At 43.5% G+C, this 62,218-nt stretch overlaps 1 protein-coding gene across 5 annotated transcripts; it reads left to right on the forward strand.

The window, feature by feature from the left end:
- Positions 1-36,854: 36,854 nt before the first annotated feature.
- Positions 36,855-60,239, forward strand: LOC137347727 (probable G-protein coupled receptor 82). Of its 5 annotated transcripts, XM_068012583.1 has the most exons (4): positions 37,434-37,505; positions 41,445-41,591; positions 56,781-56,967; positions 58,815-60,239. In XM_068012583.1, the coding sequence occupies exon 4, from the start codon at positions 58,819-58,821 to the stop codon at positions 59,809-59,811; it is 993 nt and encodes a 330-aa protein (XP_067868684.1). In that variant the 5' UTR covers positions 37,434-37,505; positions 41,445-41,591; positions 56,781-56,967; positions 58,815-58,818; the 3' UTR covers positions 59,812-60,239. The 5 variants fall into 5 exon arrangements, with proteins under 5 accessions (XP_067868682.1, XP_067868681.1, XP_067868683.1 ...); XM_068012582.1 differs by lacking the exon at positions 41,445-41,591 and having other exon boundaries at positions 37,423-37,505; XM_068012584.1 differs by lacking the exon at positions 56,781-56,967.
- Positions 60,240-62,218: the final 1,979 nt, after the last annotated feature.

Genomic DNA, 62,218 nt, shown 5'->3' on the forward strand with positions numbered 1-62,218 from the left:
GGCTCCCATCTCCCAATTTAATGGTCTTATCCTCCTATCGAAATGCCTCCATGGTCTTGCCTTTCCCTATCTCTGTAAGCTCTTCTATCCCTACAATTCCCACTCCCCCAAATTAAAACTCTCCATCCCATGGGTGGCCATGCTTTTAACCACCTAGGCCTCATGCTCTGGAATTCTTTCCCTAAGTCTCTCTCCCTCGCCACCTCTCTCTCCTCCTTTAAAACGCTCCTTAAACCTCACCTCTTTGACCAAGCTTTTTGCTCAACCCCTCTTATTATTTCTTTCATTGGCTCAGCATTCATTTGTTTCTGGTTACATTTTTGTGAAATGCCTTGGAACGTTTTCTTTGTTAAAGGCACTAAATAGATATAGAACTTGTTGTTTTGCCATTCATTATTATATTGAAACATCTCGTAGGGATTCACATAATGAATTACATTCAAAGAGCACTAGTATGGCATTATTACCTTGCTAAGGTAATTGTTACAGTGTCGGGTACTTGGTTAGAAGGGCGTAAGGCTGGGCTTCTTGGGTTGCACTACTGACTATGGGGAAAGTTTTAACTTCCAGGAGCAAGTGGGTTTGGGAATGGGATTTAAAGGCATTGAAATTGACAGCACACTGGGAAGCCAGCTCCAACCTGTCAACTTCCGCATTTAATTGCAGCGCATTAGACTGTGTGTGGGTAACCCCCTTCGACAGAGGTGGGTTCGCAATTTCATATTAATAGCTCATTAAGAGTGATATTAACAGGGATTTAGGGATTTATCTGTGGATAAATGGCAACTCACCAATGAAAGCAAAGTGAGAGCACAGCAGCAATTGAGGGAGCTGAAGGCAAAAATTCCTGTAAGTACTGAAACCTTAAATCTGCTTTCTTGCCTAATTGTGCCTTTGCTCCCAGTACTTGTTCTGAGAGATCACTTTCACAACTTTGGAGGTTACATTCATTACTTTGGAAGATTGTATGTCTGATCTCCACTTTGCAGCATGGGTGCCAATTGTGCTGTCTTAATTTGGACCTCTGATGAAGACCAAGATGGCCAGTGCAGTCTCAACAGCACCAGCAGCAAGGGAAACCAGCAGCAGTAGCACCAGCAGCAAGGGGAACCAGCAGCAGAAGCACCAGCAGTGGGGGAACCAACAGCAGAAGCACAAGCAGTGGGGGAACCAGCAGCAGATGCACCAGCAGTGGGGGAACCAGCAGCAGATGCACCAGCAGCAGGGGAACCAGCAGCAGACGCACCAGCAGTGGGGGAACCAACAGCAGATGCACCATCAGCAGGGGAACCAGCAGCAGGAGCACCAGCAGTGAGGGAACCAGCAGCAGATGCACCAGCAGTGGGGGAACCAACAGCAGAAGCACAAGCAGTGGAGGAACCAGCAGCAGATGCACCAGAAGCAGGGGAACCAGCAGCAGAAGCACCAGCAGTGGGGGAACCAGCAACAGATGCACCAGCGGTGGGGCAACCAGCAGCAGGCGCACCAGCAGTGGGGGAACCAACAGCAGAGCACCAGCAGCAGAAGCACCAGCAGCAACAGCGTCAGTAGCAGCAGTAGCAACCTTCTTCTCACAGACCTGCCACATGACAGGAGAAAGAGGATGAGCAGCTCACAGGGTGTACAGGCAAGAGAATCAACTTCTGGACATGGCAGCACACCAGGAGGCTCAGGGTCTCACGTCAGGTTATGTGAGACATTTGCAGCCTGCTGAAACAAGACCTGCTGCCAAGTGGACCTGATAGCCATGCTTTACCGGTGGCTGTCAAAGTCACCGTCGCCAGCACTTCCTTTGCCTCCAGCTCCTGCCACAGATCTACCAGTGATATTTTCAGGATTTCGCTGTCGGCTGCCCACAAACGCATCACACAAGTGACTGATGCCCTGTTTGCCAGGTCAAGCAATTATGTACACTTTGCGACCGATGTTATCAGTCAGAATGAGAGTGTTCTTGAATTTGCAGCTCTGGCCAGCTTCCCACAGGTGCAGGGCATCATTGACTACATGCACGTGGCAATTAAAGCACCCATAGATCACCCAGCAGTGTTCATCAACTACAAGAGCTTACACTCTATTAATGTACAGCTGGTGTGCAACCAGAAACACAATTATGCAGGTGTGCACAAGGTTCCCAGGCAGCTGCTAGGATGTTTTCGACCTGCGTCCTCTGTCACAGACTCTCCACTGCTGTCCCTGTCTCCGCCGTCTGCTCTTGTTCGCTTGTGATGTGTGAGTCACCTGGTGAAATCCCAACAATTTTCCTCACTGGTCCCATCAAAGTGTGAGTATCTGAGCTGTTGCCTGGCCTGCATGAGTCTTGTGATGATGCACCCTCTGAGGAGTCATAGTCTTCCTGCATCATCTCCTGTGGAACGTTTGATAACCCTGCGGAAGATTCAAGACATGAATCAGAACTGTTAAGGTAAGAATGTCTTAAGTGCTCACTATGCACATGATCATATTTCACTGGCTGCTGACATCAAGTCAGTATGATTGAGTGTTGGATTGAGTGTTGAGTGGGGGAAACTGTCAGTGACCTGGAATTTTTATGGAGACACCCCCAGATTGGCATGGAGACAGTTTCTCTGTCCAATTAAGGGCGGCAGGCAGGCTCTCAAAGCTAGAGGGTCAATCAGAGGCCTTCTAGCTTGAGAAGAGCAGCTGGCTGCAGTAAAGGGTAACTGAGAGGGTGCTTCAATATGAAAATGCCCTCTCACCAACTTTTTAAAAAATTTAGATGAAGAGCAGTTGGGCCACCATTGTAGGCTGGGGGTGGGGGCGAGGAGGTGTTGGGGGGGGAAATCTCTCTACAGGGTGGCCTTGGGTTGCGCCCTCATCCAGGCAGGGAGGGCCTGAAGGCCTACTGGAGCACTGGCACCCTGTCCTGCTGCTGGGTGCCCGCATCCAGGCAGTTGAACTGCCCCCATTGAGTCGGGAAACTGGAGGCTGACTGGAAAATCCCAGTCGGCCTCCTGTCAGTGCCCTTAAGAATGAGCCTAATAGCCAGGCCCCAAACCCACCTCCCCTAAAATGGCCAGCACTGGGAAGAGTGTTTGGTAAACAGTACGCTGGCGGGCGCCGGCATTTTCAGTGGTGGATGGACAGATAGGGATGTGAGGAAGTGCGTAGACAGAGAGCGATGGGTGCATCTGTTAGGTAAGTTGATGTGAGGAGTGATTTGCTGAAGTAGCCTTGAGAAGGCAGAGTGAGGGGGTTGACGTTTTACATACATCACAATGTAGTAGAATGTGTTACTGCACTCATGTCTCCTGCCCTGCTCATTAAACTACTTTCGACACTAGATCCAGGAGCATGGCACCACAGTCCTGCTGCTCACCTCCTGACAATCTCTAGCAAGACCTTCTTGCTTTCAGTGGCAGTCTTCTTTCGTTCTCTCGATGGTATGGAAGAGTATCTCCCTGCGGGCCCTTACAGCCCTCAATATCAGATCCAGGGAGGTATCAGTATCGTGAGGTGCATACTTGGCACGTTGGGACATCATTAGGACATAATTCTTTTGTTCTTCCACCTCCAGAATCCATTGGCCAGTCATCTTGGCAGTGGCCTTTTAAATAATATTGAAATTGATACATGCGAGTCATCATCACGCCCGCTCACGCTAATTGGTCAAAAAACATAGAAGTCAGATGGAAATGCAATGGCTGGATTAAACAGCCACTGACAGATGCATTGCACTTACTTCCAGGTTTTCCACATACTACCGGATTTCACCCCCGCTCCCAAATCGTTAAAATCTCCCCCCTCCACCCTAACAGCGCTCTTCGGTCAGGGAAAATAAAAACTCACTCGTAGATATTGAAATATTCAAAAAAAACAATTAATATTTGCATAGAGTCATTAGAAATGAAATACAAAAAGTTGCTTTTGTGCAGCCTGAGAACTTTGAAAAATTTTCTTTCCACTGGTTGCATTTGAACAGCAGTGAGTGCAAAACAAAAGAGGTGTAAGGTTGATTTGAGAAGCTGGAGTCACACATTTTGCTAAAATGTCATTCTGAGCTACAATATGTAAACTTAAGTGCTGCATAGGAAAAAAAAGACATACATACTGGTGCAAACTGTGGCATGTAACCAAGTCATGATAGTTTAGTCTTCCAGTTAGCAATCTTTAAGTTCCAAAATACTTGTGTACTAGGAAGAACATACAGTTTTAGAGTCATTTACAGCATAGAAGGATGCCTGAAAACTTGAGTTCAACCCCAGAGCCACATCAGTATTTTCATTAATGGTGACTCTGGCATAACAGACAAACATTGTTCAGTTGAAGGTTTAGTATGTTTTCCAGGTTACTGGCAGGCATTTCACCATCGTATCACAAAAATTCTTTACAACAGATACTGAAATCAAGTGTTTTGTGCTGTCTTATTCATAGCGTCATCTCTGCTTTAATACTGGTTAGTATGACAAGTAGTGCAACAGCAGTTGGTGCCCACATTTACTTCACATACCACACTTAAACTGTAACATTTCAACTGAAAATTTGTAAAACTGTTCAGAAGATATATGGACCTCCTGAAGCAGCAGGAGGTAATCAGTGAGAATGGAACTGACTGAAACCATGTCCTTGATGCCCACAGTGAGACAAGCTTATAAAGTTTCATGGTCAGTAGATTAAAGGATGAATTATGTCTTCTTTACACATCAGACACAAATCCTAAGAATGAATTGGGTCAACAATAGAATGTGTTATTTGTTCTCTGTGAGCTATGGATGTCTACTCCTCGAATATATTGGAGGTAGGTCACAAAATATGGCAGCATCATAATGTCTCTGATTGTCAATATGCCTCTGTTTAACATGGACTATTTCGCAGTGTGATGAGCAAAGCTCAGGGAACAGTAAATTCTGTGGTTAAGGAGCAGGTTATTTACTAAGTAACTTTATTTCTATTTATTTCCTGGCATTGTTTTACTGTTGCTGAAGGTGAGGGATGTCAGTGTTGGGAATGGAACTCTTCTCCATTTTGAGATTTTTTTTACATCAAACATGTCAGCATCAGTGAATAGTTGTGGGATATCTAGTCACAATTCTCTTATTAAGTTTTAATCCAGATGCAGGATGCACTTTTCTATCTGTGCTCATGGCATAGACCCTTGCCTGCTGGAAGTGCATATTGGAAATATGGACTGTAATACACATTAACTTCCAAACTTTAAGTGAAAAAGATAACAAACTTGCATGTACATAGCACATTTTATAACCTCAAATTGCTTCACAGTCAATGAAGGACTTTTGAAGATAGTCACTGTTGTAGTGTAAGAAAACTAAACAGCCAAACCCATATGCAACACATGCCTGAATTTCTAATCTATGCGGCTGGGAGGCGAAGCTCTCAGTCCAGAATGCAAAGTCAGAAAATTATTTTTGTATACGATGCATGAGTAGATGACAGGAGTTTGGAATCCATGGAAGCCTAAGGGGTGATAGAATTGATGCTGTGTTATCATGGAGATTCGCAGATGGGGAGAGTCATATCATTATTTCAGGTGAGATTTGATATTACTATTTGGCCCCAAGAAAAAGTAAATTACACTTGTGTTGGAATTTGCCACATGTTGGCTAAATGTCGTTGGCTGCTGGTGCTTGTGTAGACTGTGGAGTACTGGCAAAACAAGGTGAGGAAAAGGCAGCAATGAAGCATAAGATGGGGTTGAATTTGGTGCAAAAAGAGTGAGGGAGAAAAATACTAAAAGCAGCTGATTGCTTAAGTGAGCTTAATTTTGAAGACCCCTATAGTTAGTATAGATGCTCCCAAAGCAGGGTGCGCCATGGTACCTCAAAGAAATGTTGGTCCCAGAGGGATGGGAAGGGAATGAAATGCCTGCAGAGAGGAAGTAAAGATTATAGTCTGAAGTATCAGAGGGTGGAGTGAAGAGGGGAAAGCACAAGGGAGTTAGCATAACAAAATCCTGAGAGGAAAGGCAATAGTGACAAACAGTGAGCATATAGTTAGGAGAAAAGCAATAGTTTAGTACCATGAAGAAGAGAAAAGTTAGTAACAGACAAAAATAAAGTGTTAGAAGGAATTTGCACTTAATATAGTTCTTTTAATATCCTCACTTTGTCCCAAAGCACTTCACAGTCAAGGAATTGTGAAGAGAAATAAAATGAAAAAATAAATGGGGTATTTGCGGAACAGATCAATTACACAAAAGGCAAGTGGCAAGTATACTATCTTCCTAATAGGATACAGTAACATTGTGGGTTTATCACTAGTGATCCAGAGGCCTGGACTGATAGTCCAGGTGACGTGAGTTAGTCATGGCAGTTTGGGAATTTTAATTTTTTTTTTTAAATCCCAAAATAAAAATACAATTGTCATTAACAGTGACCACGAAGCTGTCAGATTGTTGTAAAAACCCATCTGGTTCACTAATCTCCTTTAGAGAAGGAACCCTGCCATCGTTACCCAGTCTTGCTTACATGCCTATGTGAGACTCCAGTCTCATGTCAACTTTGTTGACCCCTAATTGCTCTTTGAAGTTCCTAACAAGCCACCCAATTGCATTAAATCAGGGCATCTAGAGATGAATAATAAATACCAGCCTTGCTAATGACGCCTGTAGTGTTGTAGTGTTTTGAAATTGCAATTGCATTTTTTACTCTAGAGGCTGCTGTAGAACACACATGCTAGCAAAGAGAAAGTGAAAGTAAAACATCATAAAGAAGAAGCATTTATATTCAACAGCCTGCTGTTTCTGTCTCATCATGCTGTCTTAGTCTAAGCCTTACATCTTATACTAAACTTGATCAGACCTCACTAATGCCCAGAGGGACATCACAACACCCACATTCTGAGAATTAAAAAAAAAGCTTATGACACCACACGATTATAAACATTTTCTGCTTAGCTCAGTGAGATATATTTTACTTTAAAGCCAACCGCAGTCAAGCAGTATACACATCATAAAATATGACTACCTTGAATTGCTAGAAAATGCACTGAAGTATTAAATATCAAAACTTTGGAGCATATTTCCAACGATCAAACCCCTACCCCTCCCAAAAATAGATCTTGTACCTTCAACACTCACAACCTCCCTCAGAGATTTTGAAATCAGGCACTGCTCCAGTCAAATGTAAAGTAATGGTTCCTCTTCTCTGCCCACAAATGTGCCAGAGTCCCAACCTCAGAAAAGCAACCAATGCTGCACTGCAATTTTTCCATTTCACACAACTACAATCCTTGTTATCTTCATGAATAGGATTGCCTGTTTGGTGCTACTTTGTATCAAAGTCAAGGCATTTATGTGCTGTAGATCCATAGCTGAGTGGAGATTCATGTAAGATCCTGTTAGGAAACAGGGAACAAGCCTTTCATGCTGTTAGTTTGGATTGCATTAAAACACTCATTTCAGACCTGAATGGGTAGTATGCTCGTCCACCATACCACCCAGTACAACATTTTTATTTCTGCAATTGACAGAATTACAGCTGGCATAACCCAATACTAAAAAAGGGCTAAGTCCTTGGTTGAAATGTGAAATAATTTGCATCAAACCACTTAAGAACCACAGGTTGTAACTTCAGGTTATTTCAACAATATGAGAGAAGCTGCATCGTATCACCCTTAGGAGCTAATGCAAATCAGTGTCATGAAGAGACACTATAGTGAAAACACAAATTGTGTTCCTCTTATATTACTGCTCTCCTGTGCATTTCAATATGCACAATTACATTTAAATTTTCATTTGGTTAATTGAAAATTGGCACAAAATTCAAAGTATTTTTTAAGAAATACAATTCACTAGAGAACAGAGATGAAAACTGTACATATTTGGTATAAATTCTCTGATAACGATCAGCAAAATAATTCACACAAACAGGCAATCAAACTAAATGTTAGTCTTTATTAATGGGAGAAAGTGGTCTTTATGAATCAGATTTCATTAACTAACTAAGCATCTCTACTGTGAATCAGAAATGTTCTAAACGCTTCCCTAACCCTGCTGTGAGAGGAGGGATAGTTCTGTAAAGATGGTAGTGGTGGAAAAGTATAAGTATGAAACTGCTGCTCACACCTAGTACAATAATAAAAGTGATGGTGGGTGTGCAATCAAATAGTATTTACAGTGCTGTTACTAAACAGACTGGGCTGAAACTCCAAGGTGGGGCAAGGCACATCCCAGTGTGAACACAAGAAACTTGGTAGATTGAAATATCTCAAAGTGCTTCAGAAAATTAATTACTTTGTAGAGCAGTGGGTTTTGCTTCTAAGGATCACCATGTATAAATATATAACCAATAGTCTATGCTTTTTTTTAAAAGGATGAGAACACCATTGGCAAGGCTGGTAGTTATTGCCAATCCCTAGTTGCACTTGAGAAGGTGACAGTAGGCCTTCTTTTTGAACTGCTTCATGTGGTGAAGGTAGCCTTAATAAGTTGTTAGGGAGATAGTTCCAGGAATTTGACCCAGCAACAATGATGGAATGGCGATATATCTCCAAGTCAGAATGGTGTGGTACTTAGAGGAGAACATGGAGGTGATGGTGTTCCCATGCATCTGCTGTCCTTATTCTTCTAGGTGGTGGAGGTCATGGGTTTGGCAGGTGATACACAATAAACCAGGGTGAGTTACTACAGTGCATCCTGTGGATACTACGCACTGCAGCGATGGTCTGCCAGGGCTGGAAGGGATGGATATTGAGGCTAGTGGACAAGATGCCAATGAAGCAGATTGTTTTGTCCTGGATAATGTCAAGATTTTTTAATGTTGTTGCAGCTCCACCCATCCAGGCAAATGGAGAGCACTCTGTCACTCTCCTGACTTGTGCTTTGTAAGTTGTGGAGAGCCTTTGGAGAGCCACTCAATGCAGAATCCACAGCCTTTGACCTGGTCTAGTAACCATGGTGTGTATGTAGCTGGTTCAGTTGAGTTTCTGATCAATGATGACTCCTGGGGTGTTGTGGGGTGGTGGGAGGTAGATTGGGAGAACTTGATGATATACTTTCAACTGGTATTAAAAGTTAAACTTGATATTTTGCCTATTAAAAATATTTTTAAAGAAAAAAATGACATATTTGATGAATAACAAAATAGCTAGGCAGCTTTTGTCCATATTACAAAATGCAATTTAGACAAAAAATGCTGGAAATGGTCAGCAGGTCAGGTAGCATCTATAGAAAATGAAACAGAGTTAAAGGCAGGATTTTATCCTGGTGACAGGGGTCCTGGCGATGGGGGTCCTGGTGACGGGGGTCCTGGTCATGGCCTGGAAGGCAGGGAGAGACCCATTGCAATTTCACGGCGGGCAGCAAATTAACTGTCTGCGTTGGGGACGTTGTCCCTTTAAGGGATGAGCTCCCACCTCTAGAGCTGCCAGTCAATTGGAGGGCCGGCAGCTTTGCAGTACCGGCGATGCCATCGAGAGCGGTGGCCGCTGCCAGTATTGTAGGAGGCCTACAGAGGCAAGATGTCAGAGATCCTGAGACGCATGGAAGTGGGGTCGGGGTCACTGGGGCCAGTCTGGCAAGCCCTGGAAAAGGATTGGGTGCTGTGGTTGGTAAAGGTGGTGGTGGTGGGTGGGAGGGGGGGAGGAGATCTGTCACGGGTCAACCATCAGCACCGGGGGGCCCTGTGGGGGCCAGGAATTGCCCCCAGAGAAAGGACCTCCTGAGCCCACTAGAAGGCCAGCAGGTCTCACCTGGTGGTGCCTCTACATGGCGGCCATTCATTGGCCAATTAAGGGCCTCATTAGGCCTGGGGCGGGAAGGCTGTCCTCAGCCTTTCCCATGTCAGACAAAATGGCTGGGGACCAGGACAATGCTGGGCATGCCATCCAACGCCACCCCTTGCTATTTTGATGCCCCCCTCCCCCCACCTCTGTTTCCATCTCCAAGGGCAGGATAAAAGGTCAATGACCTTTCGTCAAAACTGGCAAAGGTTTTAAGCAAGTACAGAGGCGGGAAAAGGGGGAGGGCAGGAAAGAACAAAAAGGAAGGTCTATGATCGGGTGGAAGGCAGGATTGACTAAATGGCAAAAGGGATGATGGTGCAAGACAAAAGGGGGATGGTAATGAGCCAAGTAAAGAAACAAAAGACAGATCTGGAGGAGTTGTTAATGGCAACAGCAGAACCATTATCAGCACCTGCTGTCTGAAAAATTGGAGTAGTGGTTACGATCTGCAAGTATCAAACTCAATGTTGAGACCAGAAGGATATAAAGCACCTAATTGAAAGATGAGGTGCTGTTCCTCAAGCTTCTATTGAGCTTCACTACAACAGTGTAGGAGGCTGAGGACAGAGAGGCCAGAATGGGAGTGGGACAGAGAATTAAAATGGCAAGCAACTGGAAGCTCAGGGTCATGCTGGCAGACTGAATGGAGGCGTTCAGCAAAGCAATCACCCAATGTGTGTTTGGTCTCTCCATTATAGAGAAGATTGCATTGTGAGCAGCAAGTACAGCAAATTAGAATTGGATGAAGTACAAGAAAATCGCTGTTTCACTGGAAAGGAAGTTTTGGGGCCTTGGACAGTGGGAAGGGAGGAGGTAAAAGAACAATTGTTGCATCTGTGCTTGGACAGGCAGTAGGGTGGAAAGGAGAGTGGGTGTTAGGGGTTATTGAGGAGTGCACCAGGATGTCATGGAAGGAATAGTCCCTGCAGAATGCTGAAAGAGGAGGGGAAGACGAGTTTGGTGGTGGCATTGCGCTGGAGGTGGTGGAAATAGAGGAAAATGATCTGTTGAACATGGAGGCCTGTTGGGTGGAGGGTGACAAAATGGGAAAAGATGAAAGTGGGGGGGTGGGGGGGTGTTGCATCCCCTGGGCTTGCACCGGATGGTACCATGAGAAGGGGAGCAGGTGGTTGTAGAGTTGACCAGGGTGTCACGGAGGGACCTGCCAAAAACTTCTGCCAGTTCTAATGAAAGGTCATCGACCTGAAACGGTAACATTGTTTCTAGCTCCACAGATGCTGCCTGACCTGCTGAGTATTTCCTGCATTTTCTGTTTTTATGTCAGGTTTCCAGCATCTGCTGTATTTTGCTTTTGTTTTACAATGATGCAAATTGTGCTAAGGATTTCCAAGTGGGTCTGGCTGATTGTAAACTCGTGATCCAATCGATTTTAACAGGACAGTTTTCTGACTTCTTGTTTTTATGGTGCCTCTGAATAATGATGCAATCAAACTGCAGGTTACATCATCTGTGTCGTTAGAATATTGTTTATTCTGGTAGGTAGAAATAATCTGCAACACTTTTGGGTAGATATACATTCTATACTGTGCTACATCCCAGCTCCAAACATGGGGTGGGGGGGGGGGGGTGCGGGGAGTGATCCATTTGTACCTAAGATCTACACATGAGGTGCATTCCAAGCTCTAGTCTCACACAATAGAAGTAGTTAAGTGATACTTTGTGAGGGAATAATAATGAATTTGAGTGCTGTGGAAATAGCTATTCCTGCCCCTGTCTAATGGATACCCCCACTCCACTACTGCAGAGGGACAGCAAAGGAAAATATACAATGAAATTCTGATAAGATAATCAAGCTGGTGATCAATATGGCGAAATCCTAGTGCCCTTTGTACTAATTGAAGACAACATTGACACCCAGTAAAGGACACTTGTGTAGAATGTTATTGTAGCCAATTTAGTTGAAACTGAGAGCTTATATCAAGGAGAGATGATACTGATTTAGGTATTGCTCCATAATGCTCTACATGCAACATGGCAGTTGAGCGTGAGAATGCCAGAAGAATAAAGTGACAAATTTCATATTATTTATACCTGTGGCATATTGATTTCTAATAATACCATGAGGCCGCTGAAATAGGCAATGCCAATTATGCCATTCTCTAATTCTCCTTTGTAACATTCATACTTATCACTTTTGTGGGAAGTATATGTTTGTCAATATTATTTGAAAGGACAGAAGTACATATTTTTAAAGCTGTAAAGATTTTCAGTTCTCAAGAATTGGAACAGAATTGATTGCCATAATTGTAGCAGGTAGAGATTACAGAATAATGATTGGATTACATAGGTTATGAGGTCATTGTAATTGTTAACGAGTAAGAAGAGAAAGAACTTGCATCGTCATTGTGCCTAATCATGTCCTCAGGACACCCCCAAAGTGTTCCATTGCTAATACAAAAACAACAGCAACTTGCATTTATATTAGCACCTTTAATGGAGAAAACTATCACAAGGAGCACCTAAAAACAAGACCTGAGCCAAAGAGGAGTTATTAGATGAAGTGACCAAACCTTTGTTCATAAAGGTGGGTTTTAAGGAGGGTCTTAAAGGAAAAGAGCATGATGGAGAGGCAAAGATGTTTAGGGAAGGAATTCTAGACTCTGAGATCCAGATGGCTAAAGGCACGGCCACCAATGGTTGAGCACAAGAGGCCAATGTTTCAGGACAGATCATTCTGGGATGGTTGCAGGGCTCTAGGATGTTACAGAGATCGGGAGAGGTGAGGCCATAAAAGGATTTAAACTTGAGAATGAAAATTTGAAATTGGAACTGTCCTGAGCCAATATGGGCGAATGAGGACAAGACAGAGAGTGAACAGGACTTGGTGCGACATAAGATATAGGCAGCTGAGTTTTGGAGGAGCTGGCATTTGCAGAGGCCTGTAGAATAATGATATAGTCCAGTCTAGAGGTGACAAATACATGGATGAGAGTTTCAGCAGCAGATAAGATGCTGTTACAGAACGAGATATAGGTAGTCTTTGTGATACAGAGAATCTCAGCTTGGGGTTGAATCTGCAACAGTGACCATGGAGGGGATGGGATCTGTGGCAAGGGAATGGAGTTTGTGGTGAGGGCGAAAGACAATGGACTGAATTTTATCACATCACCTCTGCTCCCAGCAATGGCGTCTGGCGCCACCGCACAGACAGTGGCACCATTTTTAAAGGGCTTCAAGCCCATCAGGTAAATTTAAATTTTTGAAGGTCCCACCCTACAAATATTAGAAATAAAATTTTATTTAAACTTAGCATCCCCTCTTCCACCTGCCACTGAGTTCTCAATAAATAAAATGACCTATCCCCCTGGAAAACCACTTCTTATTATGCCGAGCTTTCACCCCCCCAATTCAGCACCTTTGACCCTCAACCCCTTCCCACCGTCCCCACAACCAACTGGAGAGGTTTTCCCCGCTCTCACCCCTACACCCCCCGCCGGCCCTGAAAATTTCACTCCTCCCCCTCCCCATCAGTGTCATGCCTCGGACCTCCATACGGAGATCCGAAGGTGCTGGTGCTCTAGCCAACGGCTGTAATATCGGCGTGGGTCGGCCGTCGCTATCAGGTAAGTCTTTACTCATTGCTTGTAAAATGATTAGCATATGCAGATGAAGATTCTGCTGCCGAGCGGCGGGGGAGTGGGGGGGGGGGGTCTGCACCGAGGCTTCAACGTCGCCGGTAAAATGTGGCGGGGCTTTCCCGGAGTCGGGGCTCGTGGTGGGCCTGTCCCGGAAGAATTTTCCAGGCCTCCCCTGCCACAACCCCTGACATTGGAGGGCTGGTAAAATTCAGCCCAATGGTTTCAGTTTTCTGGAGGACATAGTGGCTTGACCGAGACTGTATGTCGGACAAGCAGTCTGACAGTACAGAGACAGTGCAAAGATCGTGAAAGGTGGTGAAGAGAAAAACGGGATGTCATTGATGTACTTCAGGGAGTTGGGCCATGTCTTCAGAAGATGTTGTCAACTGACAGTGTGTAGGAGAGATGAGAAGGCAGTAAAGGATAGACTCCAAAGTAAACAATGTGAGGGTGGGAAGAGAAGCCATTGCTGGAGATGCTCCGGCTACAATTGGATAGGTAAGAGTGCAGCCAAACAAGCTCAGTCCCCCTGAGCTGGACAATGGAGCAGAGGTGTTGAAGGAGGAAGGCATGTCAACTGTTAAAGGCTGCCGAGAGATCGAGAAGGATGAGAGACAAAATGAGCCACAGTCACAGTTTCAGAGAATGTTATTTGTAACTTTAGTTTGTAACATCTGTAACTTCCTGCTGTCCTGACCCTATTTCCACCAAACTGCTGACCACCCAACTCCCTCCCCAGGCCTCATGTTCGCTGATACTGTTAATGGTTCTCTCTCCTCGGCGATTATCCCCCTCCCTGTCAAATCTGCCATCCTCATGTCACCTTGTCGAAAAACCCATCCTTAACTGCTCTTTCCTTGCCAACCACGAATCCATCTCCAACCTCCCTTTCCTTTTCAACCTTGAATGTGCTGTAGCCTCACAAGTCCATGTCTATATTTGACCTCCATGTTTGAATCCCTCCAATCATTCTATGTAACTGTGACATGGTAAGCTATCTTTCCACATCCTACATGTCTGCAGCCTTTAACACAGTTGACCACACCATCCTCTGCCAATGCCTCTCCACTGTCTTCCAGCTGGGTGGGACTGCACTCACCTTGTTCCATTCTTATCTATTCTGTCATAGCCAGAGAATCACCGGCAATGTCTTCATTTCCTGCTCCCACACCATTATGTCTGGAGACCCCCCCCCAAGGATCTATCCTTGGTCGCTTCCTATTTCTCATCTATATACTACCCCTAATCTTTGGCCTCCTTATCTCGAGAGACAATGGGTAAGCTCCTGGAGGTGGTCAGTGGTGTGTGGAGCAGCGCCTGGAGTGGCTATAAAGGCCAATTCTAGAGTGACAGGATCTTCCACAGGTGCTGCAGAAAAATTTGTTTGTCGGGGCTGTTACACAGTTGGCTCTCCCCTTGTGCTTTTGTCTTTTTTCCTGCCAACTGCTAAGTCTCTTCGACTCACCACACTTTAGCCCCGCCTTTATGGCTACCCCTCAACATCATCAAAAACACAGTGTCAGGTTTCACATGCACGCCGATGACACCCAGTTCTACCTCGCCACCACCTTTCTTAATTCCTTCACTGTTCTCTGATTTGTCGCATTGCTTATCTGACATCCAGTACCGGATGAGCAAACATTTCCTCCAACAAAATATTGGGAAGACTGAAGCCACTGTCTTCGGTAGCCGTTACGAACTCCATCCCTTAGCCATTGAGAGTATCCTTTTCCATGACCACTATCTGAGGCTGAAACAGACAGTTCTCAACTTTAGTGTCCTATTTGATTGCAAGATGGGCTTCCGATCACACATCTGGGTCATCACTAAGGCCACCTATTTCCCCTTCAGTAACATTGCCTGACTCCGTCCAACCTCAATTCACTGCAGTTGAAACCCTAATGCATGCCTTTGTTGCCTCTCCCGACCAGTCTCCCATCTTCCACCCACCATAAACTTGATCTCATCCGAAACTCTGCTGCCTGTATTCTAACTCACACCAAGTCCCCTTCCTCCATTGCACCTATGCTTGCTGACGGACTTTAACTCCTCGTCCGGCAATACCTTGATTTTAAAATTTTGATGAAAGCTCACAGACCTGAAATGTTAACTCTGTTTCTCTCTCCACAGATGCTTCCAGACCTGCTGAGTATTTCCAGCACTTTCTCTTTCTATTTCAGATAGCCAGCATCCGCAGTATTTTGTTTTTATTGAAATTCTCATCCTTGTTTTCAAATCCCTCCATGACCTCACCCCTCCCTACCTCAGTAATCTCTTCCAGCTATACAGTCCTCTCAGATCTCTGCACTCCTCCAATTCTTGCCTCTTGCACATCCCTGATTTTAATTGCTCCACCATTGCCAGACCTGTTTTTAACTGACAGGAATCTAAGCTCTGGAATTCCCTCCCTACACCGCTCCACTTCTCTACCTCTCTTTCCACCTTTAAGACACTCCTTAGAACCTACCTCTTTGACCAATGTTTTGGTCACCTGTTCTAATATCTCCATGTGTGGCTTGGTTTCACATTATGTTTGATAATGCTCCAGTTAAGCATCTCGGGATGATTTACTATGTTAAAGACACTATCTAAATACAAGTCATTGTAATTGCTGTTGTTGATTGGGGCCATTTCAACACTGTGGCAGGACCGGAAACCTGCTTCAATCATGGAAAATTGGGTATGGATTTGGGAGGTGACAACTCTTTTAAGGAATTTTGGACAGCAAAGGGTGGGAGATGGGGCAGTAGTTTGCAAGGACAAAAGGTTCAAGGGTTGACTTTTTAAGGAGAGCGATAATAGTGGTTTTGAAAGGGAGGGGACAGCACCTGAGGAGAGTGAAAAATTAACAATGTCAGGAACCAGGAAGTGAAGTTGTTTTGTGAGAAGCATCAGAAGAAACTGAATGAATCCTCTCAATTTTAGTGACCAAAAGCTCATTGCACTTATTAGTTTAGAGATACAGCACTGAAACAGGCCCTTCGGCCCACCGAGTCTGCACCGACCATCAACCACCCATTTATACTAATCCTACACTAATTCCATATTCCTACCACATCCCCATATTTCCCTACCACCTACCTATACTAGGGGCAATTTTTTTTTTTATAATGGCCAATTTACCTATCAACCTGCAAGTCTTTGGCATGTGGGAGGAAACCGGAGCACCCAGAGGAAACCCACGCAGACCTTGCAAACTCCACAGAGGCAGTACCCAGAATTGAACCCGGGTCGCTGGAGCTGTGAGGCTGCGGTGCTAACCACTGCGCCACTGTGCCGCCTTATTGTTGGAGGTGTAGGTGGAGGGAACAGAAGAGAAGGGTTTGAAGAGAAAGTTGATAGTGCAGAATAGAAGCCAAAGGTTATCTTTGCTGTCCATGATGATCTTGGAGTATTGGGTGGTTTTGATAGAGGCCTAATATTGTCCGATGTGGTCTAGCCAACTCTGGTGATGGATAAGTAAACTAATTGTGCAGAAGACACACTCAAATCTTTGCCTTTTGGACTTGAGGGAGTGAAGCTGGGAGCTATTCTGGGGGAATAACCCGAATGGGAGAGAGAAAAGATTTTACTAGAGATAAGGACATCAAAAGTGCAGGTGAGGGAATGGTTGAACATGCGTTACATTTTAAGTGTAGTAATTGTTGTTATGTTACACTGCAGCTGTTCACAAAACAAAGAAATAAATGAGGATAACCTATTTTTAATGATGAGGAATGCAGGAACAATGTTGGCAAGCCTTGCTCTTCAAATAATGCCTTCATGTTTTTAAGTGCACATGAGGAGGCAACTGGTTCCTCACTTTATCATCTCATATGAAAAACAGCACCTTTGGCAATGCAGCACTCCCTCAGTCCAGCACTGAGTTTTCAAGCCTAGCTAATAGGTCAAGTTCGCAGCAAAGCTTCAACCCATAATCTGTTGACTCAGAGCTACCAATGGAACCAAGTGACTGATCACTGTATCTGACTGATACAGATTACAGATAACCATTTGACGTAGATCCCATAGGTATATGATTGCTATAGAAAACAAAGTAACAGTTTTGCATGGTTTATATAAAGCAGTAATACAGAGCAAATTTTAACAGCTTATTAAATTAGCAATGCATAACTTCAAAACTGATTCTCACGGTATTAAAAGTGAGTCATTTATTAAAATGACTCAACTTTCCTATCATTATTCAAACTAGTGAAACAGTGATGACAACTAATTTAAATTAAGTCCCTTTAGTCCTGGCACTGATTATTTCTGAGGATTAATTTCCTTGGCTGGATTGTCACTTTCAAGACTAAGAAATGAGAATAAGCAGTTGGACCAAGATAACAACTGAACTAGTCAGACATGTCTTAGCAAACTGGAATGAAAAAGGAAAGTGTTGAAAGCACTCAGTAGGTCAGGCAGCATCTGCAAAGAGAGAAATAGAGTTAACATTTCAGGTTGACTATCTTGCATCATAACTCGGGGTTTTGACTTTTGTAACACTCTCTTTCAACCCAAAGCTTGGTCCATAACCTGACCAATCTTCTATTTATCATTTTTTAAAACCCAATCTCAATCCTGTGTCTTCAACACTGAAGAGTCACCATTTTAGTTAACATCTTAAATTCAAGGTATCTGTGACCAAGACGAAGCAATGATGTTGAAGCATTTTGAATTGAATTAAGAACTGGACATTTACCAAATCAACTTGGTAGTGCTACAACTAAGTGAAAAAGGGGTCTAGGGTTCCCTCTCAGCCATCACCTGGTCTTAACGTAACAGGGTTTTATTTTTAAACACACCGTGTTTTCAGTGCCCCCTTAGTGAATCCTTGTTCACTGCTTTCCAATTATAAGGCAAAGAAACCAGCACAAACGGGCTTTCTTAGGTCTAAAGAAGAAAGGTTGAAATTTATTAAACTTTAAACTCTAATTCGGTTAATGCTTATGGATACATGCACCCACACTAGCATGCATACACGATACACACATGCAGATAGAGACAGAACAGAGCAAAAGAAATAAAGTGGAAAGGTTTGAGGCAATCTCAGAAGAGGGTTTTTGTTATGGATCTTTGAGCTCACTATAAAGTCCTTGTTGTGGTAGATTTTGCTTTTCGTTGGGGCCCAGTATTCTTCATAAACCTTGTTTGCCGTTGGAGACTTTTCTTTGTTGGGGTTCATGTGTCTTCAGTGGATTTGGAGTTCCATGAGAAAGAGATGGGAGCAGACAGGAGAGGCTGTGACGAGCCAGCCAGGAGAGGTCTTTTCAGTCCAGGAGCAAACAGACACTCTGAGTTCAAATTGTTTGTACAATTCAGAAAAAAAAGGTTGCCAAGCAGGCTCGTCATGTGACCAGCTGGTCTGACCATGTCTGTTTGTGGATTCTCAGGTCTCAGTGAACACTGGAATGTCTCTTCTTACACACATTACCTGGTGCTCAAAGGCCATTGTGAGTTAAATTGGATAAGGGAAATAACCCCTTTGACTACACAAGCACTGTCTGTTAATATGCAAATGTATTTCCAGCCAGGGGCCTGGTGATTTTTTAAAACAAGTCCTTTCTTCACTTCAGCAATAGTTTTCAAATCAATGTTCATATGATAAAATTAATCTGCCTCATTCTTGGCAGGGGGGTCACGCATGACAGTAGTGTAATCTATATACTGACAAGTGACATATATTATCCCCAAGACGGTATCAAGGCTCTCTGCTTCTTCCAAGGGCCCAACCAGTCCCCATCCACCACCACCCTCCTCCGCCTGGCTGAACTTGTTCTCACATTGAACAACTTCTCCTTCAACTCCACTCACTTCCTTCAAGTAAAAGATGTTGCTATGGATACCTGCATTGGTCCTAGTTATGCCTGTCTTTTTGGTGGGATATGTCAAGCATTCTATGTTCCAGTCCTACTCAGGCCCCCTCCCCCAACTCTTTTTCCAGTACATTGATGACTGTATCGGTGCCGTTTCCTGCTCCCGCCCCGAACTGGAAAACTGTATCAACTTTGCTTCAAATTTCCACCCTTATCTCACCTTTACATGGACCATCTCTGACACCTCTCTTCTCTTCCTCGACTTCTCTGTCTCCATCTCTGGGGAATGGCTGTCTACTAATATCCATTATAAGCCCACCGACTCCCACAGCTACCTCGGCTACAATTCTTCACACCCTGCCTCCTGTAAGGACTCCATTCCATTCTCCCAGTTTCTCTGTCTCCGATGCATCTGCTCTGATGATGCTACCTTCCATGACAGCGCTTCTGATATGTCTTCCTTTTTCCTCAACCGAGGATACCGCCCCCCCCACTGTTGTTGACAAGGCCCTCAACTGTGTCTGGCTCATTTCCCGCACCTCTACCCTCACCCCTTCCCCTCCCTCCCAGAACCGTGACAGGGTTCCCCCTGTCCTCACTTTCTACCCCACAGCCTCCACATCCAAAGGATCATCCTCCGCCATTTCCGCCACCTCCAGCGTGATGCCGCTACCAAACGCATCTTCCCCTCCCTTCCCCAGTCAGCATTCCAAAGTGATCGTTCCCTCCGCGACACCCTGGTCCACTCCTCCACTACTCCCAACACCTCATCCCCTTTCCATGGCACCTTCCCCTGCAATCGCAGGAGGTGTAATACCTGCCCATTTACCTCCTCTCTCCTCACTATCCCAGGCCGTAAACACTCCTTTCAGGTGAAGCAGCGATTTACTTGTATTTCTTTCAATGTAGTATACTGTATTCGCTGCTCACAATGTGGTCTCCCCTACATTGGGGAGACCAAACGCAGACTGGGTGACCGCTTTGCGGAACACCTCCGCTCAGTCCGCAAGCAGGACCCTGAGCTTCCGGTTGCTTGCCATTTCAACACTCCCCCCTGCTCTCATGCTCACATCTCTGTCCTGGGATTGCTGCAGTGTTCCAGTGAACATCAACGCAATCTCGAGGAATAGCATCTCATTTACAGATTAGGCACACTACAGCCTGCTGGACTGAACATTGAGTTCAATAATTTCAGAGCATGACGGGCCCCCCATTTTATTTTTATTTTTAGTTATTTTTCCTTTTTACATTTGTTACATTTTTTTTGGTATGTTTATTTTATTTCATCTTAGTTTGTTCAGTTTGCTTACCCACTGTTTTTTTTAATGTTTGTACTTGCTGCTGTTCAATCTTCAGTCCGTTAACACCCTATCTGTACTAATGCTTTGTCTTTCAACACACCATTAACATATGGTTTGCCTTTGCTCCATGAACTTCTGGTCAGCTAATCTGTGGCCTTGTCCAATCTACACCTTCTCCTTTGTTATCTCTGCCCCACCCCTGCTTTACTTGCTTATAACCTTTCACATTTCTAATATTTGCCAGTTCCGAAGAAGGGTCACTGACCCGAAACGTTAACTCTGCTTCTCTCTCCACAGATGCTGCCAGACCTGCTGAGTATTTCCAGCATTTCTTGTTTTTATTTTATATTATATAAGTGACATATATTTACTGACATTTGATTTTTCTGTAGTTATCATGGCATCCTAATTATAATGTGCAGCTGCAGTATTGAAAAGATAATTAAACAAGTTTCTTAAGTATACAAGCCAGACAAACTGTTAAAGAGCAAATTAGTGTAAGTAGAAATTCTTTTGCATTAATCTAAACAATGGTTTATATGTAGCTGTTGTGAAGAAACCGCACTTGCCAAATGGAAACATGTTAATTTCATCATGTGGAACACTATTATTTGAACACTTACTGGACAATGAACATAACTTGTTTTAAAAAGACCACAGAACAGTGGCTGAAAACATGGCTGCACATTTGCATTCTAAAAGACAATGGAGAGACAATGGGAGTACACCCAAAATCAATTAGCTAGATGGGTTTTGTCAATAGTGATGATCAAGAGACATTGAGAGTCATTGAATGTGTAAGAGCCAGCATTCCACACCCCACTGTGAGTGTCTGGTCAGCTCTGAGGAATCCAAAAACCTCGCAGGCAAGGCTGTTATAAACAAGGAGCTAGTTACATGACTAACCTGCTGGCCAACCTGGAGTTAATTGAATTGTGCTCACAGAATAGTTTTTGGGAAACACTGCAATCGAACCTCAAGAAGAGAGCACTCCCTCTCTCCTTCTCTCTCTCTCTCTCTCACGCAAAGTTCCAGGGGCCCACGGAAGTAACTTAAGCCTGAAGACAGAAGACCAGCGAAACAAGGTTGAAATTGTGTACTGGACCCCAACGAAAACTGCATGACTTAACTTCAATCAAAGACTTTACATCAACCCAAAACCAGTAACTGAACTCCATCTATTACTTCAAACCTTTCTCCTTTAATTCTTTCTCCTCCTCTGTCTCTATTTGCATGTGTGTTTATTGCGTATGGATGCTAGTGTGGTCATGTTGCATATTTTTAGTAGTTTTAACTGAGTTAGAGTTTTAACTGAGTTAGAGTTTTAATGTTACTAAACCTACACCTTTTTTAAATTTGAGAAAACCTGTGTGGTTGATTTCTTTACGATTACAATTAGAGCGCCGTGAGCAAGGACTCACTAAGGGGAAGCTAAAAAACACTGTTTTAAAAGTTAAACCCTGTTACGGCCAAACCGGGAAAAGGCTGAGAGGGGAGCCCTAGACCCCTTCCTCACCTTGACATAACAATGTCTTTCAAAAAATGTAAGTTAACAATAAAAATAGAAGGGGCATTATTAAATCCATTACTATACTCACCTGCTGGCTGACAACTCTGTTCCTAATTTTGTGCCAATGCCACTTTGTATTTCTACATAATTCCTTTCTTTCCTTTCAGACCTTTTTTTTTTAAAAGGCTAGATAGAAAGAGGAATAAGCCCTCCTTTTTAATTTATTTGTCATCCTCTCATATGCCAATGTTACACTGATGTTTATGTGCATTAGTTTTCAGAAGACTAGAGTCTTTGTGCTAATACCCCATGTTTATTTTATTATATCTGTCTCCCTTAACTGGTTAGTAAAATCACAGACTTGTGAAAAGCTGAGGCTATGATTCCTCAGCCACAACGAGGGAGTCAGGTTTCCCAGTGTAAACTCTGGATGCCAGCCCATGGGTGTTAGTCTCCCAGAATTTGACCTGCATGATCATCAGTTCAGATCAACTCAACTGTGTTCCAATACTTTCATTCCACAGCACAGAAATAGGCAATTTGGTCCATCAGATCTGTACTGGTGTTTATGCTCCACACAAGCCTCCTCCCATTCGACTTTATCTAATCCCATCAGCATAACCTTCTATGCCTTTCCCCCTCATGTACTTCTCTGGCTGAGGACAGTTTAGAAGGGTTACCGAAGGGATCAGGACCAGGCCTTGTGGTGGTAGTCCACATAGGGAGAAATAATATAGGGGCCTTAAAAGGCATTTGCACAAGTATTGCCTCAAGAGTCCAAGTAATATTCTCTGGTATAGTCCGCAGTGTTTGCAAAAAGAGAGGAGTTCGCTAATAAAATTAAGGATGTAAATAAAAGGCAGGCAACTTAGTGTCAAAGCAACAATACAACCTTCATAAATAATTGGGAACATTGTCAGAATTAAAAGGACTGGTACAGGAGAGAGGGGCTTGATCAACTAAATAGCGACAACCAGCAAGCTTAGAGTAAATGCATGTGACCCCTAAATGCAGCACATAAAATAACAAGAGGCATCATAAACCTTTATTGGCATTCTTCTTCTTGGCGAGTGCCATAAATCACTACCTCTCCCTGAACATGACTGCAAGCTTGGTCTAGATTAAGTTCTGGCATGATTGACTTTTCCAGTTGCAATAAAGAGTCAAGGCCATAAGTTTCCGCTTTGGGTACAATTGGTAATCTGGGTGCAAGTTTCACTCAAAATTGCACTTGTTTCCAAAGTGTTTTCTTTTGCTCAAGTTTCTGCTCCAACTTATTTCTATATCGTTGGATGTAAAATCTTCCATGAACCGGAGCAATCTGGCAGCGCTTTAGAATGCAATTTTTCAGAAGAAAAAAATTTGTGTTAAAATGTATTCCTTGATATATGTAAGAGTAGTAATCTGGTGCAGTTTGATTAATACAGCTGAAAATTGATTTATCTCAAAAAATAAGCATTTTTAATCAGTGTTTAACACATCACCTGTGAGCAACCTGATTTCAAGTATCTGAAAATGACTTTAAAATACTATACAGAATTTACTAGTTATACTTGTGTATAGTAGTCAGTTTCTTAGTAAATTTAAAAAAAAGCTTTTTAAAACGTGCCTTTAAGTGTTTGTGCACCTAAAAAGAAGCTTACTTATTAGACAAAAATGGAAAATGCTGGAAATACTCATCAGGTCAGGCAGCATCTGTGCAGAGAAAAACAGAGTTACCATTTCAGATCTGCGGCCTTTCGTCAGAATTTTGTTTCAGTTTTCCAGCATCCGCAGTATTTTGCTTTTGTCTTAATTTTTAGAGCCTCCTAGAAGATCATTGTAAATTGCCCCTAGTGTAGGTAGGTGGTAGGAGAATTGAGGGAAGGTGGGGATGTGGTAGGGAATTTGGGATTAATGTAGGATTAGTATGGTGGTTGATGGTTGGCACAGACTCGGTGGGCTGAAGGGCCTGTTTCAGTGCTGTATCTCTCTATGACTCTAAAAACATAAGCTATTATGTTCCATTATACTACCCGATTCTACTCGTTCATTTTTTATGTTTGTGATTACGTAAATGACTTTGGGCAGAAACTTGAACCATAACCTTTCTTTGGAAAAACAGCGCAATTTCATGCGCAGTTTGTGCCCAGTTTGCCCAAATCTACTCCGTTTTCTTTTGCAGCACTCCGCATAAGTATGTGCGAGTTGATACTTCAATTTGCTGACCTCACTGTGTAATTTTTCTTTCACACCAAATTACACTTTATGCTTAATCTTAAAGTGGCGATGTTGTCATCCTTTATCACTGAGCACAGTTCATATTGCAAAAAGCCTTTCTGCCCATCTGTCTTAAAAGATATGTGACAAATTTCTTGTAGTATTTGCCTGAGAATTCCACTAGATAATAAGAATGTCAAAAAGAGCTGCAATAGGATATGGTGAGAATTACAAACATGATTTGTGGAAGATTTTTTAAAGCTCAGAGGTTATGCTAGAAATTTAAACATGTTTTGAAATATTAGACACCACATGATTTAATCTGTGACGACTATATCGTCCTCTGTCCGCCTGGGAACTAGATGTGCACACTTCCCTTTAACTAAGTGATTCGGCAATGCCGAGTGATTTAGAAATCCTAATTTCTATGAAACAGCCAAAAGCCATTGCTAGTAAAATAGATTCAAAACTAATGATTCTGCTACTTTCAGCTTGATACTGTATCTCAAGGCCTTGATGCAGTCACAGATCAGAATATATTCAATTCTCAGCACTTTCTATTTTGGAATGCAGAACTATTATATAGAACTGTTCTGAACTGAGCACTACCAAGACTTACAATTCACTTCTGAGACCCATGATTTTTGGAAGATTTTTAAAGCTCAGAGGTTATACTAGAAGTTTAAACATGTTTTGAAATATTAGACACCACATGATTTAATCTGTGATGACTATATCGTCCTCTGTCCACCTGGTAACTAGATGTGACAGGATACAATGTTTTCTTAAACCAGTGTTAAAGATCACGTAAACTTGCCTTATGCATTTTTAAAATTTGTTTATGGGGATGTGGGTGTCGCTGGCCAGGCTGGCATTTATTGCCTATCCCTAATTGCCCTTGAGAAGGTGGTGGTGAGCTGCTGCAGTCCATGTGAGGTAGTACACCCACAGTGCTGTTAGGAAAGAAGTTCCAGGATTTTGACCCAGCAACAGTGAAGGAACGGAGATATAGTTCCAAGTCAGGACGGTGTGTGGCTTGGAGGGGAAATTGCAGGTGGTGGTGTTCCCATACATCTGCTGCCCTTGTCCTTGTAGGTGGTAGAGGTCGTGGGTTTGGAAAGTGCTATCTAAGGAGCCTTGGTGCATTGTGGCAGTGCATCTTGTGGATAGTACACACAACTGCCACTGTGCGTTGGTGGTGAAGGGAGTGAATGTTGAAGGTGATGGATGGGGTGCCAATCAAGTGGGCTGCTTTGTCCTGGATGGTGTTGAGCTTTTTGCGTGTTGTTGGAGCTGCACCCATCCAGTCAAGTGAAGCGTATTCCATCACAATCCTGACTTGTGCCTTGTAGATGGTGGATAGGCTTTGGGGAGTCAGGAGGTGAGTTACTCGCTGCAGGACTCCTAACCTCTGACCTGCTCTTGTAGCCACTGGCTACGCCAGTTCAGTATCTGGTCACTGGTAACCTCCAGGCTGCTAATAGTGGGGGATTCAGCAATCATAATGCCATTGAATGTCAAGGGGAAATGGTTAGATACCCCCTTGTTGGAGATGATCATTGCCTGGCACTTGCGTGGCACAAATGTTACTTGCCACTTATCAGCTCAAGCCTGAATATTGTCCAGGTCTTGTTACATTTCTACACGGACTGCTTCAGTATCGGAGGAGTCACAAATGGTGCTGAACACTGTGCAATCATCAGCGAATATCCCCACTTCTGAACTTTTGATTGAGGGAAGGTCATTGATGAAGCAACTGAAGATCATTGGGCCTAGGACACTACCTTGAGGAACTCCTGCAGTGATGTCCTAGGACTGAGATGATTGACCTCCAACAATCACAACCATCTTCCTTTGTGCTAGGTACGATTCCAATCAGTGGAGAGTTTCCCCCCTGATTCCCATTGACTTTAGTTTTGCTCGGGCTCCTTGATGTAATACTCTGTCAAATACTGCCTTGATGTCAATGGCAGTCACTCTCACCTCACTTCTTGAGTTCAGCTCTTTTGTCCATGTTTGAACCAATACTGTAATGAGTTCAGGAGCTGAGGGGCCCTGGCGGAACCCAAACTGACATGACTTGTGTTTAAAATTCCATGATCTTTTGTGTTGGTTTGGCCAATTTCATCTGGATTATACCAGTGGAAATTAAAGGAACATCTAGGCCTAGATTCTTGCTAGTTTTGTTATGGCAGATATGATCACTGAAAATTACTTTAAGAAATCGTACTGAACTATTTTCTGGTTTCATTGTCGTACACTCTTCAGTTTCTTAGTAAGTTAACATTTTTGACGTGTAAAAACTTTTAAAATGTGTCTATTAGTGTAATGCGCCTCCGAAAATTGAGCTCAATTTGAAAAGCCTCCTCAAACGAGCGCAGTCCTGGAACTCGCCGTGTTCATTATTTCGATCTAGGGGCACAACTGGTTTTGTGAGTGGGGCCAATATCGAGTGCAATGTTTTTTTGAACCAGTGTTAAAGATCATGGAAACTTGCCTTATGCTTGGCATAACTTGTGTTTAAAATTCCAGGATCTTTTGTGTTGGTTTGGCCAATTTCAGCTGGATTACACTGATAAAACCAGGGGAAATTAAAGGAAACTCAAGGCCTAGATTCTGGCTAATTTTGTTATGGCAGATGTGATCACGAGTATCAAAGCCCTTCTCTAGCCCTGTTGTGGAGCGCAGCACGGATGTCATGTTTGTCATGCAATATGATCCAGTGAAGGGTTGAGGTCCAGAGCTCTGTGTGATCCAGCCTGGCTATGGATAACAGCATTGACAGGATTCACAGTTTCATACAGCTGAAATGTCACATATTTCTCTTTTCAAAATGAGATAATCAGCCTCCTCCTCAGGTCCCCACCATCGTAGATGCTAGTCTTCAGCCAATTCAGTTCAGTCCACATGTTATCAAGAATTGTCTGAAGACTCTGGACACAGCAAAGTCGATGGGACCCAATAACATCCCAGCTATAATGCTGGAAGACTTGTACTCCAGAACTAACAATGCCTCTGGCCAAGCTGTTCCATACAGCTAACATAATGGCACCTACCCAAATAGAAAATTGCTCCCATAAGTACTATCCATAAAAACAAATTCAATCTGGCTAATTACTGCCACATCAGTCTACTCTCAAACATCAGCAAAGTGATGGAAAGTGTCGTCGACAGTGCTGTCTAGCACCACTTTCTCAGGAATAACCTGCTCATCGATGCTCAGTTTGGATTCTTCCAGGGCCACTCAGCTCCAGACTTCATTACAGCCTTGATCCAAACATGGACACAAGAGTTGAACTCCAGAGAAGAAATGAGACTGACTTCCTTTGACTTTGAAGCAACGTTTGGCCGAATGTGACATTAAGGAGCCCTGAGAAAATTGAAGTCAGTGGGAATCGGGGGAAAATTGGCTGGAGTCCTAATTAGCACAAGATGTTGTTTTGGCAGGTAATCATCTGAGCACCAGGACATTACTGCAGGAGTTCCTCACGGCAGGGCCTGAGGCCTCGCCATCTTCAGCTGCTTCATCAATAACCTTCCATTGATTATAAGGTCAGATGTGGGGACATTTGCCGATGATTACACAGTGTTCCGTTCCATTTGTAACTTCTCAGATGCTGAAGCAGTCCATGCCTGCATGTAACAAGAACTGGACAACATTCAGGCTTCAGCTGATAATTGGCAAGTAACATTCATGTCACGTGCCAGGCAATGACCATCTCAAACAAGAGAGAATCTAACCATCTCCCCTTGCGTTCAACGGCATTACCATTACCATTGCATCCTAGGGGTTACCATTGACCAGAAACTTAACTGGGCCAACCACAGAAATACAAGAGCAGGTCAAAGGCTACAAGTGCAGGTCAGAGACTAAGTATTGTGTGGTCACTTCCTGACTTGCCAAAGATTTTCCACCATCTAAAAGGTACAAGTCAGGAGTGTAATGGAATGCTTTCCACTTGCCTGGATGAGTGCCACTCCCATAACATTCAAGTAACTCAACAGCATCCAGGACAAAGCAGCCCGCTTGCTCAGGGCGCCCCATCCACCACCTTAAACATTCACTCCCTCCCCCACACAGTGGCTTCAGTATGTGCTGCACTGCAACAACCCACAAAGGTTTCCTTGACACCACTTCCTAAACCTGTGACCTCTATCGTCTAGAAGGACAAGGGTAGCAGGTGCATGGGAGCACCTACCTGACAGCACTGCAGGAATACCTACCACACAAGGACTGCAGCAGTGATGGGCAATAAATGCTGGCATTGCTAGTAATGCCCAAAGCCCTTGAACAAATAAAAAAAGAGCCACAAGTGATCACAGGTTCAATCTGACCAATGCACAAAGCCCAGCACAAAGCCATCAGGACATTTCATCGAACCACAGAATGATAGAATGATACAGCCCATTGTGACTGTAGTAGCGCTGTCTAATTTAACTCATTCCTTTACTCTTTCCCCATAGCCCTGAAAACTATTTTCCTTCAAGTACTTATCCAATTCTCTTTTTAATTTTTTTTATATTTGTTCATGGGATATGGGTGTTGCTGGCTAGGCCAGCATTTATTACCCATCCTTCATTGCCTTGAGAAGGTGGTGGTGAGCTGCCTTCTTGAACCGCTGCAGTCCATGTGGAGTAGGTACACCCATGGTGCTGTTAGGAAGGGAGATTTAGGAATTTGACCAGCGACAGTGAAAGAATGGCAATATAGTTCCAAGTCAGGATGCTGTGTGTCTTGGAGGGGAGCTTGCAGGTGGTGGTGTTCCCATACATCTGCTGCCCTTGTCCTTCTAGGTGGTAGGGGTTGCGGGTTTGGAAGGTGCTGGCGAAGGAGCCTTGGTGCGTTGCTGCAGTGCATATTGTATATAGTACACACTGCTGTCACTGTGTGTTGGTGGTGGAGGAAGTGAATGTTTGTGGATCGGATGCCAATCAAATGGGTTACTATTGAATCTGCTTCCACTATCCTTTCAGGCAGTGCATTCCAGATCACAGCAACTCACTGCATAAAAAAGGTTTCCTCATGCCACCTCTAGTTCTTTTGCAAATCACCTTAAATCTGTGTCCTCTGGCTACTGATCCTTCTTGCACTGGAAACAGTTTCTCCTTATTTACTCCATCAAAACCATACATGATCTTGGACACCTTTATCAGATCTCCTTTTTATCATCCCTCATACCATTATAATACATATTTTCTGCAACCTCTCCAAGGCCTTGACATCCTTCCTAAAGTGTGGTGCTAAGAATTGAAAGGTATTTTCCACACGAAGGCCTAATCAATGATTTATAAAAGGTCTAACAGAACTTCCTTGCTTTTGTACTCTATTCCTCTATTAGTAATGCCAAGGATCCCGTATGCTTTTTGATCAGTCTTCTGAACTTCCTGCTTCCGTCAAAGATCTGTTTACATTTGCCCCAAATCTCTGTTCCTGCATCACTTTTAAAAATATACCATTTAGTTTATATTGACTTTCCTCATTATTCCCATAAAAACATATCACTTCACATTTCACAGTTCTTGGTACTGCCTGTGTGGAGTTTGCAAGTTCTCCCTGTGACCGTGTGGGTTTCCGCCGGGTGCTATGGTTTCCTCCCATGTGCCAAAAGACTTGCGGGTTGATAGGTAAATTGGCCATTGTAAATTGCCCCTGGTGTAGGTAGGTGGTAGGAGAATGGTGGGGATGTGGTAGGGAATATGGGATTAATGTAGGATTAGTATAAATGGGTGGTTGTTAGTCGGCACAAACTCGGTGGGCCGAAGGGCCTGTTTCAGTGCTGTATCTCTCTATGACTCTATGACTATGACTGTTTGTGTTACATTGCATCTGCCAAGTGTCTGTCTTTTTTATCAGTCTGTCTATGTTCTCCTGAAGTCTGTCACTATCGTTCTCAATGTTTACCACATTTCTGAATGGCAACACAAAGTAAACTTCGAAATTATGCTCTGAATACCCAAATCCAGGTCATCAATATATATCAAAACAAGCAGTCGTCTTAATTCAGACCCCCAGGGAACACCACTGTATGGGCTGAATTTTATTTTGGCGACGGCAGTCTCAGCGATGGGCCACAAAGCAGAAGTGACCCTGCCACTGGTGTCTATTGGACCCCTGGTCGAATTTAATGGCAGGTAGGTAATTAACAGCCGACCGTCGGGGATGCCGTCTTTAAGGGACAAGACCCCGCCCCAAGAGCTGCCAGCCAATCAGAGAGGTGGCAGCTCAGTAGTACCAGCAGCGGTACCAGGAGCAGTGGCCATTGCAGGTACTGCAAAAGACCCAGAGCAACAGCCACGGAGGATGCCCAAGGACCAGGGTAAGTGGGGTCATGGTCACTGGGGCCAGTCAGATAGGCCCTGGCAAGGGCGTGGTTCGTGAAGGTCGGGGTCTTGCCCGTGTGGGCAGCCATCGCCACTGGAGGGGTCCTCCATGGTTCATGGATTATCCCCAGAGGATGGAACCCCTCCCTGAGCCCGTTAGGCGGGAAGTGACCCTTCAGTGGCTTAATTGGCCTCCCAGCGGACTTCCCGTCTGCCACAGTACTGACCACAGGCAAAATGGCATGGGAGTAGGACAACATCGGGCATGCCACCCGATGCCACCGAAAGCCATTTTGTCTGCCCTCCCCACACTTCCCAGCCCGTCTCCAGCCCTACGTCTTGCTCCAATGTGAAAACCAACCCTTCACTCTCTGTTTTCTGTTCCTCAGCAAATTTTGTATCCATGCTGCCACTGTCCCTTTAATCCCATGGGCTTTAATTTTGCGAATAAGTCTATCATGTGGCACTTTGTCAAACATCATTGGAAAGTCCACTGCACGACCCTCATCAATCCTCTCTGTTATTTCATTTTTAAAAACTCAATCAAGTTAGTCAAACACATTTGCCTTTAACAAATCCTTGCTAACTTTTGTTTATTAGCCCATACCTTTCCAAATACTAATTGATTTTATCATCTCTAAAGGTTATTCCTCAACTGACGTTCGGCAACTGACCTGTAGTCATTGTATTTATCCCTCGCTTTTTTAAACGGGGCTGTAACATTTGTCAACCTCTGGCAGTATTTCCATATCCAAGCAGAATTGGAAGATTGCAGCCAGAGCTTCCTAAATTTTCACCCCAACTTCCCTCAGAAATCCAGATAGGATGAAGATTTTACTTTGAGGACTGTCAACCATTCAAGTACCTCCTCTTTATTTTTATCCTATCCAGTATTGCTACTGTCTCCTTTACTGCTACATTGGCAGCATCCTCTTCTCTAGTGAAGGCAGATGCAAAGTATTCATTTAATACCTCAGTCATGCCCAAGAATATATTATTTCTGTCCCAACCTTCCTTTGACAACCTTTTTATTATTTACAATTTATAAAAGATTTTTGGTTCCCTTTTATGTTAATGGATAATCTATTCTCATGTTCTCGCTTTGCATCTCTTATTCCCTATTTTAGATCCCCTCGATACTTTCGATATTCAACTTGGCTCTCTACTGTATTATGAACCTTAAAATTGTTATAAGCCTCCTTTTTCTATCTCAGTTTAACTTCTATGGCATTAGACATCCAGGGAGCGCTAGCTTTGGATGCTCTTCCTTTCCTCCTCATGGGAATGTCTCTAGTCTTTACCTGAAAGATTTCCTCTTTAAAGGTGTTCCATTGTTCAATTAATGTTTTTCATACCAATTTTTAATTCCACTCCACCTGGACCAGAACCCTTTTCAGCTGACTGGAGTTAGCCCTCCTCCAGTTAAGGATTTTTATGCTTGATTATACCTTGTCCTTTTTCATAACTATTCCATACAGTTCTTTAAATGACAACTTGGGTAGGAGTCTGCCTTTTTTTACCACAGTGACTTTTCTAGAGTCCAAGCAAGCTTGAGCTGACCCACCAGGCTTAGGCATCAAAACCATCTGTGAATTCCAGCTTTCCTGACTAGGTTCATGTAAGCTGCCCTTAAGCATGCATTGTACCGCTGCTTCCACTTGGGCCTGTCTGTCTGGACCTAAGTGACAAAGATGTCGTTCTAAAGGAATGGTTCCCCCTATACTCACATCATATGTGGTTAAGGTTGTACATCCTGACTTATCCCTACAAACTTTTTGAAACATGTGAAAATCCTGGTTAGGACTTCACGCTGTTTTGCCTCTAAGTGTAAAAGCCTATTTTTTTTTTTTTCCTAGCCATTCTGCATTCGCTGATTGGATAGTTGGAGGTTCAATCTGAGAATTTCCTAGGCATACTTCTGCCTCATCCTCACTATCCTTTTCCTTCTCCACAGTCCTGATTACCTGACATACCTTAACTGGCTTATCCTCCTCCCTGCGGTAATATGGTTTGAGCAAATTAATGTGACAAAACCAGTTCTTCATCTGACGATCGGGGTGTCAATCAAGTCATCTACCTTACACACTCTTTTGATCACTCTGTATGGGCCACTGAACTGTGCTTTCACTGGTTCTCCCTGTGATGGTAACAACACTAATACCCTCCAGATTAGTCTGATCCTGCAAGCCACAAAATTAAATATGATTCAAGTGTGAGCGAGCCCCAATTAAGATATGATTCAAATCCAGAAACCCAATTAATATGTGATTCAAATCTTGAGCGAGCCCCCAATTGATAAGTTAGTCAAATCCTGGACGAGCCCCCAATAAATATGTTACAACCGACCACTCCAGTCAAAGACCCCAATCAAAATATATGATTCTGATTGTGGTTGAACCAACACACTGTTAATTCAATCCTGTCACTTCACAGATCTGCTAACATATCATTTAAAACCTTCCAAATTAAAGAAAGACCCAGCCAAATTGCACCATCTATTAACTCCCGAATGAGGCTAACCAAGCCAGGTGTCTTTAAATCAACAAGTTAACTCTTTAATTAGAAGAACTAAATTCTTAAACACTATGAAGATATAAACAACATTTAAAATAAAAAATAGTCCTTGTAAATTTGCAGTCCAATGTTGCTTGAAGTCCTCACAGAATGTTGCTCGAAGTCCTTACAGAATGTTGCTTTCCTTCTCCAGCAAATTTCAACAATTAATGACTTGCAAATACTTTCAATGGAATCAATCTGACTAGAGTTTTTGAGGGATAAAAGATTGTCACAGTCTAACTTCCCTTTCTTCAATTTAAATTACCAGAGATCTCTGTTTTGGCTTGACTTTTTTTTTAGAATTTTGAGAGATAATAATTAAACAGACAAAAAATCCTCTTCCTTCAGTTTAAACAGTTGAGAGCTCTTTTTCCAGATGCCGTCATCACAGCTGTGTCCTGTATCTCTGTGTCAGTGTGTTCTGTTAGAACAAACTGTCTTCGACTAAAAAAAACAGTTCAAAACTGAATTGTAACAAATGTCTTGCATGAGACTCATTCCCAGTGGCTGTTTCTATGGTAACGAGAATGCACACTTTGAATCACAGTCTCCCAATGGCTGTTTCTAAGGCAACGAAAATGCACCTTCCTATAACTCCTCAGGCTTGCTGGCTGTTAAAGCAATACTGATCCCTTGCAAGCCTTAAAGGCAAACAGCATTTTCCAAAACAAAACTACAGGACCATGACAATAACTATTCTAAACCTAGGGTCACTGTACCCCAAATGCTCTCCTACTGAAACATGTTCCACTTGCCCCACTTCATTTCCTACAACTAGAAATAAAACTTCTTCCTTCCTCATTGGGCTGGAAACACACTGTTCAAGAAAGTTCTCTTGTGGACAGTTCAGGAATTCCTCTGCCTCTTTTCCCTTTACACTATTATTATCCCAGTCTATATTAAGATAATTGAAGTCCTCCATTATCACTACTCTAGCAGTTCTTGCATTTTCTGTAATTTGCCTGCAAATATACACCTCTATCTTCTTCCCACTATTTGGTAGCCTATAGTATACCAAGTAGGGTAATAGCTCTCTGTTGTTCCCTAATTCTAAACAAATAGACTCTCTCTTTGACCTTTCACATACATCATCCTTCTGCAGGTGCAATAATAGTTCCTTTGATCAATATTGCCACACACCTCTCCTTTTTTCCTTCTTTATTTTTCCTGAATACCTAGTAGCCAGGAATATTAAATTCCCAATCTTCCCCATCTTTGAGACAGGTCTCTGTTATTGCCACTGTAATGTGGAGACTTGTTCCTGTAGTACACCAACCTTATTTACCAGGCTACATGTACTTATATATATGCACTCCAAATGCATCTTAGATTGCCTTGCATTTGCCCTCGGTCTGGTCCCTCTTGTTTCTGAACTACCCTTTACTCTGGTGCTATTTCCCTCTCCACCTTGAACAGGTCCCTCCTGCCCCAGAACTGGTTCCAATGCATCAGGAATTGAAGCTCTCCCTCCAGGAACCTTTCTCCAGCCTCATGTTAACTTCTTTTATCCTACTATTCTTATATTCATGAGCGTGTGGCACTGGGAGTAATCCAGCTATTACTACCTTTGAGGTCCTCCTTTTTACTTACTCCCTAGCTCCTGATACTCTGCCAGCAGGACCTCAACCCTTTTCCTTCCTATGTCATTGGTTCCCAAACGGACCATGACTTCTGGCTATTCCTCTTTCCCCCTCAAAATTCTCTGCACCATCTCAGTGATGTTCTTTATCCTGGTATCAGGGTGGCAACACATCACGTGGGACTCAACCCAACTATAGAATCCCCTATGACCACTGCTTTTCTACACTTTGCTGTGCCCCCTGTGCAGTCATTTGTCCCACTGTCCCATGTACATGTAGACTGCACTCCCCCTACTGGTATTCAGTTTGAGAAGTGTCACACTCCCAAAGGATTCCTGCATTGCCTGTCTTTTCCTATACTGCCCGATGGCCACCCACTTACTATTCTCCTGAATCTTCACTAGTTGCGGGGTGACCAGCTCCTGGAACATGTGCTCAGAGAAATTCTCAGCCTCCCTTATGCTCTGCAATGACTGCAGCCTCTCCTCAAGCTAAGAAACTCTGCGCTTAATTTTGAGCAACTGGATGCACTTTCTCCACATGAAGCACATGCATGAAGCATCCTGGAGTTCCCACGTGACTCAGGAACATGCTATCTTTTTGAAAAGCTGGTATTATCACTTTAACAATAGCCACTTCAGCCTCTTTTGTTGGTTGCTGTCTGAGGAATGAAGGCAGGAAAATCCTAGAGTGGGTGGCAATGGGGATGTGCTGAGATAGTTATGAAGAGGGTTTGGTTGTGTAAATCTGGAGAAAGGGCAGTCTGTTCTTGCTGTTACATATCCAGTGCTATGTAGAAGTGTGCCTGATTGGTCCACAGGACTGACTGGTGAGCGAGGATCTGGATGGAGAATCTCCTCTGAAGAAAAAAACTAATTATGTTTCTGAAGTAGCAGATTCATTGGTGAAAGGGTCAGAAGTAAGAAAGAGGAGTCAATTAGGAGAATATTACCAAAATTCTTGATTTGTACCTCATGTCACTAGGTTTTCTCAGGATCATTGAAGTTAGAAGTGTAAGCAAAAGAGTGAAAGACTAAATAGTGCTCTTTTGAAGATATTACAGAGAGATGGACCAATAATATATCAATAAGAGATCTTTCTTCAATGTGCACGTGAACAGTACATTTAAAATTTAGCCAGTACTATAATCATCCTCATTTTTGTTTCAGATAAGGTGTGTTGAAGAGTTTTCTTAAGATAGTATGTTCAAAGAGTAACCCTTCATTCAATTACACCAATCCTTACTATGAGCAAGGTCATATGTGTCACTAAGTAAATCAAAATGATGCTTACCATGTTTAAGAGTCTTTAGACAAATACTATGTGATCCCTTTCTTCATTAGACTGTGCCCTTTTTTATTCTCTCATGGGATGTGGGTGTCACTGGCAAGGCCAGCATTTGTTGCCCGTCCCTAATTGTCCTTGACAACTGAGTGGCTTTCTAGGCCATTTCAGAGGGCAGTTAAGAGTCAACCACATTGCTGTGGGTCTGGAGTCACATGTAGGCCAGACTGGTTAAGGACAGCAAATTTCCTTCCCTAAAGGGCATTAGTGAGCCAGGTGGGTTTTTATGACAATCGTGGGTTTTTATGACTAGCTTTCAATTACAAATTTTTAAAAATTAATGAATTGAATTTACATTGCACCAGCTGCCATGGTGGGATTCGAACCTGTGTCCCCAGGGCATAAGCCAGGGCCTCTGGATTACTAGTTCAGTGATATTACCAATACACCACTGTCTCCCCTTGCTGCACCATCATCACTGTCTAATACTCCCCTTCCCTCACCCCCAGCAAAAGTATGGTTTGGAGGATTGTCAGTCTCCATTTGATGTTATTAATAATCTTAATGACCATCTGGTAAAGACAGATCATACAGAACACATATGTACCTTTAGTTTTCCATAAATCACTCTGTACAATCCATGTTTTATAACAGATCCATTCAGATAGATCACAAAATGGATGATGTGGGAAATGGAAAACTTGACAATTCATGATGGGGCACAATCTTTGACCTTCATTTGGTCCATGTTAATCTTCACCCAGGAGCACTTGATGTTAACATGGTTGCAGAGGTTAGAAAAATGTTCCAACACCAGCATTGATACCATCATCTCCCTAAACACAAAAGCCCAACTAGGAAAACCCCCACAATTGACAACAAAGAACTTTGCACTGCAAAACTTGGTGAATCATTTGAAAAGGTGAGGTAGGCGAAAGGTACATTTGAGACACGCAAGAACTGGTGCAACAGGAAACAGTTGAAAGCAACTTCACATTCGGTGGCCAAAAAAAAAACCTCTAATGAGGATTTCAGAGCTCTGGCATTTCAACGCAGCAAATCGAGCCGGGTAACATACTCTGTTGGACCTCTGAATATTCTTGTCTCACAAAGTACAGAGGGCGGTGAGTGCAATATTCTTCATATTTCCAGCGAATAACTGAACATTCCCTGTAAAATAATTTTTTAAAATGTGCTAAAAGTTTGAAATCCAGAAAATGTAAGTGGAAGTTAAAAGGCAATAAAAATCTTATGTGTATTACAATTTTTTTTTACATTTTTATATAAAGGAACTGGGTGCACTTCCATATGTTTGCAAAAACAGAGATTTCATTTTGCATATGTACTTGTAGTAGGATCTATTTTTGTGCTTTGAGTGGGTATTCTCTGGCACCATTGTTTCATAGCCACTGACACAGTCTGCCTGTTTCACAGCTGGTTTTGTAACCTGTTGCACAACATAAGCACCTCAAAGTGAGCCTGGCTTCCCCATTTGATTAGCTATCAGTCTGACTGTAAGCAGTTGAAGTTCCTTCACAGTCAGTAGCATACACCATCGAATGAACATTCTAGAGCTATTGTGCTTTAATGCAGCAGATTGGGCAGGATAGTATACTCTGTTGGACCTTTGAATATTCTTGTGTCACAAATTACAGAAGGCGGTGAGTGCAATATTTTTCATAACTTAAGCTAATAACTGAACATCCCTTTATTTTTGAAAATGTACTAAAATCTTCCAATCATCAAAATGTGAATAGAAGTTAAAAGGCAACTTTAATAAAAGTTTTATATGCATTGCAATATTTACTTTTAAAAGGAAATAGATACACTTCTATGTGTATGCCGACACTGAGAATTTCTGTTTACTTGTCTCTGAATTACTTATTCAAAAGCAAAAGCTGATGAGGAGAAATCCCCTAAAAATTCAGTCAATGCTTAATCTGAAACTTGACTTCACAGTAGTCTCAGTAAATCGGCCGTTAAGTATGTGGGGAAGACAGGAAATCTGCAGCCAAAACTTGTGGGTTTAAGAACAAATTTCGTACACATGGGAGAGAGATTGCCTCTGTTTGATATTTATACTGAATCATAAACATGTTCTTTGTATGCACATTTACAATTTTGCCACAAATATCGAAGAAAGGGAATCTACCATCCCAGAGGAAGAAAGTTGAAGGAGCAATACATAGACATAGACTGAACACGTGCTGAAATAATGCTCCCAACTAGTGTTCTTCCTCAAGTACACAGTTCTAATGGTTCATTTCCCCCTTTGTAATTCTATCTTTGTGCACTGTACAAAGGAAAAGTGGTATAGTAAGAAAGAGGTGTTTTATATGGATTCTTAAATAATGAAGTATTCAAAAACTGTGCAGAGCATCAAAGGTCTCTATCAAAAATACAACGACAGTTTTGAACAACATTCTATTGCCAGCATTTTTCCACCACTTCATGACTTTGCCATTTGGGTCCATTAATAATGGGTTTAATATTAGTAATGCATTGGTCATTCAATGATATTCTCATTAGCAACTGAGTTGTTGGCTTCTCTGTCGAATTAGATCCTGTTAACAGGAAAAGGATGGACACTGGAATCTCAGGCACTCGTAAAGTTATCAGTGGCTTGGAAAGGAACACAGATCTTTTACTAATAATAATAAAAGTTAAATGAATGCACCAGGCAGCTATAGCACAAGTTAATGGACCTACCATTTAATTATAGAAACAGCACAGAGGGATGTTCCAGTATTAGATACCTTGAGTCATCCAACTGCCTTCCTCTTTAGCATTCATAAAATAATTTGAAGAGGCAATGATTGAAGTTATTATTTCATATATTGAATCTCACTTAAGAGCATCGCTGTACATCAAGACTTTCAGGATGTAAAAAACCTGTTTATTTGATTTATACAACACCCGGGCCAAGATTTTCTACTTTGGGTGCAATCAGCAATCTGGGCACAAATTGCGCTCAAAATTGCCCTGGCTTTTGTTTGCTCACGCTTCCACTCAAACTCATTTGCCAAATATAAAATCCTCCATGAACCAGCACAACCTGGCAGTGTTTTAGAATGTAATTGAAAAAGATTTGCATTAAAAAATTCCTTGATCTATTTAAGCACACAAACCTGATGCAGTTTATTAATACAACTGAAAATGGGTTTATTACAAAGTAAGCATTTTAATTACTGTGACAAACCACTACCCTTGAGTAACCCGATTTTAAATAACTGAAAAAGACTTTAAAAATCTATACAGAAACACATTACATTTGGACACATAGTCAGTTTCTTAGGCACCACTTAACAGCTCCTAATTTACTATTAGTGCCCTTGCACCTAAAAAAACCTTAATTTTTAGAACCTTGTCTAAGGCCTGCAAATGGATCCAATAGCAGAATCTCACAATCATGGTTAATTTGATCTAAGAGCATGACCAGTTTTTTAAATTGGTGCAAAAGATTGGGGAAACTCAAATTGTGCTGGAGGAAATTTGCACTTAAAATTCATTGATCTTTTTACTGTTTTGACCAACTCTGAGCAAATTGCACTGAAAACAGTGTCATCTAATGAAAGATTCAGGCCTTATAGTATAATTTGATCTCACAGCATATTTAGCAAGACCATGACCAGAATTTAATGTTGAGGTGGTGGCCCCAACTACCATCTAAAAAGTCAGGAGAGAATACACCTCCACTGGGCCTGGAAGACACGCGCTATTTTGCGTAGCCCAGACCCTTAATTGGCTTTGGTCAGGACTGCCCCACTCTGAGACAGGAAGTCCCACCTTCAAGAGTTGCCAGCCAATCAGAGGGCCAGCAGCTCGTCAGGCCTGGCAGCAGCACTGGGAACAGTGGCCACTGCTGGGACTGCACCCAGCGAGATGAGCCATGATGGATGGATGGAGGGCCAGCTCCAGCCCGCAAGGAGGCCACCAGGTATTACTGGGTGGCCTCCTCAGACGCTGAAGTGCTTGTCCGCCACTGGTAAAACACCAGCGGCAGCGGGAAGAGGCCCTTAAGTGGCCATGAATTGGCCACCTAAGAGCCTCAATTGGCCTGGGAAGGGCGGGCCGTTTGCCACCTCCCCTGCCACTGGTCAAATAGCAGTGGAAGTAGGTAGATAGGTGAAGAGCACAATACCCCCTGCCCCCTCGCCTCCCACATGATTTTACACCACCCCGACCTCCCAGCCTGCACCCAGGTTTGCTGGGGTGGAGGGGTATTAAATTCCAGCCAATTCATTGGAGCTTGTCTCATGGTGCTTTGGTTTGGTGCAGGCTGCAGTTTACCCTGAGAGCCTTTAAACCTCTCAACAGCTCTTTACTAATATTAAAATTGGACAAGCATTTCGAAGGGAGAGAGAGAGAGGTAGAGCCAGCAGTATAAATGATGATTGCCAGCTACAGCCTGGCAACCTGACCCGAACCCGACTAGACCCGACTACATGTGTCGGGATCGGGTCGGGTCGAAATTCCGAGTCAGGCATTCGGGCTCGGGTCGGGTTGGGCTGGACACTGCTTCCGGGAAGTCACGGGATCAGGCTTACCCATGATTCCCACAACTCCAGCTGCAGGAATAGCCTGCTGCTGGATGAAGAAGATTTGTGTCGGGTTGGCTGTGGACGGGTCTGGCCTGGGTCGGGTTTTAATTTTATACCCAAGACAGGCTTTATCGTCAGCTCTGTTTCTGCCTAAGAAGCTACTGGTCTCAAACCGGCATTTGTAAAAAAAGTGTGATAAGTTCAAAGCCCCCAATTTCCTTTCCATACCTCAAAAACTCATTAATCAAATCACCATCAAAAGTATTTTTATCTGTAACTGTCAATAAGACAGTGTTGCTGTTGCTGAGGGGTTTAAACTGTTTTTGTGATTTTTGTGGCATTTTCTGTCTCCTATGACAGACATGACTCATGACAGTCTTGATTTAAAATAGATAGTAACTCAACTGGCATTAACTGACTCCATCTAATAACGTTTTTAGACTACAGCTGATGGAGGAAACAAATATCACAAAAAGTTTGCAAAGCTGCATTAAGGTAACAGCAATAATGTTGCTGAATTTTCCAACAATCTTGTAAATCTTGTATTGTGACAAGAATTGTCAAATGCTACCAGCCAGCAAACTGGAATTACATTACGAAAACTGTATCAACTGAGCTGATACACCTGTTTATTGATTGAAAATTAATGTACACAAAGCATATGTAATCTCTGGGGAATAATTTCCCTCTCATTGATTAGAAATGAGGGTAAAACTGGACACTGGTTACAGTATAATGGATCAGATTAAGAAGGTACTGGCAGACAGGAGATTAAGGTAAATTCAAAATGCCATTGCAAAGGAAAAATTCAACACAATATTGAATTTGTAAGCTTTTGCAGAAACCTGGAAAAAGTTGTAATTCGAACATTTAACACTTTTGATCAACCAACATTAGCTAGAAACATTTCTATCTCTGTTGAGGTGCTAAATAATTCAGGCTTTATTCTCTATCCTATCATAAGATCACAAATGGCATAATTATCATCCACTTTTTACAATTTGAATGGGTCAGTTTATGTGACCTAATTTTGTAAATTCTAAAATGTTTTTACAACAGAGGCCAGGAAGTAGTTGTGATAGCCACGGAAGACTTTAGTTTGACTTTACCAGTCTTAATTTTGACGTAAATAAAAACAAGAAACGCTGGAAATACTCAGCAGGTCTGGCAGAATCTGTGGAGAGAGAAGCAGAGTTAACATTTCAGGTCAGTGACCCTTCTTCAGAACTGGCAGATATGAGAAATGTAAAAGATTTTAAGCAAGTAAAGCGAGGGAGGGGCAAGAGATAACAAAAGAGGTGCTGATAGGACAAGGTCACTGAATAGCTGACCAGAAGATCATGGAGCAAAGGCAAACAATATGTTAATGGTGTGATGAAAGACAAAGCATTAGTACAGATAGGGTGTTAATGGACTGAAAACTGAACAGCCACAAGCACAAACATGAAAAAAAACAGTGAGTAGGCACAGTAGAAACAAACTGAACAAACTAAAATAAAATAAACACAAAAAGAAAAAAGAAAACAAAGCTTTTATTATTATGTTTGACGTAATTTCACAATCTCAGCTGAAATCTGACAGGGTGCCAAATTATTATTTTCAATCACAGAAACACTATTTCAAACAAACAACAGAAATTTCTTGGCACGTTGCTTTTAGAAACACCTGCCTGTGGTGCAAGCCCTTTCAAAACAGCAATGAGCAGAATTACATTTTCTGCTATATCCTGTGTCACTTTTCAGTGACAATTCAATATAAATGATTTTACTTTTTTTTCGTTCATGGGATGTGGAAATCGCTGGCTAGGCCAGCATTTATTGCCCATCCCTAATTGCCCTTGAGAAGGTGGTGGTGAGCTGCCTTCTTTATCCGCTGCAGTCCATGTGAGGTAGGTACACCCAAAGTGCTGTTGGGAAGGGAGTTCCAGGATTTTGACCCAGTGACGGTGAAGGAACGGCGATATAATTCCAAGTCAGGATGGTGTGTGACTTGGAGGGGAACTTGCAGGTGGTGGTTTTCTGATGCATTTGCTGCCCTTGTCCTTCTGCTTGGTAGAGGTTGCGGGTTTGGAAGTTTCTGTCTAATGGGCCTTGGTGCATTGCTGCAGTGCATCTTGTAGATGGTACACACTGCTGCCACAGTGCGTCACTGGTGGAGGGAGTGAATGTTTGTGAATGGGATGTCAATCAAGCGGGCTGCTTTGTCCTGGATGGTGTCGAGCTTCTTGAGTGTTGTTGGAGCTGCACCCATCCAGGCAAGTGGAGAGTATTCCATCACACTCCTGACTTGTGCCTTGTAGATGGTGGACAGGCTTTGAGGAGCCAGGAGGTGAGTTACTCACTGCAGGACTCCTAACCTCTGACCTGCTCTTGTAGCCATGGTATTTATCTGGCTATTATCTATACATTTAATATAAGGCTGCGTTTGCTGACAACGCAACCACTAGGTCGGGCAGTACTTGCACAGGCGCACATGCAGGCTCTTTAACTGGAACATCAGTGTCTGCAATGTTCAGGCAGCTGCCAGGATTAAAGATGGCACTGCTCAATTTATCACAGGAAAGGCTTATGGCGAGATCATTCGAGAAAAATAATCTTACTTTAAGTTGGATGGAAACCCAGTAATATGCTACTACGTATTTCTTGGATACTAACTGTAATCCTCAGATCCCTACTCACGGCATCATACCTTACAGACAATGTCCCAGACACTGCTGTCACCATCCCTGGGCATGTCTTGTCCCAGCGGCAGGACAGACTCAGCAGAGGTGGCGGCACAATGGTACACAGTCGGGAGGGAGTTGCTATGGGAATCCTCAACATTGGCTCCAGACACCATGAATTCTCTGGCATCAGGTCAAACATGGGCAAGGAAACCTCCTGCTGGATTACCATCTACCGTCCTCCCTCAGCTGATGAGTCAGTACTCCTCCATGTTGAACACCACTTGGAGGATGCACTGAGGATGGAAAGGCCGCAGAATGTACTCTGGGTGGGGGACTTCAGAGTGGCTTGGTAGCACCACTTCTGACCGAGCTGGCCGAGTCCAAAAGGACATAGCTGCTAGACTGGGTTTGCGGCAAGTGGTGAGGGAATCAACAAGAGGGAAAACATACTTGACCTCGTCCTCACCAATCTGTCTGTGGCAGATGCTTCTGTCCATGACAGTATTGGTAGGAGTGACCACCACACAGTCCTCGTGGAGACTAAGTCCCACCTTCACACTGGGGATACCCTCTATTGTGTTGTGTGGCACTACCACTGTGCTAAAAAGGGCTGGATTTGTACAAATCTAGCAACACAAACGGGCATCCATGATGCTGAGGGCCATCAGCAGCAGCAGAATTGACTTAACCACAATTTGTCACCTCATGGCCCAGCATATCCCACCATTACCATCAAGCTAGGAGACTAACCCTGGTTCAACGAAGAGTGCATGAGGGCATGCCAGGAGCAGCACCAGGCATACCTCAAAATGAAGTGTCAACCTGGTGAAGCTACAACACAGGACTACTTGCATGCCAGACTGCGTGAGCAGCATGCAACAGACAGAGCTAAGCGATCCCATAACCAATGGATCAGATCTAAGCTCTGTAGTTCTGTCACATCCAGCCGTGAATGGTGATGGACAGTTAAACAACTAACTGGAGGAGGTAGCTCCACAAATATCCCCATCCTCAATGATTTGGGAGCCCAGCACATCAGTGCAAAAGATAAGGCTGAAACATTTGCAACAATCTTCAGCCAAAAGTGCTGAGTTGATGATCCATCTCGGCCTCCTCCTGAAGTCCTTAGCATCACAGATGCCAGTCTTCAGCCAATTCGATTCACTCCACGTGATATCAAGAAATGACTGAAGGCACTGGATACTGTAAAAGCTATCGGCCCTGCTTTTTTTGATTAAAACCTAGTGGGATATCTTGATAAGTAGTAGAGTCTAAAGTCACATATTCATCATATTTTAATGTCTACTCATTTGATTCATCCACATGACTATCCTGTTAATCCTCTGGCGTCAGTGCTTTATCTGAAGAAGAGGATGTGGTGAACTCAGACATCAGATATCTGAGGGACGTAACATAATGGGGATTTTTCATTTTGTTTTGGCCTCCCTTTCTCTCCTAAAAGTTCTGACTGTTGGTGGGGTACAGTTATGTAGACACCTTAGTACCTTTTAATTGTAATAATCCAAATGTGGTCAAAGTTGAAATCCACTCAGTCAGTATAGGCCAGGCTTTGGCTTTAGGTGTGCGGGTCTGTGTGGTTTAGTAAAACTCCATTACTCGCTGGACAATTTATCGTTTCTGAAGTCAAAGGAAAAGAACGTTAGACAGGGTGTAAGATGGACTTCCAATTTGCAATCATCCCTTTTGTGTTGCCGCGTGAGACCAAATTTAGATTTGATTTAGATTTAGATTTAGAGATACAGCACTGAAACAGGCCCTTCGGCCCACCGAGTCTGTGCCGACCATTAACCACCCATTTATACTAATCCTACACTAATCCCATATTTCTACCACATCCTTACCTGTCCCTATATTCCCCTACCACCTACCTATACTAGTGGCAATTTATAAAGGCCAATTCACCTATCAAGCTGCAAGTCTTTTGGTTGTGGGAGGAAACCGGAGCACCCGGAGGAAACCCATGCAGACACAGGGAGAACTTGCAAACTCCACACAGGCAGGACACGGAATTGAACCCGGGTCGCTGGAGCTGTGAGGCTGCGGTGCTAACCACTGCGCCACTGTGCCGCCCACTGTTACCTCCACCCTTTCTAGTTTTCATACCCATTCTGAATAGATATGGGTGTGTGTCATACTACCTGTAGTATCTTTTTTCTAAAAGTATCTTTGTAGAAATTACACATGGCTAATGTGTAAAATTGAGTTAATTGATAATACATTATTAAGAAAAATAAATTATTTAGGAGATTCAGTAGGTTGATTCAATACTCTTTCTTCCTCACAATGTTGACCAGCTTCAATTAGGAGCAACAATAATCTTTTGTATTCCACTGTTCCCTTTTGCCTTTGTGTTTTAGGCTTTAGTTTTGACCTAGTTTTTAGTTTTTTAGTTTTAGAGATACAGCACTGAAACAGGCCCTTCGGCCCACCGAATCTGTGCCGACCATCAACCACCCATTTATACTAATTCTACACTAATCCCATATTCCTACCACATCCCCACCTGTCCCTATATTTCCCTACCACCTACCTATACTAGGGGCAATTTATAATGGCCAATTTACCTACCAACCTGCAAGTCTTTTGGCTGTGGGAGGAAACCGGAGCACCCGGAGGAAACCCACGCAGACACAGGGAGAACTTGCAAACTCCACACAGGCAGTACCCAGAATTGAACCCGGGTAGCTGGAGCTGTCAGGCTGCGGTGCTAACCACTGCGCCACTGTGCCGCCCCTAGTTTCTCACCACCCATTTTATACTGTTCACAGACTTCCTGCAACCGACAGAGCCCCTCACAGGGCACAACATTTCATTATTTTTCTACCAACAATTTTTATTATACCTTTTAATCGCCACTTGATACAACTTCTGGAACCCATCTTTTATTTTGTTTGAAAAATTCTTGCATTAAATTATCAAGTTCTCCTGCTGTTCAAAATGTTGTTCTTTTTCTCTTGGGTGTGTTTTCTCTATGAGCTTCTTATGATACAGCCAGTGGAAATAACAACTGATGAAGCGCCAATGATTTGTTTTCTCATTAAATATAAAATTTGCATAATATTAATGTCAGTTCAATCTAATAAAATCTCATTTTCAAAAATAAACATAAATCACTACTTGGCCAGTAAATAGGGCAGCACAGTGGCGCAGTGGTTAGCTCCGCAGCCTCACAGCTCCAGCGACCCAGGTTCAGTTTTGGGTACTGCCTGTGCGGAGTTTGCAAGTTCTCCCTGTGTCTGCGTGGGTTTCCGCCGGGTGCTCCGGTTTCCTCCCACAGCCAAAGACTTGCAGGTTGATAGGTAAATTGGCCATTGTAAATTGCCCCGAGTGTAGGTAGGTGGTAGGAGAATGGTGGGGATGTGGTAGGGAATATGGGATTAATGTAGGATTAGTGTAAATGGGTGGTTGTTGGTCGGCACAGACTCGGTGTGCCGAAGGGCCTGTTTCAGTGCTGTATCTCTAAATAAAAATAAATAGATCATAGCACTCATTTTAGCACCAAATATGTTCAATAGCTGTATTGAATAGTTCCACTCTAAATTGCTGCTGTCAAATGGATCTTATTTAAAGTCAATATTTTTAAAGATTTTTAGTATACAGTGATGAAGCTTGCCATGAATTACATTAGACTTTACTAAACACGCTTATCTGGGAGTTAGCCAAAGGCACATTTTAGCCATGCTAAATATTACCAGCACTAAATTTAGGTTCTTGTTTAAATTTTAATATTCTTCAGTGAATTCATCAAGAGACTGCAAATTTCACAAAAATTGATTGTTGAACTTTGGAAAGTGGGAAAAATTTGAAAACCAAACAGAGGTCTGACACAAGCTACTTGTGGTTCTGCGTTCATTCATTTCCATACAGGATGCACATTTACAGTGCAGCATATATAAAAGATAAAAATCAATAAGAGGCAGACGTTAACTCTAGATTTTTCTAACACGATAAACTGTGGTACGTATTCACAGAATCACAGAATCTGTTCACTCCAACCAAACAGTTCAAAATTATGTTCAGGGGTAAACTTGCTATGCATGAACAAGCAAAGGACATCATGAGAAGAAACATCTTGACTGGAGACTGAAAAGGCAAATTAAAGACAAAACATATTAGAAAGAGAAGAGCAGAATATATCGAGGCAGCCTGTAGAATTGTTTGTCATTTGTTTTATCACAATGAATTATTATTAATGAATTCAAATGACCTAGAATTAGAACAGGTGCAATAGGCTGAGCAACAGGGATACCATAATGACTTTGTAAAGCTGATGTCTTATTTGATCACATTTTTCCATTCAATCTTTGAATACCAAGGAAAAATAAAAGGTAAACTTGAGATTTAAGAAGCAGCAAAATGAAAAACAAAGCTATATTTTTAATCCTGCTCTTTTTGTTCTTGATGTCTGTAATTTTCTCCTGACCAGAAGTTTACAGATTTTGCCTTAGGTCAAATTACACATAAATTATTTCTGAAAAAGGCACAGGGTTAGAACTGTGTTTCCATCTCTGGGATCTGCCATGGATGGCTGGGATGAAAGGCCCTCAGTCCCTCCTGATTTTAAAGTAACATGAGCCATCTTAACCTCGTCCTTATTGAGTGTGAAACAGACTGCTCTAAATTAGTAATCTCACTCAGCCACCAAGATTACTGGTGTGGGAAAATGAAAAGATGCTGCCATTCTCAGATCAGGAGTGGAGGCTCATTGTCAGGACGAAGAGATGGAGCTCTATTCTGCGTAGAACCTGTGCTAAGGCTGAGGCAGCTGCTATTGCTAAAGTTGGAAAATGTTCTATCTGATAACATCGGTATCTATCACCTTAATGAACACAAATAGCTTCTTAACAAAACCCCAAATTTCTGAAAAAGAACAAAATATTCTCGGCCATTAAATCTTATAGGACCGTTATGATGGTGTTTACACTAGACTTAATTTGTAAGGATATTTTTGTTTGAAGTTCTTTTTCATTTTTGTATCGATTCTTTACTAAAACACTTACATTTAGTAGTACTACAGAAAAGTTTTGAAAACTATAATCATGATTCTTCTAACGATAATTCATTGTGGTTCTCAGAGATGGTTTCCTGTTTACAATATTCTGAGATTGACATTGATGGTAAATGTCACGCCTTCTGGGCATAATATGTTCGTTCCTCTTTGAAAAACTGAAAAAAAGTGGAAGTTCAACCTTAAAATTGCCAATACTCATTAATGTTAACAAAATGACCTGTGTACATACTTATACTGGAACTTTTCAAAGCTCATTGGATTGTTTTACGTTTATAAGTTCATGCAGCATTGAAACCATTAGTAAATCAAAGCTCTTCACTATGAATTCAGAGTAAGAATGCAAGTTGCCTGCTATGTTTAGAATTTTTATGCTGGGATAGTATGTTGCTTTTAAAACTGTGGTGAGAAACACAACCCAGATTAGTGGGTGGTGGGTGCAGTGGAGGTGGGGGGGGGGGAGAAGTTCAATTGTGTTCTGAAAAGCTGCCTTTGCAAACCACAGTGCTCATGAAAATTTTGCACAGGCTGAATGTTTTTGTTGCCTTGATAAAGGCAAACCTTTGAATCGTTTGGTAAAGAAAAACTGCAAGTGCAGCTCTCTCAAAATCAGTAAGAGAAAAACAGGTTAATGTTTTTAAGGAGGTTGTACCCAAATATTAATATAACTTTTTATTTCAGGTGAGATAGAGAGATATATTGATCAATTGATCTAGAATGCATTGCCTGAAAGGGTGGTGGAGGCAGATTCAATCACGGCTTTCAAAAGGGAATTGGATATGTATTTGAAGGGAAAACAAAATTGCAGGGCAGGGGAGTGGTCCTAGCTGGATTGCTCTTGGAGAGAGCCAGAACAAGCTCAACAGTCTGAATGGCTGCCTTCTGTGCTGTAACCATTCTATGATTCTATGCTACTTGATTGGCACTGTATTTCCAATGCTTTCTCTCTTTATTGAATTGTACCGCAATAACAACAATGGTAAAATATTAAACTTGACTGTTAAAAGCGGAATATGTCACAATGTAGCTTAGCTTAAGATACTTTAATGTAAGTTCTGGGGGTTGGCTTTAATTTATTTGTAAGACTTCGGCCAATTACAAATTACAGTCTAAGTTGGGAGAGGATATAAAAGGGACTTATAGCTCAGACTAGCTACAAAACCACATGGGTACAAGGGTGCTTTCACAAGCTTCACAGACTTTATTAGGTTTTCCACAATAAACACCAAATTGTGATACTTAGCAAAGGGAAGTGGTCATCAGTTGCATTCATGATGCAACACTGGTGTTCAATCTCCAGTTAACTGGGCACCTTGTCTCTTGTTTGAAGTCAATCTTCTTTCTTCTTCTTGATTTTTTTTCCCCAAAAATATACTTTATTCATAAAAATCTGTAAAAAAATAGATTGCAAAACAGTTCAAAACACCACCACGTTGACATTCCCAAAAATGCAAAGGAAATCAGTTTTCTTTGATACAGGAATGAGTTGCCTCACAATCCTTCCATTCCCTTTTACATGTCATGTACATTTTACAGCTAACCCATATTTGGTGTATACAGCCCGGGGGTTCCCATGGACCAGCCCCTCAATTCACTTTGGTGGGAGAACCTTATACAGTGGTCTTTCCCCATTGAGCCTTTGCAGCGGCTGCCCCAAGTTTTAGTGTGTCCCTCAGCACATAGTCCTGGACCTTGGAATGTGCCAGTCTGCAACACTCGGTCATGGACAACTCTTTGCGCCAGAAGACCAGAAAGTTTCGGGCAGACTAAAGAGCATCTTTCACCAAATTGATAGTCCTCCAGCAGCAGTTGATGTTTATCTCAGTATGCGTCCCTGAGAACAGCCTATAGAGCACAGACTCCTGTGTTAGAGAGCTGCTTGGGATGAACCTCGACAAAGACCACTGCATCACTTTCCACACTTGCTTTTGCAAAGACACATTCCAGAAGGAGGTGGGCAACAGCCTCTTCCTCACCACAGCCACCTCGAAGGCAACGTGTGGAGGGGGTGAAACTCCGGGTGTGCAGGAAGGATCTGACGGGGAGGGCCCTTCTCACCACCAGCCAAGCTACATCTTGGCGCTTGTTTGAAAGTTCTGGTGATGAGGCATTCCGCCAAATGACTTTGGCAGTCTGCTCGGGGAACCATCCGACAGGATCCACCATCTCCTTATCCCGTATGGCCTTGAGGACATTCAGTGCAGATCACTGCCTGATGGCTGGTGGTGAAAGGTGTTTTCCCGCAGAAACTTTCCAGCAAAGGATAGGTGGTACGGCACGGTCCAACTGGATGGAGCGTTCCGCGGTAATGTGACCAGGCCCATCCTTCGTAACACTGGGGACAGATAGAACCTCAGCACGTAGTGATACTTGGTGTTTGCGTACTGGGGCTCTATGCACGGCTTGATGCAGCCGCACATGAAGGTGGTCATCAGGATGAGGGCAATGTTGGGTGCATTTTTCCCACCCTTATCCAGAGGTTTGAACATCGTGTCCCTCCGGACCTGGTTCATTTTGGATCTCCAGATAAAGTGGAAAATGGCTGGGGTGACTGCCACGGCGCAGGAGTGGGGTATGGGCCAGACCTGCGCCACATACAGCAACAACATGAGCGCCTCGCTTCTGATGACCAGGCTCTTACCCATAATGGGGAGAGATCGCTGCTCCCACATGCTCAGTTTATGGTGTACCCTGGCTACTCGCTCCTTCCAGGTTTTGGCACACGCCCCTGCCCTTCCAAACCATATCCCCATCACCTTCAGGTAGTCTGACCTGACGGTGAAGGGGACAAAGAACCGGTCGGCCCAGTTCCCAAAGAACATGGCCTCACTCTTGCCGTGGTTAACTTAGGCTCCCGAGGCCAGTTTAAACTGGTCGCAGATGCTCATCGTCTGCGAACGGACAGCGGATCCGAGCAGAAGACGGTGATGTCATCCATGTACAGGGAGGCTTTGACCTGAGTGTCTCCACTGCCTGGGATTGTCACCCCTGTTATGCCCACATCCTTCCTAATGGACTCAGCAAAAGGTTCGATACAGAAAACAAACAAGACCGGGGAGAGATGACAGCCCTGCCTAACTCCAGATTGGATCGTGAAACTTTCTGATTCCCACCCATTGATTGAGACTGCACTACTGATGTTTGTGTAGAGCAGTTTTATCCAATTGCAGATTCCCTCCCCAAACCCCATTTTGGAGAGCATGTCAATCATGTAGGTGTGCGATATCCTGTCAAAAGCCTTCTCCTGGTCCAAGCTGATGAGGCAGGTGTCCACCCTCCTGTCCCGTACATAGGCGATTGTATCCCTGAGAAGCACGAGACTATCAGAGATCTTCCTGCTGGGTACAGTGCAGGTCTGATCGGGGTGAATCACCAACTCCAGAGCAGACTTGACCCGACTAGCGATGACTTTGGACAGGATCTTGTAGTCAACATTAAGCAGTGAGATGGGCTGCCAATTTCTGATTTCCGCCCTCTCCCCCTTCCGCTTGTAGATGAGGGTGATGATGCCTTTCCTCATGGATTCTGACATGCTGCCAGCCAGAAGCATACTCTCGTATACTTCCAGCAGGTCTGGACCAATCCAGTCCCACAGAGACGAATACAACTCAACTGGTAAGCCATCGCTTCTGGGAGTTTTACTCGTCTCGAAGGACCTGACAGCGTTTGTCAGCTCCTCTAGAGTTAGCAGTTTGTCCAGTCTCTCCCTCATGCTGTCATCTAAGACCTCTGTGATAGATGACAGGAAGGACTGGGAGGCCGTACTGTCTGTGGGCTTCATGTCGTACAGCCCAGCATAAAAGGATTTGCTTTTCTAATATTTGTCAGTTCCGAAGAAGGGTCACTGACCCGAAACGTTAACTCTGCTTCTCTTTCCACAGATGCTGCCAGACCTGCTGAGTGATTCCAGCATTTCTTGTTTTTGTTTCAGATTTCCAGCATCCGCAGTATTTTGCTTTTATAAAAAGGATTTGCTGATCCTTAGTAAGTCAGACTGTGAAGACGTTACTGAGCCATCCTTTTCCTTCATGCTGCTGATCACAGAGCTCTCTCTGTGTACCTTTTGGAAGACGAAACGCAAGCACATTTCATCCTGCTCAACGGAGCGGACTCTGGACCAGAAGATGATCTTGGAGGCCTCCGTGGCAAAGAGTGAGGCCTGCTGGCTCTTCACCTCTTGGAAATCCCCTTTGACCTCGACCCCCATCGACTGCAGCCGGAGCAGATTTTGCATTCTTTTCTGGAGTCGGGACATTTCCCTCTCTCGCCCTCTGAACACCTTTGAAGATAAAGAACCTCTTGATGTTCTCTTTGACCGCCTCCCACCAGTGAACTGGAGACTCAAATAGGGGTTTCACGGTTCTCCAACCTTTGTAATCCCTTTTCAGTTCCTCAACGTTCTCTGGGGTTAGCAGTGTAGCATTGAGCTTCTGTGTCCCCCTGCCAAATCACTGGTCATCCTATAAGTGACAATCGGCCAGTAAGAGACAATGGTCAGAGAAGAATACAGGCTCGATGTCAATGGATCTGACCGTGAAAGCACGGGATACAAACAGGAAGTCAATCCTGGAATGGGCAGACCCGCCCGGTCTTGACCAGGTGTATCTATGCTGCGCTCCGTCTGCAAGTTTGCTGAAGAAGTCGTGCAGCTTGGCATCTTTTACTATTTCCATTAGGAATCTGGACGTAGTGTCCAGTTTGCTGTCATCCCTGTCAGATCGTCCAGCTGCGTTAATGATGTAGTTGAAGTCACCGCCTAGAATGACCAGTCTGGATGTTGCCAGCAGCAATGGGAGCTGATGGAGGACCGTCAGTCACTTGCTGCATTGAGCTGGGGCATACACATTGATCAACTGGAGCAGAACATTGTTGTACCTTGCAACTGCTTCGAGGATGCTGCTGCCTACCACCTCCTTAACTGCAGAGATGATGATGATGCCTCCCCGCAGCAGAATACCCAGGCCAGAGGAACGGGAATCATTTCCCCCTGACCAGATCGATGGCCCGTGGGACCACCATCGCGACCATTGCCTGTGGGTGCTGAGGTGTGGTATTTCACACTCCTGCAGAAACAGCAGGTCGGCTTTGACCTTGGCGAGGTAGTCCAAGGTTGAAGTACATTGTGTAGTGGATTTAATGCTACGCACGTTAATCGAAGCAATCTTTACACCCAATTTAAAGTTAGGTGTTGCTTCCCACACCAGTTGTCCTTGCTAGTCCCAGTCCTTGGGTATGTTCTCGCATACCCATAGTGTACGCAAGCTGTTTCACATTCGTTGGGCTCAGAAACCCCTCCTGGTTTCTCGGGGGTGTTTGTTTCACTGGGGTAACATTGTTTGGGGGGGATGTTCTTGTAGGCAGCAAGGCTTGCCGTTGGTGTCTTTCCCCTCTGTTCCTCCTCAAAGACATCACTGCTCCCAGCTTCCCAGAGCTGGAGTGCGCCAGACACTTCTTTGCTCTCAGTGTCCTGGAGCTGGGGTGCACTGGGCATGTCGCTGGGTTCGGCACTTTGGGTTTGGGGCGCGCTGGGCCCATCACAGCTTCCAGTGCCCTGGAGCTGGGGGGCTTTATCTTCCAGCTCCTTGAGTTCTGCTGCTTCTTTTGCAGGTGCTGTTGTTCCGGCCCTTCCTCATCCAATGAGGAGGAGCTGCTGTAGTCTGTCTCAGACGGTAGCCTCCTCTTGCCACTGATTTGGGTGGTGGCCTGTTCTGTTTTTGGAGGTTTTTTCTTTGTGGTTTTCCTTTGTACCACTTGCCACTGACTAGTTTGTCCATTTGCTGCCTCTTCCTCCATTGATTCTGTCTGTAGAGAAGGTGTTTCCGGGAACGGGGTAGGTGTTGGGTCGCTGGTTGCAGCAGCCTCCTTGTCCTTTCTTTCTCAGGTAGACTTTCCTTGCTGTGGGGAGGATTGCTGATCTCCTTCCCAGCACCTGATGCGTTCACCGTTCCTTCTGGCCTTTCTTTGGACCTTGCCGCCTGAACATAACTGAGGCAGCGTTTGGGGCAGGTTTTGTAGAGGTGGCCTGCCTCACCGCACAAGTTGCAGCACTTACTCTGTTTACAGTCCTTAGTCTGATGGCCTTCCTTCTTGCAGTTCTTGCAGACGACTGTACTGCAGTTAGCTGCCACGTGACCAGATTTGCCACAAGTCCAACAAACTCTGGGCTGCCCTGCATAGACCAAGAAGCCTCGACTTCCCCCGATAGCGAAGCCGGCTGGGGGGATGGATAATGGCTCCATTGGCATCGACCTTCAAGGTCACCTTGACCTGCCGCTTGCTGGTCCAAATCCCAAATGGGTCCTTGACATCAATGCTGCTGCCAGCCACCTTGACGTACCTAGCGAGGAAAGTGAGTACATCCATGACAGGAACATGGGGCTTATGGAGGTGAATTGTCACCACCTGGTCACATTGCGACGGCAGAGTGAAGAGTGGCTCCAGTGTGAGGATCAACAGCAGCCTGGTTTAGGTCATTGTAATTGTTATTTAAGGTGGGCTCCAGATTCATGCTTCCTTACTGTTTATTCATCAACCATGATCACTTAAAAAGAGATTGATACACGCTTGTCCTGTTTCATAGCTATTTGGCTGGGCAAGTTTATAGTCTTTGCTGGTTAAAAGGCTAACAGCCTCTCTGGGGTTATCCACATTCTAACAACTTTTAAATAAAGGATCTTTACATAGCCTGAATTAACCTTTCCCATCGTTTCTCGACATATAAAGACTTGTACAGACTTGTACTTGTTCTGATGAAAGGTCACGGACCTGAAACGTTAGCTCTGCTTCTCTCTCCACAGATGCTATCAGACCTGTTGAGTATTTCCAGCACTTTCTGTTCTCATTTTAGCTAACATCATGTTTTGTGGTTATGTTACAGAGGGAAAATAATTTTAACTGTTATACTTAAGAATATGACAACTAAGTTCCAACAGTCCTATAATAAAATAAATTCAATCCGACATTTACTTGTAATAATTGCCGGACCTCTACCAACTAGAAGGACAAGGGCAGCAGTTGCATGGGAACACCACCGCCTACAAGTTCCCCTCCAAGCCACCCACCATCCTGACTTGGAACTATATCTCCATTCCTTCACTGTCACTGGGTCACAATCCTGGAACTCCCTTCCTAATAGCACTGTGTACCTACCCCACATGGACTGCAGCGGTTCAAGAAGGCAGCTCACCACCACCTTCTCAAGGGTAATTAAGATGGGTAATAAATGCTGGCCGAGCCAGCGATGCCCACATTCCATGAACAAATTAAAAAAAACTTAATTCTGCTTTGGAAAATCTGAGTAAGAATATATTAAAAGAATATATGCACTTCCTGTCAGCGTCACATTTACTTTCTATCACACCTCAAATATCACACTTCAAACAGCACAACATACTTCAGGATATCCTTCAGGCAAGATTTTACTTTGTTAATAACCAACCCACTTGCACATACAGAAGTAAACTCTCTGTATTCTCTGAACTCTCTGTAAGTAGGTCCATGGGAGATGCAATTGAATTTTAAAGAGTTACATAGAATGTACAGCACAGAAACAGGCCATTCAGCCCAAACAGTAATTCTGGCATTTATGCACCACTTGAGCCTCCTCCCAGCCTTCCTCATTTAATTCTATCAGTATGAACTTCTATTCCCTTCTGAAGTTTCGTCTGAAAGTCCTATCTGATTTCTTGATGACTCTTATATTGATGACCTCTAGTTTTTAATCTTCTCCACAAGTGAAAACACTCTCTCTGGCTGGAATTTTATGCTCCCCCCCTGGGAGTGGGCTTGGAGGCAGGTGGGGTGTAAAATCAGGTGGGAGGTGGGTGCCCATTGCCTGCCACATCCCTGCTGCTATTTTACTAGTGGTGGGGGAGGTGGCAGGCAGCCCGCCCGCCCTGAGGCCAATTGAGGCCCTTTGGTGGCCAATTAATGACCAATTCAGGGCTTCTTCCCACCACTGCTGGTATTTTACCAGCAACATCTGAAACAAAGCCCCTGCTCTACACTCCAATGCCGCCCTCGTCAGGGCCTAGCTGATTGCCCCCAGCGAGGCCTGACCCCAACGTACCTTTTTGGAGGCTGGCATCCACGGGTTCCTCTTCATATTTGGTGTAGACCCAGCAGCAGTCACTGCTCCCAGTGGCACTGCTGGGACTGAAGAATTGCCAGCCCTCTGATTGGCTGGCTGTTCTTGGAGGGGGCAATCTCCTGCCTCAGAGGGGCAGAAGCCCTGACTGCAGCTAATTGAGGGTCTGAGCCATGAAAATAGCAATGCGGCTTCCAGGCCTGGCAGAGACGGACTCATCCCTGGCTTTCCAACTGCTGGGCAGGGCCACCACCTCCATGTAAAATTCTAGCATCTGAGTCTACTCTGTCAAAATTTTAAAGAACTCTATTAGGTCACCCTCAACCTTCTCCTCAAGAGAAAAGAGACCCAGTCTGTTCATCCATACTTGATAGGTTATTTTATTTTTCTTTCATGGGATGTGGGCATCGCTGGCAAGGACAGCATTTATTGACCTTGAGATGGTGGTGGTGAGCCGCCTTCTTGAACCACTGCAGTTTGTGTGGTGCAAGTGCACCAACAGTGCTGAAAGGAAGGGAGTTCCAGGATGTTGACTCAGGAACAGCAATGGCGTGTGGCTTGGGAGAGGAACTTGCTGGTGGTAGTGTTCCCATGTATCTGCCCTTGTCCTTCTAGGTGATAGAGGTCGCGGGTTTGGAAGGTGCTGTCGAAGGAGCCTTGGTGAGTTGCTGCAGTGCCTCTTGTAAATGGTACACACTGCTGCCGCTGTGCATCAGTGGTGGAGGGAGTGTCAATCAAATGGGCTGCTTTGCCCTGGATGATGTTGATCTTCTTGAGTTTTGTTGGAGCTGCACCCATCCAGGTAAGCGGAAAGTATCCCATCACACTGTGCTTTGTAGATGGCGGAGAGGCTTTGGGGAGTCAGGAGGTGAGTTACTCACCGCAGAATTCTCAGCCTCTGATTTGCTCTTGTAGCCACAGTATTTATATGGCTGATCCAGTTCAGTTTATGTTCAATTGTGACCCCCAGTATGTTGATAGTGGAGGATTCGGTGATGGTAATGCGGCACAGTGGCGCAATGGTTAGCACCGCAGCCTCACAGCTCCAGCGACCTGGGTTCAGTTCTGGGTACTGCCTGTGTGGAGTTTGCAAGTTCTCTCTGTGACCATGTGGGTTTCTGCTGGGTGTTCTGGTTTCCTCCCACAGCCAAAGACTTGCAGGTTGATAGGTAAATTGGCCATTGTAAATTGCCCCTAGTGTAGGTAGGTGGTAGGAGAATGGTGGGGATGTGGCAGGAAATATGGGATTAATGTAGGATTAGTATAAATGGGTGGTTGTTGGTCAGCACAGACGTGGTGGGCTGAAGGGCATGTTTCAGTGCTGTATCTCTCTATGACTCTATGAATGTTGGATTCTCTCTTGTTTGAGATAGTCATTGCCTGGCACTTGTGTGGCGCAAATGTAACTTAACACTAATCATCCCAAGCCTGAATGTTGTCCAGATCTTGTTGCATATGGACATGGACTGCTTCGGTATTTAAGTAGTTGTGAATGGTGCTGAACATTGTGCGAACATCAACGAATATCCCCCCTTCAGACCTATTGATCGAGGGAAGGTCATTGATGAAGCAGCTGAAGATGGTTGGGCCTAGGACACTACCTTGAGGAACTCCTGCAGTAATGTCCTGGAACTGAGATGATTAACACCACAACCATCTTCCTTTGTGATAGGTATGACTCCAGCCAGTGGAGAGTTTTCCCCCAATTCCCATTAAGTCCAGTTTTTCTAGGGTTCCTTGATGCCATACTCAGTCAAATGCTGCTTTGATGTCAAGGGCATTCACTTTCACCTCACCTCTTGAGTTCAGCTCTTTTGTCCATGTTTGAACCAAGGCTATAATGAGGTCAGGAGCTGGGGGGCCCTGGCGGAACCCAAGCCTAGCGGCCCTGGCGGAACCCAAGCTGAGCATCAATGAGCAGGTTATTGCTAAGTGCCACTTGATAATACTGTTGATGATATTTTCCATCACATTACTTATGATCGAGAGTAGACTGATGGGGTGGTAATTGACCCGGTTGGATTTGTCCTGCTTTTCGTGTACAAGACATACCTGGGCAATTTTCCACATTGTTGGGTAGATGCCAGTGTTATAGTTGCACTGGAACAGCTTGGCTAGGGCATGGAAAGTTCTGGAGCACAGGTCTTCTGTGCTATTGCCAGAATGTTGTCAGGGCCCATACATAGCTTTCGCAGTATCCAGTGCCTTCAGCAGTTTCTTGATATTGCTCAATGCAAAATGGGGGAATGCTCATTTTTTTCCTGTATTGCACAACCTGCTAAGAAAATTATGGAATGTGAAGCTTTGAAACCTGTAATATCATAGTAAGTTATTTAGTTAATAGGTCCTTAATTACAATTCTCCGATTTTTCTTAAAGCTATGTATTTGATCAGATTCAACTGCAGGTAGTTTTTCAATATTATGTTGTTTAAAACTTGAAATTCCTACCTGACTCTATCTTAAGGAAAGACAATAAAAGGACACGTTTTAGTCAAATCTCGTATAGTATAGTAATAGTATAGTCATACCCTTGCACTGTATTGTATAGACAAAAGTGAAAAATTGCAACTGAATTTATTTGTTAGAAATATAGCATGATGTCCACAATTTCTATTAAAAATGTGTAAACCTCATTCATTTTCTTTTAGCGGAATGGTGACAGAAACCAACACCTTCATGATCATGGCACTGAACTTAACAACCAACATTTCCGAGAAGGGGACCTGCAACTTGACAGCCAGTCAGTTGGAAAAGGTGGTTCTTCCAGTCTTGTACGCCATCATTATTTGTGTCGGCCTGCCAGCCAACTTCATGGCTCTATGGATGTTTCTGCAGCAAAACAGAAAGCATGGTATCCTCATCTACCTGATGAACCTCGCCATGGCTGACCTGATCAGTTGCCTGACCCTTCCCTTCAGAGCATCATTGCTTCTCATGGGAGATTCCTGGAAGGAGCGTTCACCGACATGTACCATTGTAATGATCATCATTAACTTCAGTTTCTACTACACTGTGAGCTGCAGTACCATTTTCCTTGCATTTATCAGCATCAGCCGTTATGCCATGATTGTAAAGCCTAACAACAGGCGGCTAAATAAGTTCTATGATACGTGTTTTGCACAGCTTGCCTGTACCGTCACCTGGTTAATAACTACAATCCCCATTCTTGCACTGAATTTAAACTACTTCTTCAAAGAAGTGAACTTGATCGATGAAGGGGGTTCAATGTGTTACAACATTCATTTGCAATACGGCAAAAGAGTGTCTGCCAGCGCATTTGTTACAGTCGCTATAATATTTTTGATTATTTTAGCCATGTTTGCATTTTCTTATGCATCGATAGCACTGCACCTGTGCACTGTGAGAAGGAAAGGCATAAGTCAACGTAATCGAGTGATCCATTTTCGAGCACAGATGATCATCATCGCTGCCATGACCGGATTCATCGTCTGCCATTTGCCTTATCACATTTATCAGATTGCCGCTGGGATGCAGAGATTGAACAATGATAAGTGTCAGTGGCTCCTGGAAAGTCATCACGTGAAACTGATAACACTGTGGTTTGTTTCATTGAGCAGCTGCCTGAATCCTATTCTGTATTTTCTACTCTCAAAGTCCTTCGTGGAGAACAGATTAAAGAGGTAGATTGATGTTTGATATCATCTAAGTACAGGCCCACAGGAAACAAAATAAAACCTTCACTTCATTGGTGGCAAGGCTCGCAGGCCTTTGTACCAATTTGCTGATGTATTTACTATTTTTACAAGTAGTAAAGAATCATTGTTGGAAAGTACTTCACCAAACTCCAGAAGTGTCCTTAGTGATTTGGTCATTAAGTTAAATGATTTATATTTCAGCAAAAACTAAGAAAATGTACCAACCAGTAAGCAAGCTACCTGATGTCAAAAAAGGGATAAAATTGCCTCCCTGAGAAAAAAACACACCTGCTGTTAGGTCTATGCACAAAGACTTTGCAGTAACAGACTCTCCTACAAAAGACCACCAGCTCCTCCAAAATCAGTGTAAAATTAACCCCCCAAAACAGGGTAAACAGGGGGGGGGGGGGGGGGGGGGGAGAGAGAATCAGTATGCAACATTAAGTAAATGGCCAAGTGAGAAATGAGGCAGAATTATAAAAATATTACTGAGGGACTACACTCCCTTGTTATTTCAGCAGAAATATTAGGGACCATTAAGCTGGAATAGTCATTTCTTTTTGCCAATTTTCAGTGATGTGCGTTGAATGTTGTTGAGCTGTAAGTGCTTGCTTACAAGCAAAAAGGTGATCACACAATTACATCACATCCAGTTTAACCCACAGAAGCGACATAAATTTACCCAAGTGTTTGGAAGCAAAGAGATAATTACTTCCAGACTGCTGGGACGGAATAGTGCTTCAGGGCGTCAATATTGCCAAAGGACAAGAAAAACTGTATAGTCAAAAACTGTTAGTGCCAGACGTAGCATCCAAGAGGTAGGAAGGTGAAGTCATAGAGTCACTTATGGTGCAGAAGGCCATTTGGCCCATCAAGTCCATGCCAGCTCTCCATGGAGCTATCCAGTTAGTCCCACTCCCCTGCTAAATCCCCGTAGACTGGCAAGTTTATTTCCTTCAAGTGGCCATCCAATTTCCATGCTATCTTGCACCATTGCCTTTACCACTTTCACCAGGTCCAATACCATTCAAGTCTGCTCGACCTGCAATTAATTATCATTTTCTAAACAGATTAATTTAAAAAGTCTACTGAGATCCATGCCTTAATCTTTGGAGTATCGTCCTTTATATAGATAATGACCATGTGCTTAAAAAGCTTCTCAGAAGTTGCCTCAATTTCAAAATTTGGCAGTAAAATTGGGTTTCAGGATGCATAGGCATGTTGGCATTGTGCAGATTGAGCCACACTACATCAGGCAACATGTGTGACAAAGCCACTAATGCAATGTATATGCATCTCTGCATCAACTAAGACCAGGGAGAATTCTTCTTGGAGCAGGTGAGAATCAGAAGAAATTAGTTTTATGTATTCACCAATCTGGAAAAAGCCAAAGAATTTATTAGCTGAGAGCAATTTAAAAAAAATGGTTTTAAAGGTTTAATGACAGAAAAGTAGAACACAGAGGAGGAGAAATATGTTTTCATAGTGCAACTAGCACACACTTACATCGATTTCTCAGGGGCAGACAGCGCCATGATATCAATGAAGAAACTAGAAGCTGTGTTGTGAACAAATTTCTCCCCTGGAAACTGTTGCCGACCCCATTTCGAGTGAAATAGTCAGCTGATTTTCCTCAACCAGCTCAGTAATTTATCCAGTTCTCCAAATATTCATTGGATGGAAAGCTACAAATAACCATTATTAGTTGTGCCTATTTACCATTATGTCTGCTTGTATCTTTCATTGAAAGATAAAACAAGTGCTCTGAAAGGCTAATGTTATAACACATCCAAAAGGCAAAGAAATTAAGGGGGCAATTTTCAAGCACTAAAGAACCTCTGAGGTGGCCAAGATGGGTTATTGAGCGGAAACGCTAGTTTAGCCCACATTCAGTGCGAGGCGCTATCTTGGTGAAGGTACTGAAGGTTGTTCTAGGAATGCGCACTTGGAGGATTGTTAAGAGGCTGATTGCCACTTGAATGGCTTGCTGGTGTTCAGTAAAGAGGCTTCACAGCATTTTGGTGGATAGTGTTTGACCTAACCCCCTCTCCTAACAGCAACGAGCTGAACAGGAGTAAACAAATCATTGCAAAGGATTTTGAGCACTAATTAAAGTATATCACCTTTTATTGTTTACTTGCTGCCGGAGGTTTGAAACTTCCTGTGATAATTTGTCAAGACTTCAACACTCTATCAACATTTATTCCACAAGCTCTTTGAGAACTTCACCTAAAAAGAGTGTTAGTCCACTTTATAGGAGTCACCAGGAGAAAGGGAGTGCATCTTGCTAGGAGTTCCCCTTGATCTGCAGGAGGAATGGGAGAAAGACATGAGACTAGGGACAGCAGCACCAGCTGCTACAGGAGAGAGCAACAGGAGGAAGAGCAGAAGGGCCG

Source organism: Heterodontus francisci, chromosome 32 (assembly GCF_036365525.1).
Source record: "Heterodontus francisci isolate sHetFra1 chromosome 32, sHetFra1.hap1, whole genome shotgun sequence".
Taxonomy (NCBI): domain Eukaryota; kingdom Metazoa; phylum Chordata; class Chondrichthyes; order Heterodontiformes; family Heterodontidae; genus Heterodontus; species Heterodontus francisci.

What these genes read in the sequence shown, in the direction of transcription:
- LOC137347727 (XM_068012580.1), top strand. Translation starts at nt 37,432, where the DNA reads ATGCAGCAGATTGGGCAGGATAGTATACTCTGTTGGACCTTTGAATAT. An exon ending in GTCACAAATTACAGAAGGCG is followed by an intron (nt 37,506 to 58,814) that starts GTGAGTGCAATA and finishes ATTTTCTTTTAG; the next exon opens with CGGAATGGTGACAGAAACCA.